This window comes from Chelmon rostratus, chromosome 15 (genome assembly GCF_017976325.1).
Source record: "Chelmon rostratus isolate fCheRos1 chromosome 15, fCheRos1.pri, whole genome shotgun sequence".
Classification (NCBI taxonomy): Eukaryota; Metazoa; Chordata; class Actinopteri; order Chaetodontiformes; family Chaetodontidae; genus Chelmon; species Chelmon rostratus.
The window spans coordinates 21,419,377-21,491,465 of NC_055672.1; the positions used below are offsets into that span (position 1 = coordinate 21,419,377).

General features: G+C 42.5%; 1 protein-coding gene and 1 long non-coding RNA gene across 2 annotated transcripts; both read right to left on the reverse strand.

Moving 5' to 3' along the window:
* Positions 1 to 10,685: 10,685 nt before the first annotated feature.
* LOC121618985 lies at positions 10,686 to 11,255 on the reverse strand. Its single transcript, XR_006007457.1, has 3 exons — positions 11,138 to 11,255; positions 10,949 to 11,047; positions 10,686 to 10,834 (listed from the first exon to the last, which is right to left on the reverse strand). It is a non-coding gene; the product is annotated as an uncharacterized LOC121618985 (long non-coding RNA).
* Positions 11,256 to 11,377: 122 nt separating this feature from the next.
* On the reverse strand, positions 11,378 to 40,008 carry LOC121618579. The gene is made up of 16 exons (XM_041954093.1): positions 39,483 to 40,008; positions 24,847 to 24,862; positions 24,484 to 24,619; positions 24,288 to 24,357; positions 24,017 to 24,120; positions 23,653 to 23,925; positions 23,390 to 23,483; positions 23,193 to 23,260; positions 22,871 to 23,089; positions 22,705 to 22,770; positions 22,458 to 22,586; positions 22,188 to 22,244; positions 21,990 to 22,067; positions 21,395 to 21,478; positions 21,082 to 21,168; positions 11,378 to 11,473 (listed from the first exon to the last, which is right to left on the reverse strand). Exons 1-16 carry the CDS (start codon positions 40,006 to 40,008, stop codon positions 11,378 to 11,380), a joined length of 2,103 nt encoding a protein of 700 aa, XP_041810027.1.
* Positions 40,009 to 72,089: the final 32,081 nt, after the last annotated feature.

Genomic DNA, 72,089 nt, shown 5'->3' on the forward strand with positions numbered 1-72,089 from the left:
TTAGATGAAATGTCCTCAGTGGTTTGTGTGTCTGTGTGAAACAGGGACTGCTAACCCCGAGCATTCACAATGGAAGCAGACGTGAGAAAGTAAAGACAACAAGAGGCAGATAATGCATTAAAACCTCAAGGGGCTTTTTACAATTCAATCAGTGAAGACATGGAAGGGTCTGTACACAGTGTGGTATCTATTAAACGACAAAAGACAACAGTTTTGTCGTTGATTCTGCCCCGCAGCAATAGTATAGATGATCGGTCCCTATAAATGAATGAAGTCCTCAAGATTCCCTCTGGGCATCCACACACATGGGGCCTGTTGGAGTGGTGGTGGACGGGAAGGGTGACACACAAACTGTAATGACACCATGGAGACGAGTAGAGAGTCAGGGGGTAGAACTCGTGTTGAGAGCTTCATTGGAAGGGAAGGAAGAAACAGGGGAGGAGGAGAGGGAGAGAAAGAGGGAAGGAAGACGTGAAGAGAGGGGTAAGGAAGCAACAGAAGGCAAGTTGAAGGGAGAGGAACGGGGAGGTGGTATGAAGAAAGACAGTCTTAGGGAAACATTTTGAAAATGTGTACAGGAACTCACAAGAGAGGGGCTTGTAAGACTTTAGAGAGATAGAGGGAGTTTTGAGGAGAGGTTTTAGTGAAGGATGGAGGGAGTGAGGAGCAGAGGAGTTGTGTGTATTTGCACAGCATATGCATCCAGATGCATCGGGCTTACTATATGCACAGATAAGACCATACAGATGTCTATATTGTGGCTTTGCACACTGTTGGCACACTTGACACCATCAGTTGTGTTGTGCAGAGGTCATGTTGGTGCAGAGTAAATAGCCCTATTCAACTACTCTAGTAATCCATATGATGGAGGGAAGGAAAAGCTGAACAAAGACAAAAAAGAGTCCATCATTACTTTAAGAGATCAGTCAATTCGCACGATATCACCATTAACAGCAGCTCAGATTAGAAACTCCATAACGGAGTGGCACATCTCAACACCAACTGTTCAGAGCAGACAGCGTGAATCAGACCTTCATGGTTGAATGGCTGCAAAAAAAAAAGCTGCTGAAGGAGACCAACCAAAAGAAGAACCTCTTGGGCCACGAAACACAGGCAGTGGACATTAGACCAGTGGAAAAGCTGTACTCTGATCTGACGAGGCCAAGTTTGAGATTAGCGGTTCCAACCACCGTGTCTTTGTGAGATGCAGAGAAGGTGAGCGGATCGTATCTGCATGTGTAGGTCCAACCGAGAGGCATCGGCGAGGAGGCGTGATGGTGTGGGGGTGTTTTTCTAGTGACACAGTTGGCACAGTTAACCAGCATGTCTACCACAGCATTCAGCTGTGAGATGTCACCGGGCGAAGGCGAAGGACAGCAGATTGCTGTCAGCTGTCATCCATTGGTCCAGCTGAGGAGGAACCAGCTGTCAGCCACGAGGCAGCCGCGTCCAGCTGAGGAGACATCAGCTACTGATGGGTCACCTGATGAAGGTGCACCTGTCACAGAGGCGGCTGAAGAGAATCCAAAAGTTCTTCAGCAGGTCCATAAAGTGAAGTTGCATGTGAATTTCTGAATTGTTCAGCAAACAGGTTCATTTTTTTTAATTAATTCAATAATGACACTAATAAAATCACACAACAGCTACTAACCTTCCAAATGTGGAACATGCTGTACATATAGCACATTTGAGGTTTAAGCTCTGCATTGCCTGTTTCTCCAGATGAAGTGCTTAACATCCATTCAAAAATATATTTAAAACACTACTTTGCTCACCAACAACAAATGAGACTCCTGGATTAATCTGGTAGGAAACCTGCTGGTTTGTTTTAGAGAGCAGCACGAACGCAGCTCAAGATTTCAAAATTTCTCCCAATAGCAGACGATAAAAAGAAAAAGGCAGAAAATATATGTTTGAATTCTTCCATGAAACGACAACATTTCCACTGTGGCAGGAAACAGTGGGTTTTCATAGAAAATATTATTGTTAATAATTATATCACTACCAATCGGCAGCATGTTATACGATAAGAATCATCTCAATTTTCATTACTGAGAAATATGCCCATTATTTTCTTTGTTTATCAATGAATTGCTTCATCTATAAAATGTCAGAAAATAATCCAAATTGCCTAAAGTCACATCTTTAAATTGGTTTCTTGGTCTAACCAGACTTTTAAATAATCCATTATGAAAAAGTAGCCCATTGATTAAATGTTAATTGATTCATTGTTTTATGTTTAATCTCACACATGGTCTGATGTGTTTAGAGTGTTTACAGCAAGGTATTAAGACTACATTTTTGTTCTTGGATAAATGTTCTACATGCAAAACATAAAGACTGCGATGTCGCTCTCTCCACCTTTTACTGGCCTGATTTCTATTAAATTTGCTCCACAGGATGAATCGGTGGCATTTATATTCGACAATGTTATTTCGAGCAGACTGTTAAACTTTGTGCCCCTCCCACTAATTACTGCTTGTCCCCTGAAATGTGTCGCATGATGTAGGTAATCAGTTATGTACAGTTTGTCATGGTCCTGGACAGGAAAATGACGGTTGCAGCTTTTGTCTGGCATCTCCTGACCCCCCTCTCACACACACACACACACACAGTTTCCTCTCGAAAAATGAAAGGCCAGCTTTAATATAGAAGCAGTCCGATGGTTTAACTGGCCTCTGCGATGTTTTGAAGAAAAGCCTGTTGCACATCAGCAACCTATAACGCATCTAAGTGTGTTCCACTTTTGCACAAATAGTTATTTCGGGATTAGGCATTCTTGGCTGACTTCAGCAGCACCAAAGTCAGTGCTAATACTGACATACATCAAACAACTTGTTGCCACGGCATTCCTCGTTGAACATCTGGTGTTGAAAAGTTTGCACTGAAGGCAGTTTCAAATGCACACACACGGGTGCCTTTCGTAAACATCCAGAGTACATCCTCATAACTGAGAAATTTCATGTGGCAGAGAAAGGTAGGGGGAAGGCGTGATCTGAATAAAGATTATGTTATGTTGCTAGAAAGAGGCAGCAACGCAGATGCAGGGAGAGGGAAAGTGAAAGAGCAAGTGGCGTGATGAGAATATAAATTGCACGACACTGTGGGTATCTTAAAGTCCATTACTGCTGGAGAGATGTCATAAAACTATTAATGAGAGCATGATGGAGGGCGAGGCTGAGAAAAGGAGAAATCTGCAGGTTGAGCGAGGGAACGGTGGAAGGAGGGGGGTCATGTTCCTGATCTGCTGTGGTAATATGATCTCGAGGCGGGCGTCGAAGACAGAATTAAACCACAATTAAAACCAGATTAACAAAGAACCGGGCTGCCAAAACAGAAAGAGGGAGAAGGAGGGGAGGGATTTAAGCAGCTGAGGAATTTAAAAGAGGAAGAGCACCAATAAGCTACAGAGGAGAAGAAATGTCAGAAGAGAACATTTAGTAAGACTAAGACTTCGTAAGACTAAATAAGGCCAAGTTGGAGACAGAAAGCCAAACAAACCCTCACTCAGATGGAGCAGGGTAATGTATGGCACTTAAATGCTAATTGAAGTGAATGTGCCTGCTGTTTAATGCTAATGCGTTTGTGGTGGGAGCTAATGTTCGCTAATTACAAGGTGGTGGGGAAATACTTGTTCCAAAGACAGATACAGCAAATGGCTGCAAAACACAAGCCGCTTGAATAATGTTCATTGGTTCTGGACAAAATCCATACCAGTGTTTTCCCAATGTCTCAGAGTACCAAAGAGACTGTGAGGATTTGATATCGATACAGCAGTGTCAGAATCCTTACTCACTGTGTATTGACCTGCAGTCCTATCTGGGAACACCAATCCTGCAACATTAGGTGTATTGACCTCACTTCCTCCAGCTCCGCACACTTGGGCCTTGGACCACTGACCTGGGCTGTGTGTAGACGTGTGTGGACAGCTACTTTGGTTTAAATGGGACCACATCTGAGAAACAGCTGAAACGTCCTCAACAGACAAGATGTCCTCTAGTTTTCACCCACTAGTGCAAAGCCAGGACTGTTCAGCACTGTCATCCACAGCCACTTATTGAAATCGCTATGGGTGAGAAAACGTGCACAGGAGGACGCTTGGAGACATTTCGGAAAGGAATCTCTAATGGCTTGGCCTATTGCATGCCCTATTAAAACTAATAAATGAAAATGGAGGAGGACACCATGCTAATCAGATAATCACGGCACCGCAGCAGCTGAGAGGCAGTGTGTTTGGGTTCTTGGCCGGCGATGTCCAGCCGTCAGACAGAGTGTCTCACCTTTAGTGTCGTCTTAGTATTTTGAGCTGACTATGTGTCTTGAGGTGAGTTTTTACAGGTGACCGTACAGCTGACTAGTTGTCTCTGGTCTTCACTTAGGTGGCAAGGAAGTCTCTCCTGAAACTTATAGGCAGCTAAAAACCTGGCTGCCCTAAACAGCAAACCTGGAGTGCGGTACATTAATATTTAGTGTGTTTTATATGAATATTTGGACTCTCCTTCTGGTAATTACACTTCTTTATCAGGCCACCTTGCATATTTGTAGTCTACATGGCCTTGCGTGTAAAGACAAACAGAACCTGTTCAACAACACTGCTAACTATCCTCTAAATAATCAGCCAAATCAATTCTTCACCAAAACGAACCTACATTGAACACACAGGCTATCACCGCTTGCCAGACAGCCATAGCTTAGACCAATCTGCCCCCCTGAAGGCATATTAGTGTTAGTTAAAGACAATGCAGATTCTAAAGGTCCATCGTTAATGCATGAACATGATTAACTTATTCAACAACACCGTTAGATATCCCCTCAATATGAGAACAGGTATATGCCAGCTGTTTATTACTTAGCACTTAGCCATTGTCTGTGGGTTTGCTGAGTTGTGTGTCTTTATTCAAGGTGGCTTGGATTGAAACCCACCATGGTCATGTGGTGGTAAAACAAAAATGTTTGTGTCACATGTCCAAGAGTTCACCAAAAAGGTGAGAACAAACTGTATCTAATGATCATCATGATAGCATTTTGAGGGGTTGATGTAGTAAAACATGGCCTTGATATGTATATAAGTTCTTAGAATAATATAAAAACTAGAAAATTCCCCCTGGGAAATTTTGAAAGGGACACGGGGTGCGTTCGAGCCGACAAAATTATCTACGTTTTAAAGTTTGAATGAAGTCTCTAGGAGAAACTATGGCGAAGCAGCGGACAATTGAAAAAGGCTGCAATTTGAGAAAACGGCAGATATCAGAGGTAGTCAGTCCCTGATTAATGAATTGCTCCCAGCTGTGTTTCTGTGGCTTTCTCCTTGTCTGTCTCTGTTGATCACCTCAGCTGTCTGTGTGTGCTTCTCTCCTCTGCTTCATGTCTCTGTTAACATGAATTAATGAACTGAATCAATAAACATGAATGGAGCTAATGCTAACAGAGCTAACAGAGCTAACACTAACTGAGCTAACAGCTAACGGTGCGAATATCGCTAACGGCGGTAGCGCTAACAGAGCTAACTGTGCTAGCAGAGCTAACAGAGCTAACGGCGTTAACAAGGGGGCGGGGGGATGGGGTTTTCATTATGCATTTGTCTGTGTGTGTGTGTTTATGTATCTGTCATTGTGTGTGACTGCGTATGTGTGTGTCTTCGTCTGTTTGTGTGTGTGTGTCTGCTTGAACTACACAAGCAGCCCAACCAGCTCCTACATGGAGATGTGTATGGTATATATGTGTCTGAATGTGTGTGTGTGTGTGTGTTTGTTTGTGTGCGTGTGTAACTTCTGCCCCACCTGCTGATAATTACCTCTCTACCTCTCCCACTTTTTACCTGTTCCTGTTCAGTTTTGACGTGCTTGTTTTTAATCACTTTTTAGCTGTTGGTTAGCCCTGCTTGTGTGTGTGTGTGTGACTACTTTCTCAACCTTTTTGGCAAAGCGCTTGGTGAAGCTGAGTTTAACTGTTTGTTGGATGGAGATTGTTTTCAAACAATGCCCTTGTTTTGACTGAGCTCGTTAAGATAATCATTCTCAGGCTTGTTGTCCTGCAGATGTGTGTGCGTGGGTTATTGACCGGTGTGTGTGTAAATGACAGTTGCACCTGTTAAACTCCTCCCTTGAAAAGCGGCTTTTCGCTGTCGGTTTCTTCCGAACAACTTGCGATTGTGTCAAAACCGTAGCTGCTATCAAAAAACCGATTACACTGTGAGATGCGGACAAGTCTGGGCCAGATGTACGTGTGTTTTATGTCCAGATATTCTTTAGAAAAATGACAAAATGGTCGACTTAAAAAGACTCTGCGACTCAGAGAACAGGAGTTTGTATTGTATGCAGTGAGATTTGGGTTCGGCGAACCTCCTGAACTAAATCCTCTGGTGAGAGAACCGTACCTCGTATCAGAGTGTACTATAGATCATCGGACTCCCGAGAACTTCCTGAGTCCGACCATCTCCTCGTTTTATTCCTGACACAACAACTTTTCGTTTTATGGCGATCTAAAGACAGGAGGCATTTCTGCTTTTCTCACAAAACAGCTCTGAATTTTAACATGGGACTTAATGGGAGAGCAGGAGGGAGATGGCTGCACAAAAAGCCTCACTATTTAAATTCAGTAAGTCTCTCGGCTTTTTCGAGGGCATCACACGAAAGAGGACAAGTTTGTCTACAAAAGATCCCAAAATTATGTGTCTCCTATTCACCGTTTGGATTTTACGGCAATTTTAGAAACACATTTCAGGCGATTTCTCACTGGCTGTCTCACTCTAACTTTTGAAATTACCCACTCTAGGGGGAGAAATTCTGAGCATTTTTGTGAGAAACTTGATGGTCTTCGGATGGTCATAGCTCGAAAACCGTAAGAGATATCAAAAAATGTGCCGGTGTTCATTTTGAGCCGACAAAATTATCTACGTTTTAAAGTTTGAATGAAGTCTCTAGGACAAAGTATGGCCGAGCAGCGGACAATTGAAAAAGGCTGAAATTTGAGGAAATTTCCCCATTCATTTCTTATGGGAAATTTATCGCAGTTGTTTGCGTCTTACGTCGGCCTTCGATGGTCATAGCTCGAAAACCGTAAGAGATATCAAAATGTGCCGAGGGTCATTTTGAGCCGACAAAATTATCTACGTTTTAAAGTTTGAATGAAGTCTCTAGGAGAAACTATGGCGAAGCAGCGGACAATTGAAAAAGGCTGCAATTTGAGAAAACAGCAGATATCAGAGGTAGTCAGTCCCTGATTAATGAACTGGTCCCAGCTGTGTTCTGTGGCTTTCTCCTTGTCTGTCTCTGTTGATCACCTCAGCTGTCTGTGTCTGCTTCTCTCCTCTGCTTCATGTCTCTGTTAACATGAATTAATGAACTGAATCAATAAACATGAATGGAGCTAATGCTAACAGAGCTAACAGAGCTAACACTAATGGAGCGAACAGCTAACGGTGCGAATAGAGCTAACGGCGCTAACGCAACCAGAGCTAACTGTGCTAACAGAGCTAATAGAGCTAGCGGCGTTAACAAGGGGGCGGGGGGATGGGGTTTTCATTATGCATTTGTCTGTGTGTGTGTGTTATGTATCTGTCATTGTGTGTGACTGCGTATGTGTGTGTCTTCGTCTGTTTGTGTGTGTGTCTGCTTGAACTACACAAGCAGCCCAACCAGCTCCTACATGGAGATGTGTCTGGTATATGTGTCTGAATGTGTGTGTGTGTGTGTGTTGTTTGTGTGCGTGTGTAACTTCTGCCCCACCTGCTGATAATTACCTCTCTACCTCTCCCACTTTTTACCTGTTCCTGTTCAGTTTTGACGTGCTTGTTTTTAATCACTTTTTAGCTGTTGGTTAGCCCTGCTTGTGTGTGTGTTTGTGTGACTACTGTCTCAACCTTTTTGGCAAAGCGCTTGGTGAAGCTGAGTTTAACTGTTTGTTGGATGGAGATTGTTTTCAAACAATGCCCTTGTTTTGACTGAGCTCGTTAAGATAATCATTCTCAGGCTTGTTGTCCTGCAGATGTGTGTGCGTGGGTTATTGACCGGTGTGTGTGTAAATGACAGTTGCACCTGTTAAACTCTTCCCTTGAAAAGCGGCTTTTTCGCTGTCGGTTTTTTCCGAACAACTTGCGATTGTGTCAAAACCGTAGCTGCTATCAAAAAACCGATTACACTGTGAGATGCGGACAAGTCTGGGCCAGATGTACGTGTGTTTTATGTCCAGATATTCTTTAGAAAAATGACAAAATGGTCGACTTAAAAAGACTCTGCGACTCAGAGAACAGGAGTTTGTATTGTATGCAGTGAGATTTGGGTTCGGCGAACCTCCCGAACTAAATCCTCTGGTGAGAGAACCGTACCTCGTATCAGAGTGTACTATAGATCATCGGACTCCCGAGAACTTCCTGAGTCCGGCCATCTCCTCGTTTTATTCCTGACACAACAACTTTTCGTTTTATGGCGATCTAAAGACAGGAGGCATTTCTGCTTTGCTCACAAAACAGCTCTGAATTTTAACATGGGACTTAATGGGAGAACAGGAGGGCGCTGGCTGCACAAAACGTCTCACTATTTAAATTCAGTAAGTCTCTCGGCTTTTTCGAGGACATCACACGAAAGAGGACAAGTTTGTCTACAAACTGATCCCAAAATTATGCGTGTAGAGCAGGCATGTCAAACTCATTCCATAAAGGGCCGTGTGGCTGCAGGTTTTCGTTCCAACCAAGGAGGAGCACACCAGGCTGGAATCATTTAATCAGCTGATCTCAGTCTTCAGCTGATAACTAAGTGATCCCTTGATGTTGATTGGTTGGCCTGGTGTGCTCCTCCTTGGTTGGATAAAAAACCTGCAGCCACACGGCCCTTTATGGAATGAGTTTGACATGCCTGGTGTAGAGTGTAATTTGTGGCCGTAGCGACGAGAAAAAGAGAAGATTTTCAGATCGTTTTTAGACTCTGTGCCACTCTAGCACGCACTCTAGCACGAACATTCCGCGCAATACACACCCATTATAATCTCAAAATTTCCCGCCAAACGATCACTGTCATTGAACAGTGACTGATCAAAAACTATAGGACCAATCAAAATGTGGATGAACACACAATAGACCAGACTTGGGTCTACATTTTAAAGTTGAAATGAAGTCTCTCGGTGAATGTATGCCTGAGCTACAGATGTTTGAAAAACTCCAATTTCAATCTTGTTTTTTTCGCCCGTCCCATTCATTTCTTATGGGAATTTTAAATTTGAGAAAAGTAATAGCACACCGATCCCGAACAATACGCACGTTTTGATATATAATTTGCGAGGGTTTTCTCAAAGCTGCGGGGCGAGTTAAGGGACGAAAACTTGGAGGAAGATGAAAAATAATAATAATAAGAAGAAGAAGAAACGCGCGGGATAGTAATAAGTGACTCGGGACGTTGCCCCGTGTCCCTAATAAGAAGAAGAAGAAGAAACGCGCGGGATAGTAATAAGTGACTCGGGACGTTGCCCCGTGTCCCTAATAAGAAGAAGAAGAAGAAACGCGCGGGATAGTAATAAGTGACTCGGGGCGTAGCCCCGAGTCACTGGCTCCTGCAGCTATTTCATAGCTGTAGGAGCCAGTGACTCGGGACGTTGCCCCGTGTCCCTAATAAGAAGAAGAAGAAGAAACGCGTGGGATAGTAATAAGTGACTCGGGTCACTGGCTCCTGCAGCTATTTCATAGCTGTAGGAGCCAGTGACTCGGGACGTTGCCCCGTGTCCCTAATAAGAAGAAGAAGAAGAAACGCGCGGGATAGTAATAAGTGACTCGGGACGTTGCCCCGTGTCCCTAATAAGAAGAAGAAGAAGAAACGCGTGGGATAGTAATAAGTGACTCGGGACGTTGCCCCGTGTCCCTAATAAGAAGAAGAAGAAGAAACGCGCGGGATAGTAATAAGTGACTCGGGGCAACGTCCCGAGTCACTGGCTCCTACAGCTATGAAATAGCTGCAGGAGCCAGTGACTCGGGGCGTAACTAGAAAATTCCCCCTGGGAAATTTTGAAAGGGACACGGGGGGCTACTGCCGGGGGAAACCATCTCTGTCAATATACAAATGATCATCTTTCACTGAGCAATGATTGAGGGGCTGTAATCACATTAAGTCTTCTGTGTGTGTGTATGTCTGTAATCAAGTTACCTGTATGTGCGTGCATGTGTGTGTAATCACATAAAATTGCCTTTGTTATTGTGTGGGGGAAGGAATGTGCACACTGGTGTGTGTGTGTGTATATCTGCAACTGTATGTGTGTATCTATAACACACACTAAGTGTGTGTGTGTGTGTGTGTGGACAATAATAATAATACCATTTCTGCCCTATCACCCTCAGATGTTTCAAGTCCAAAAAAAAAAAATGGAACAAAACTTTGAAGGAGCAACAGAATATTAATAATAACAACAATATTTATTTATACAAAACCTTACAACATCAGACAGATGATCAAAGTGCTTTACAGAGAAATTACGAAAGATACAAAGAAAAAAAACCCCTTTACAGGGAAAAAATGGAATAAAACTTTGAATGAGCAACAGAATAATAACAACAATATGTATTTATATAGAACCTTACAACATCAGACAGATGATCAAAGTTATTTACAGAGAAATTACGAAAGATACAAAGAAAAAAAAACCTTTTACAGGGAAAAAATGGAACAAAACTTTGAAGGAGCAACAGAATAATAATAATAATAATAACAACAATATGTATTTATATAGAACCTTACAACAAGAAATTACAAAAGATACAAAGAAAAAAACAAAAAGGAGCCTCTTTTTGGGGCAAAGGCTCATTTTGAAGAGGGAAGTTTGGCTTCAGGGCAGTGGTCCGCTTCATGTTTCTCTGAAAAATCATACAGTAGACACCAGTAAGGAAAACAGGCATAAATTAACTCACAGTGAACTAATCCAAATAGATGCTACAGTCAGCAAAAGCACCTCTGTAAATGTTTCTTACTTGTGTTCTGCTGGGTTTCTGTCTTCAGCTGTGGCTCTCTAGTCTGTAGGTCGACATCACACGCAGGCATACTCAACAAAGAGGGGTGTGGGAATTCGGCTGCAGTGGTACAAAAAGACAGTTAGGCATGCAACACAACAGTGTACATTAATACAGTAGTTTAGTGTCCTATTGGTAAAGACTACTTACTTGTGTGCTGGGTTGCACTTTCTTCTACAGCTGTCCTTTCAAAGGTATTCTTCCTGGATCTCTGGTCATCTTGGTTGGATCTCTGGTCATCTTGGTTGGCATCTGCAGCTTAACTGTTGTGTTTGGCATGAAAAAGTAAATAGATAACAAAATCAGTTTTGCCATTGGGAGGAGCGCCTGGATCAGTTGTAGAAAAAAAAAACATAATTAATGTCAAGTTCTTTATGTGTGTGAATCGTTTCAAGAAAAAGAAGGAGAGATAATTATCTTGTTGATGGTTGTGGTTGGCATCAGCAGCTTGGTCTGCATCTCCTCTGCTGGGGCTGGCATCCTCCGCTACAAAAAAGCAAGTAGAAGATTAAATACAACTGTTTCAGTGTGACGGTTTTGACTGTAGAGTATCATTTGTTTCATGTTTCACATCAATTCAGAAAGAGAACAACTGAGTGATCCAAAACTGGACTTAACCTAATATTTGCTTTTACCTGAATGTCCTCTTTTGTGGTTCAGCCTCCTCCCTAACATCGCTGTCCCTATCCAGTCTGCATCTGCAGGATTTATCATCACAGCAACTCTGTGGCACTCAAGAAACCTGCTGCAGTTGCAGTTTCCTGTCTTGAACACGGCACTGTCCTTATCATCTTACTGTCTCATATTTCTGACCCAAAATAAATACATAAATAAATACATAAATAAATAAATACAGTTGCACCACTAAGACTTGATTTGTAACATTATGTAACATACAATGATTGTTATTTCCAGCCAACACATACCACCGTGATGTCATCATTAATGTGTACAGAAAAATGGATTCTCATGAAACAAAAAGACAATTAAAAATAAAATTACATGCACCCTTTGAGCATGCTCAGACACTGATACGACATATGGAAAATAAACTTTGGTCAAGCAGCCAGGCAGAAGTGGAGGGACAGCCGTTACCGGACCTGTACAGGCCGTCGGCCGACACCATCACTCTCCACTATCCACTCAGCTACCAGATGCAACATGAAGACATAAGTGTAGCAAAACCCCAGGAATGAATTGTATGTGGTAACCCACATAAAGAAAAACATAAATGTAAATAAAATAAATGCACCCAGAGTACATCCACAAAAGCTAGAAATACATGCATGATCGGCTAGCAAATGTAATTACATACATATATTTTGCAGACAGAAGACAAACATTTAAGACTTAATAAGTGTTGGCTGGATAGGCTATTAGCCAGTCAAAATACAAAACACAGGACTGTGATAGCTATAGTATGTTTGAAGAACACCAGACTGAACACATTTATCAGGTTGTGAAATGTAAATGTGATCAATCAGAGTGTTCTTGTCTGTCGTGGATTCTGTAACTAATTGAGTGTAACCTCTGGATTGAAACAAATCTCTAATACTTTTTTTTCCTTTTGAGAGGAGATCCTCATTGAAGTCACCACAAACAACAATTGGCTGATGATTCATTAAATCCAATGAGTCCAAGAGGCTTTTCAAGTTTGGTAAGAATGTTTGCAAACCAAAATCTGGTGGCTTGTACACAGTCGCTATGAGTAGTTTGACTGGCGCCTCAATCTTTAAAACAACAAATTCCAGGTCTGTAACATCTTGCATGTACCTACGAGCCTCTGCTTGAACATTGCTCTTAGAATACACTGCAACTCCACCTCCAGCTTTTTTTGCCATGTCCACACAGCTGTTGTAAGACACCTGTCTGCTGCGTGTGAACATGGTGTATCCCTCCAGATGGAAAGTTGGGGATACAGAGGACCCTGACAGATGTGTCTCTGTCAAACACAACACATCTGCCAACCTGAGTTCATGATGGGCTTTCAGGTCCACAAAATGAGATGGAAGTCCTTGTGTGTTGTGGTGGATAATAGTCACAGTCTGAAGTGATTGGTCCATTGATTTAAAGTGGTGCAACAGTGGTCTGGCTCTCTGGAAAGATGCATGACTCATATTTTCCAGAGCTGTCGTGATTTGAGGGTCAGAGAATATCTTTTTCTCATCAAAGTCTGTGATGGTGAGACCTTGAAGTGAAGTTGTGCGGCTGAGTGCAACATATGCCATTCCTGACTCAAACACATGCTTTAAGCTCACAACCGCTGACGTCATTGTCATGCCTTGCACTTTGTGGGCTGTACATGCAAAGGCCAACTTTAGTGGGAACTGACGTCGAACAACTCCTTTCTTGCTGCCAAGTCTCTCCTCAGACCTCTCGATATAGACCAAGTTATCTGAGGGTCCCAGGATCTTTTTGCGGAATGTCTGTCCTGCTGTGGGATTGTCCAGCTGCAGTCCAATCAGCCTCACGGCTTTTGGTGCACTTTGACTCGTCACAATGTGTGAGATTGTTCCAAACGTCCCGTTGACAATCCCATCCTCTACATTGAGATTCCTGGTCAACATAACGCGTACTCCTTGAGCAGCCATTATGTTGTCAGGCAAGTCTCTTCTGTTGCCCTTGATGTTGTTGTCCAGGATCGCCATGTTGCCTGTTCTGGGGTCTTTTCTATAATCCTCAGCTGCAATGTCAATGAAATCCTGGTGAAGAGAGGGCACAGTGACTGTATTGTGACTGTCGACCTCTTTGTTTGTGGCGTAGATGTGTAGCCTATCTGCCGGACAATCCTTTGCGTCAGCCACAGCCTGTGTGAGCAACTCCCTGTCTTCACTGCTCAAAGGATCCTGCTTTTGCTTCACTCTGAGGCGGTTCAGAAGTTCAGCAAAAACTCGATCGTCTTTCTGTCGCATGATCTCTGTCAAGTTGGCCATTTTGAAGTTGTCTCTCCAGAGATCAAACTGATTGTCCTCGTACACACAGAGTGGCTTGGCTCTACTTAAGGGTGGCAGTTGGTAAAAGTCACCTACAGCAAGGACAGACATTCCTCCAAATGGTTTCCTGTTTCCTTTAATCTGCTGAAATCGCCAGTGGACATAGGCAAACAGCTCTTTGGAAACCATGGATATCTCATCGATGATGAGAATCACAGCATTGGACAGTGCCGCTCTGACTTCATCGAGTGCATTTCCAAGGCCCTGATATGGTGGCTTTAAGGTCCTTGGGAGCTTGAGGATGGAGTGCAACGTTTTGCCTGAGATGTTGAAGGCTGCTGTGCCAGTGAAGGCGGTCAGCAGCACGGCAGGCTGGGACATGTCGGCTTGGTCCCGGAATCTGGGGAGCTCACGCAGAATCCTAGTTGCCTCCTGATGAATGCACTTGATGACATGTGACTTGCCACATCCAGCTCCTCCAGACACAAAATAATAAAATGGTTCTGGATTGAAGCCCCACAGGCGATGGAGGCACCACTGACGCACACTGTAAAAGATGGATGCCTGTGTCTCATTCAGACCTTGATACAATTTTCTCACAAAGTCTGGACTCAACTGTGGTGCGTCTACTCTTGGCATGGAGTCCCTGCTATATCTTTGGACTTCATAGTCAGGGATGGTGTCTTCTTCATCCTCTGGGGGTATGGCTTCACGCTGGCCGAGACACTCCAACCGGTCCACTTCTACTTCTGGTGCAAAGGTGTTCCAAGCGTTAATAACTGGACCGTACTGCTGATACTGTTGGAATGCTTCGTCAATTTTTTTGCTTTGTCCTTCATATCGCTTCATGTTGTAATCCACGATCTCTCGGACGGGCCTTCCCCACCTATTTGCACATTTGTAAAACTGTTCATATGTTGGATAATCCTCGTCTTTCAGCTCATTATCTGACCTGTGAGGGAAGTAAAGTTTCAGCAGCCGTCTGAAGTACTTCTCTGGTGTTTTCTTCTCTGAGAAGCGAGTGAATCTGATGACTGCTGGTTTGCCTGCAGATCTCTTCGCAATGAACCCTTTGCCATTTTGGAGGGGTATAGCACTTTGGCGTTCTATTGCCTGGCTGTATACTACCCTGTACTCTGATGCGAACTCAGCCAGACACATTCCGTTAAACTGTGGACTAACAGGTCTGTTGATGTATTTGTCTGGCAATCCTGACATCCACACCTCCTCTGAATCTGGTGCCATGCCCTTCAATCTGGTAATGGGATGGCTCATTTTTAGACCATCCTCATCGGTTTGAATAAACACACAAGAGCGGGAGCACTTTTTTAGGGGTAAACTACAAGTGCGAGCCACAGCCTCTTGAGCGCTGACTTCTCTGTGTTTGGCATAAGCCTGCATAATCTGTTTCATCTCGGCAGACTCATTGACGTTGGACTTTTTAATGTCTTTAACAACTGAGTTAAGGAAATCCGTCATCTCGTGCTCTGGTTTGGTGACATATGACATCATATACATTACGCAACTGTAATCATCTATTATGTATTGTATGTCCATGTTGGCGTTCCAAGCTCGGAGCAGGTCTGGATTGTAGGCATTGATCCAGCAGTCGTTTGGATGACGCTTCAGCATTACCACATTGCCACTGCTCAGATGTTGAACGTGTTTCATGTACTCCTCGTGTTTTATGTTGCAACGGTCGAGCAGATCTGACAAGCTTGTGAATGAGGAGTTTGGATCCATGAGCAAGTCTCTAATTGGCTGAAGCTTTGCCTTAGCGTCCTTTTGCAGCTTTGCGACCTTTCTCTTATGCTCCTGTAATTGTTTGGACAAATCTTTGATGTCTTTGTCTTTGCTATCAGAAACAACAGGCATGGTGATCCATGTGTCCGTCATTGGGAGTTTAGGGAAGCCAAATCTGCAGGAAACATTACCTTTTCTACACGACTTTGAGTGTTTCCGGCTGTGCATCTGAACCTCGGATACAATTTTGTGAAGTTCGGGGTCTGTCTTGGGGTCAGGCGTCTTGCACGTTATGTATTTGTCGATGAACTTGTAGATGTTTGATTCAAGATTATCTCCAAACACGGGGGCATCTTTAATCCAGACCAGCATGTGAATGTGTGGGCTTCCCCTGGCTTGAAATTCCACACGATAAAAGTAATCCAATACCTCACCGATGGGCTGTGCTGGTGAGAGGATTAGGTTTGTCATCAGAGCATCTACTCTCTTTTCAAACATGCGCATAACTGTGACAGGGTTGCTGCGCAGAATGTCCCATTTAGCATTCCAGTCGAGCTCTGAAAACTCCACCAGTTCACCCTGCTGAGCTTTAATGACCTCTATGACTTCAGGCCATCTCATCTCAGCAGCAGAGAACGTCAAAAAGAATGTCGGTTTGCCTAATTGTCTGAGCATAGCGTGGACGTCTTTCAGTGTTTTGTTCCAATAAGCTGGAGTGCCTCTGAGGGGTTGCATGAATCGTGTTGCCTCTTTAGTCTGAATGAGTCTTTCCAGCTCTTCTTTGTCTTGGAGCATGGAGTTATTAATTTTGCGACCATCTCTAGTCCTAGATTTTCCTTTGCGCATTTGAATAGACATACTGTTCCTGGCTATGTTTGTCTCTGTAACAAACTGGGCAAAGAAAAGATAGCTTTGGTCTTCGGCAAACCTTGTATCTGCAGAAAGCAGCCTAGCATTGAAGTACATGCTGGGGGACAGTTTGATTGTTCTATCTTCGTCTAAGGTGTTCTGTCCCGTTGGAAACTGCACAGGAAAGGCCATGGCTTCTAGTTTTGGTATGGCGAAGAAACCTACTGGTTTGTTGCCTTGGGCAGGTGCAATACTGAATACACCATCACCATACGAAAGGATTTCCTGTGCAATGTCTGGAGGCTGCATGCAGGTGTCCAGAGCCAGACCAGGTCTCAGCTGCTCCTTATCTTCCTCTGCTTCCTTGGGCTGCTCACTCTGCTCCGTCTGTGCTGCTGCATTGGACTGGTCTGGCTCATTTTGGCTGTTGAACACCTCCTCTAGGTCTATGTCGGTGTCAATATTTTCCCCCGCATCACTGTGCTGCTCTGGCTGCGCGGCAACAACAGTGTTGTGCTGTGAGTCTTCTTTGTCGGCTGACTCATCAGCTTGTAGACTCTCATAAGTGGCACTGTCATCAATAGACACATTTTTATACTCAGAGTGCAGCTGTTTGAGTTTAGCCAGGCCAGCTAGCACATTCTTCATGTTGACAGTGTAGAAGTGCTGGTGGCCTCTGTATCGAATGCGTCTCTTTAGTTTTACTTGCAGTAGCTGTGCTTCAGTGTTGGGCCTTGGGAGACTGTTCACAACTGTTTCCATCTCGGATGGAACACACACAACAGCTCCGTGTACAGCTCTCTGTTGTCCTTTTGGCAGAGCGATTATTTTAGCAAAAGGCAGGATTTTAGCAATGAGCTGCCTTTCAAGCACATTAAGTATAGCCAATTCTGGGGGTATGGGTGCTAACTCTAGATTGTTTGCTACTGCAATGGGTGGCATTCTGCCTCTGTTCAGGTGGTTGTCGCAGTTGTGGCAGATCCACTCCTGAAGTCTCTCTTGTGGAACAGAGCAGGGGGAAGAGCAGTCATCATCACAGAAATGAACATAGTTTCCTGTCAAGCACGCTGCTGCCATCTGAGTGTGTCTGCTATATTTGCCTCTTTTGCATAGCTTGACCTGATTGGGAAACATTGTTCTGTTACAGACAGTGCAAACATATGTGGGTCCATGTCCAATAGTCTCACGGAAGGCTGCTATGGCTGCTTCCATCACAGGATCCATCAGGGGCTGGGGAGGTTCCTGGTGATGGGTAACAATTTGTCTATATTTTCTTTTAATTCTCAGTGCTCTCTGAAACTTATAATGGATGTAAAGGGCAGTATTTGCAGCCAGTTTGGATTTTCTCTGCTGGCTAATGTGTTGTATGCATCGTAGTCTAAACTCTGGGTCATTATGATATTTTGTCTTAAATTGTTCCTTTTTTTTTTGCGTGTAGCTCTGGTTGCCAGTGTACCTCTGGGACATGTACATTTTCTTATTTTTCTGGACTTCAAGATTCATGTTGTACCTCTGGGACATGTACATTTTCTTATTTTTCTGGACTTCAAGATTCATGTTGTACCTCTGGGACATGTATTTTTTCTGTTTGCTTGGGAAAGCAGGATCCGTCTTGTACTTGTCTGTGATGTTCTTTTTCTGTTTGCTCCGGAAAGCAGGATCCGTCTTGTACTTGTCTGTGATGTTCTTTTTCTGTTTGCTCCGGAAAGCAGGATCCGTCTTGTACTTGTCTGTGATGTTCTTTTTCTGTTTGCTCCGGAAAGCAGGATCCGTCTTGTACTTGTCTGTGATGTTCTTTTTCTGTTTGCTCCGGAAAGCAGAATCTGTTGCATATTTTCTATTGAGTTTTTCCTTCATTTTTGTTTGAATTTCAGGATCTGCATAATAACGCTTGAATGACATTAGCCGTTTTTTGCGATGATGACTGTCTTGTGCAAATGTGGTTTTTGCAGTCTGCTTTTTTTTCTTTCTAAATTCTGGACAGCTGGCATACTTGTTCTTCTGACGTAGGATTCTTCTTGTCCTCTTCAGTTCATGAGACAATGGTGCACAGTCATTTTTGTTGTCACTTGCATTCCGCCTTGCTTTTTTTCGTCGCTGTTTACTCAGCTTGGAGACATTTACTGTTTGTGGGACAACTTGTGGGATTGCTGAGGATGTATTAGGGACGTCCAAACATTTGTCACTGATGCGAGCTGTCGGAACCTCTTCTTGCGGTGGGGAGGGGACAATTTCATACTGGGTGTCTTTTGATTGTTCAAAGCGTGCACCGAAACCGACAGCTTCAAATGATACAGGCACAAACTCGTAGCTGGCATAATCTCCAAGATTTTTAAACAGTTTGTCCAGGTGGTCAGCCAGGTCACTGAGTTGAGAGAAGGTAATCATGATTGCAGTTCCGTAGTGGTGTGGTAAGCCTGCTGCATTTCTTGTGTGTGAATCAAACACTCCATATCTCCCTGATTTGTCACGGAAAACTGCAATGCACTCTGGAGTTATCAGGATTAAAGCCAGGCTGACTTCTGCTGACAGGCACTCTAGCTGTGTGGCAAGGGACAGCCCCCACTGCTCTCCTCCTGAGCTGGGTGCTTTGGCTTTAAGGGGGCCTAGTCTGGGAACAGACATGTGGACGTCGTACATGTTTGTGTCTGTCAGCACTTGTTTTGGCATTTCCTCTAATGTCAGGTGGTTACTTTGGAATTTTTTGTCCAGAATTAGCTGTTGTTTAATTCCAATATAAAGTGAGTCTCCTGTTGCCAAAACTTTGTCAAGGGCAGTCGTGTTGAACTGACTGCCCTCATTCTGGTAAGCCAGGAAAGTCAGGGACATGCAAGTGCACTGGTGATTTCTGGAGAATTTTTTGTATCTGCTGTCACTCTGACTATGACTTGCCCTCACAGTTTGAACTTGTTGTTTCTCTGCCCTGGCTGTGACCTGAAATTATGTTATAAAAAGGATTGTTACCATTAGCATTACTCTGTTTTACATATTATTAGCACTGCTATTATTATTATTGCTGTGATAGTAGTATAAATAATGTATTTTAACTAATTTAATAAAGAAAAAGTAAACTAAGGCTTTCTGTAACATTTTACAAGACCTTAAAGGGACAGTTTGTTGAAGTGGGGTTGTATGAGGTACAAATGGCCATTCAGTATAGTATCTGCAGTAGAAAGGTCTCTGCTGAGAACTCACCTGCAACTCACTCACCAGTCCTCCACACAGGCAGGCTCCTTGTCGAGCTGTATCACACTTCAGCTGTTTGGATCAGCAGTGTGAGGAAGAGGTGGAGTGACACAGTATTGAGTGAGTTGCAGGTGAGTTGGTTAGTTACTTTTTTCTCCTCCAGGTGATGCATTGGAAATTTTCACTTTGTATCATACTTTGTATCATTAAACTGGTGTATTATTTTGAGGCAGTGAAAATATGTTGTCCCTCATTCACAAGAGTAAACTGCCTGTGTCTTGGTGCAGCTTGATGTGCCGGTGTTTCTCAGTGGGAAGGTGGGCAGGAGACCTTTCTACTAGGGGTGGGCGATATGGCAAAAACATATCACAATACAGTGAAATTAGTAAACAGTATAATCACAATCTTGATTTTATCATGATTTTTATACATTGATTATAACTATTCTTGTTTTGTTTTTTTTTACTATTTTGCTTGTTACTGTGCAACAGTGCATTCCAATACAGCCCTCAAAAAAATAAAATATAACAGCATTTAGCACAAAGAACCTGAACAGATTTTAATCAGACAGTGAAGATCTGACCGAGTTACCTCATGTGGCTCCTCAGGCTCCTCCACAGGCTGCTACAGCTGATCTCAGCTGTTCTGACTTAAAAAGGCTGGGCCATGCCTCATTCGGCTAAACTCTCAACTCCATACTCAAGTCTGATTCGAAGCTGCCACATCAATGATAATGACAGAGCGCGTGAGCAGATCGTTGTTCTAATCGATCTAATATTGTCATATCGCACACCCCTACTTTCTACTACAGATAATATACTGGATGGCCATTTGCACCTCATACAACCCCACTTCAAAAAAGGTGAACTATCATTTTAAAATGTCAATATATTTAACAGCATGTTCAACAGTTTACTTAAAGACATGTCTGTGTCATTTGATGATAATTAAATTAAGGCATCTTCCACACACACACACACACACACTCTCTCTTTTGTCTTGTATAGTCTATAACTTAGCACCAGTAGTAGTAGTCATAGCGGTAGCAGCAGTGCTAGCAGTTTAATAAATGTAATTTCAGCTAACTAAAATAAATAAATGCTTTGTCTAACATGTAACCAGACATAAATATATAAACATATTGAACATATTTTACAAGCACTTTGCATACTTATCTTTAACCCACAAGGCCAGTTGAAGTACTTACCAAAAGAATAATAATGTTCATAAAACCTCTGTTCCAACTTAACGGTGATAAAACATGCCCGTCATTGTTAATTGTGTTTTTGAGTTGAAGTCAACCACACACAGTCACTTTATTTAACCCCAGATGTACCCAAATGTAAATGTCCTGCGTGTCAGCAGGGGAATAGAGAAACTTACTTCATTAGCTGGGGAACGAGAGGTGGAGGGTGCATCACAGTTAAACCAGGGCCAGCTAGCTGATGAGGGAATCGGTGATTGGGCCGCCTATAACAAAACATAATACCAATGAATCTTAAACACATGCGGCAACAAAACTGACTACACTGATACAAAAAGTTGACCAAATTAATTTGAATTAGCCAGTACTATTTGTGAAATGCAGAGAAAGATAATGCTATCAGAGATTTAACATGGACCACAGTTTCATTTAGATGCAGCACATAGTACTGTAAACAATTTTTGTGTGTGGATTGAAGAGGGAAGAAAATACCTTCGCTGGGGAGGGGGGGTCGCAGCCTGTGTCTGTAATGGTCCAGGATGGCACGGTTGGAGAAGGTGTCTTGATCCTGGCCACCTGACAACATATTATAGCACATTCAGTGAAATTGAAGACTTTAATGAAACAATGCACTTTATTAAGATGGAGTGAAATTTACCTTTGCAGCCGGTGAACAGCAGGGCGTTGCTGCATCACCCACACTCAAGGACATTCTGGTTGGGGGTGATCGAACCAGCTGTTGACATGAAAACCAATATCTCAGACAAAGTGGACAGTCTAGTAATGCTTCGGTGAGGACAGTGTGTATTCTGGAAGTGTATGTTGTTTCTGTTAGCTGTGAGGAAAAGTAGCATACGTTGCTCACTGCTGGAGACCTGCGTTGGGGTCTGGCTGTGGTCTCAGGTCGTCTGTCCACCTACACAATGAGAGAAAACATGATACCAATTAGGCTTTAATCATGGTCCAGGATGGCACAGTTGGTGAAGGTGTCTTGATCCTGGCCACCTGACAACATATTATAGCACATTCAGTGAAACTGAAGACTTTAATGAAACAATGCACTTTATTAAAATGGACTGAAATTTACCTTTGCAGCCGGTGAACAGCAGGGGGTTGCTGCATCACCCACACTCAAGGACATTCTGGTTGGGGGTGATCGAACCAGCTGTTGACATGAAAACCAATATCTCAGACAAAGTGGACAGTCTAGTAATGCTTCGGTGAGGACAGTGTGTATTCTGGAAGTGTATGTTGTTTGTGTTAGCTGTGAGGAAAAGTAGCATACGTTGCTCACTGGAGACCTGCGGTGGGGTCTGGCTGTGGCCTCAGGTTGTCTGGCCACCTACACAATGAGAGAAAACATGATATCAATTAGGCTTTAATCATTACAGTTACACAGGTCACCCACTGAATATCCATTAGATATATGTTTGAGAATAGCTTGAATTTGTCCAACTACCATTATTATTTGTATCAATGCACATTTTTAGAAGTCTACGCAGTATGTAAGCCTGAAATAATCCATAATTGATAAAATGTGAACCACTCAAATTACCTTCTTGTGCTTTGGAGGGGTCTGGCAGTCCACTGGGCAAGACAGATGAGAAGGAGACACTTCCTCCATAGCACTTAATGCTGTGCTGCTGAACCAGACTGGGTTCAGTGGAAAGAAGCACTCCTCCACCTGTGAAACAAAGAGCAAAATCCACTGACAATATGTCATATCAAATACATAAATTACACAATAATAACCAATTAAGATATTTTAAGAAATATAAAAAACAACAAAAAAACAAACAAACCTGCTGCTGAGCCATCCTGGTCTGGGCTGAACCCTTGGACTTGGAAGGTTCACCAGGCTGGCTCGTCTGAAATGAAAAATAGTATTGCATTGCATTAAACAAATTGTAAACGACTTAAGAAAAATTTTCACGCACTCTCATACACACATTCCACTGTAAAAATTACCTTGCGGCAATGACTGGCTGGCTGCCACTGAAAGGGGTCAGGTGACCGTGGAGCGGGGGCCTCTCCCCTCACAACCAGTTTAGGAGAGAATTTCCTAACTGGTGGTGAAGGCCTGGGAGAGACCTGGGGTGCTGGTGGTGGTGTCTCCAGTTGCTGCATGGTGGCTGACCACAGCAAATGGATGAGGATCCCCATCCCATCATGATCGCTCAGATGGACCTGCAGAAATTACATAACCAAATTCATTTACAGACAAAGTTTTACCCACAAAAAGCAGCTGCTGTCAAACATTTCTTTTTCCACACAAGGACATTCTACTTACACCATCACTGCTCCACAGCTGCAGCCGGTCATGGGGGAAGTACTCCACAGCTGAGAAGTACCGCACACCTAAAAAAATAAAATCATTCAGTATAATCTCCATGCATGTAATTGTGACTTTTTACTCATCACTACACCTCAATGCATATTGCATTTTAAAAACGTAACTCCATTTAATCTAAGAGTCTTTTTACATACCCATGCGTGCTGAAACACGGTGGTATTCCTGACGAAGGAGGTCCTGGTAAGACACTTCACAGTTCAGGCGGGGAGGGAAGTCAACAACAAAAACCTGTAGAAAACAAAAACATGTTCATTTCATCTGTCATCATTTCATCACATCCAATTACAATACATAAACATTATGATTTAAAAGTTAATTCAATCTAATTCGACTAGCTAATGTACTATTGCTAATACTATTAAGAATGAAGATTGAAGCAGGCCATGAAAAAGCTTACGTTGGGCCAGCGGCTGCGAATGCCGATGAGGAGCTTGGTGTAGTCGGCGGCAGCCTCCTCGATGGTCCTGCTGGCTGTCAGGTTGTTGCTAGGCGCCAGAAGACAAACGGCGTCAGGGATCCGAGGAACCACAGCATTCAGCACCTCGGTCCGCAGGGCAGAGGCAGCAGCCCCTGGGGTCGACATGAAGCCAAAGGAAAAGGGTTCCTCTGGCATCTGGACCAAACCATCTACAATGGCTCGTAGATGGGAGTCTCCGACAATCAGAACAAACTGCAACAACAAACATAACTTCTTTAGCAACAAAGTCATCAACCCCTCTCAACATCAGCTGTTTGCTTCATTAACTGGACAACAATAATACCTTCTTGTCAGGAGACTCAGGTGGCATGACCAATTTGTGTCTGTGCCCAGTGAAGGCTGAAACTGGCCATGGCAGCACTCTGTGGCGGTAGCCAGTACCGCGGCCTGTAAGGAAATAAACAAAACAAATAATGTAAAAAGTTAATGAATCAAGCAAACCTGAAAATAAACGTAAACTAACAGAAGCAGTTTATAAGCTTTAACCAACAGAATATGAATTAATGATTAATTAGTTTAGTTATAACTTGAAGATAAAATAAGTGGATACTCACGTGCACGAAAGTCGGCACGCACATCATCCAATCTCCAGAACTGTGCACCTGGGAGTGATGTTCCAAAGATCTGAAGATAGATAATCAAGACATTAATCCTAACACAGTCTGGACAGTCTTGCAATGTCTCAATTTATACAAAGTCTGTTGTTCAAAACAAGTTTCTGTGTGTGTGTCGGTTGTGATGAGAACATACGCTGTTAACTGGAGATCGGGAGCAGGGGGGTTGGGTCTCCATGGTCCTTGACCCACCATCCGGTGGGGACTCTGCCTGGTCGAGCTTCCTCCATCGCAGCTTCGCCGCCTGGGAACGCCTCCCCTTCCTCGGCATCCTGCTGGAGACAACTCAGACAAAAGAGCTACTGCACAAAATTAGAGGATTCAAAAATAACTGTCTGCTGTATTATAATATCTAATATGTAAACAGGAAGGATAGAGTAGAGATAAGGTGACAGAGAGAAAGATGTGTTTAGATGTATGTGGAAGATGATGATGAAACTCCAGGAATCTCAACGACGATCTCCAAATGCTGCCAACAAGCGGTTTGTAAATCTCTGACCGTGACCAAAGGGAACCTGCAATAAGAAACAAGCTAGGGGCATTACGGACACTTCTTAGACATCTTTTCATGCTATGTGTGTGTGCACCCACCTAACTTCAGCAAATATACCAGTAGTAAGTATGAACATGCACAAGCAAAAAATGTAATATTTGTAGTATTAACTGTGTTAATTTACCACACTGAAAGTTAGTTTTTAAATCTGATGTCTACTAGTTTGGCCAATAATGAATGAATGAATTTGTTTAAAGGAACATGTCTATAAAAACACACAGACGCACACCAGAACACACCATTCTCCATTAACAAAAGCATTATATTTACTTATTTGACATAAAACACTTTGCCTCACTAGACAGTCTAAATACTCATTCTACTACAGGGATCAGCAACCTTTGTGACATGGGGTGTGATTTTATTGTATCAATATAGGCCACATATTTTTTGAAGATATGTTCCTGTTATTCACAAAAAACTGGTTCCTATTTCAAAACACTGCTTTTCAGAAACGTGTAGAAAATATGTAGCAACCGCATACTGCACTGGGAACATTTAAAAAAGTATTTATTATATCAGAATGAAACAGCCACGACATTTCAACCACATGTACAAACCCTGGACACAAGTGACAAACAGCCAATCATTGAACAGCTGTGTGGTCTGGTTGCAGCGTCATCTCCAGGTGTGTTCATTAACAACACAACATATATGTATGAGATGAGATGTATGAGAACGTGAGCGCTGCAGGAGCGGAGACTATAAACAAAACGGCACGTCAGTCTGGCCCAACTCTGAAGCAGGTGGTAATAATGAGACCGGCCGCTCTCTTTCAAAATAAATGCACAAAACGTCCCCGGCGGTGAGCCATTTAGGTGGCGGTGCCAGGTGTCGCTGGGCGACGTGCCAAAGGTTGCCGAACCCTGTACCCCTGTACAGCCATCTTAAATCACTGTTTTCTTAAATGGAGTCTGGCAGCTATCACACATAACGGCAACAGGTGACTGTAAATGAGCGCCTGGCCCAACTATTAAGCAGGTGGTAATAATGAGACCGCTCTCTCTCCAGCTCTCCTTTCAAAATAAATGCACAAAACGTTCCCGGCAGTGAGCCATATAGCGGTGCCAGGTGTCGCTGATAATGCGGCGACGTGCCATCTTAAATCACTGTTTTCTTAAATGGAGTCTGGCAGCTATCAAACATCTTAGTCAAAATCGAAAATGACTTATCTGTGTAGAAATCATATGTACAATTGTTTTAAGCAAGCACAATAACTTGAACCAACAGAAGGAAATATGAAAACATAAATTAACCGAGTTTGAGTTCAGACGTTCGCACATTTTCCCGTCGTTTGAGCGGCTGTAATATTCTTGCACAACCAACTGAACATATTTGAATGTTTTTCAGGCAATTGCAGTCGAAACACGATAGAGTCACGTCAAACATAATCCCACAATTTCGGACTAGCAGTGACGTTCTGGTAATGCTGTGTGTTCTAGCTAATGCTCTGATGCTAGCAAGTTAAAAAGACAAAGCGTATTCTTACCTCTGATGCGATCAAAGGGGAAGAGCAGAGCCGCGGAGGGGTTTTATATGACCGCGCCTAACAACAAACTCGCGTGAATCAAACTTACCAATAGGACTCGTCTTGTATTGACTGTCAAATCAGATGATGGATGGCCTGTACACGTCATTCCTGTTTGCCTGACAACAGCTGGAGAACAGTGTTTTACGAACCAGCCGAAATTCTCGTAAATTCTTGGACGTCCCGCAAGATGTGTGTGCGTGCTGTGCGTCGGTAAAACTTAACACAAAGCCCAACAATTAAAAAGCACATGCATGCTCCTGTCCTTGTAGGATTGCGCATACTCCAATGCACAAATACTGAAGGTGAAATAAAGAAACGATCTGTTAGTCTAAGAGTGATCACTAATTTTAATGGCCTATTATTTATGACTTTGTTATTACGCCAGGCTCGCTCCGCCAGCGTGAGCTCGCGCGCCGGAGTAGCGTGAGGTCGCGCGCTGGCACGCGCTGCTGGCGGAGCAGCAGCAGAATACAGGACTGTGAATTACTGAAGTGTCCTTTGAACATATTTTCTATCAGCAATTATGTGTAAATATTAAAGTTGATGGCGTTCACGCGTGTCTCCCACATAGCCAATTTTCAACCTTCTCAGTGCCAGTGTTTCTGTGGCTTTCTCGTGTCTGTCTCTGTTGATCACCTCAGCTGACGGAGCTAACAGCTAACGGCGCTAATAGAGCTAACGGCGCTAACGCTAACAGAGCTAACGGTGCGAACATTTCTAATAGAGCTAGCAGAGCTAACGGCTCTAATGTTAACGGCAGTAATAGAGCTAACGGAGTTAACAAGGGGGCGGGGGATGGGGTTTTCATTATGCATTTGTCTGTGTGTGTGTCTACATGGAGATGTGTCTGGTATATGTGTCTGAATGTGTATGTGTGTGTGTGTTTGTCTGTGTGGATATGTGGGGCTCAGCAGGCTTTAGCTCAGAGGTTGCCATGAAATAGCTGTAGGGGCCAGTGACTCGGTGCATTGCCCCTTGTCCCTAATAATAATAATAAGAAGAAGAAACGCGCAAGATAACGATAGTGACTCGGGGCTTTGCCCCGAGTAACTGGCCCCAACAGCTATGAAATAGCTGCAAGTGTGTCTGTCTGCTTGAACTACATATTTATCAAACTGTCCCTCGTATTTTGAACAAGCAGCTCAACCAGTTCCTACATGGAGATGTGTCTGGTATATGTGTCTGAATGTGTATGTGTGTGTGTGTGTTTGTCTGTGTGGATATGTGGGGCTCAGCAGGCTTTAGCTCAGAGGTTGCCATGAAATAGCTGTAGGGGCCAGTGACTCGGTGCATTGCCCCTCCCTAATAATAATAATAATAAGAAGAAACGCGCAAGATCGTCCCGAGTCACTGGCCCCAACAGAAGAAGACAGAACAGAAGAAACACGCAAGATAATGATAGTGACTCGGGGCAAAGCCCCGAGTCACTATCCCCACCTGCTGATAATTATCCCCACCTGCTGATAATTACCTCTCCCACTTTTTACCTATTCCTGTTCCTGTTTCTTCCGAACAACTTGCGATTGTGTCAAAACCGTAGCTGATATCAAAAAACCGATTACACTGTGAGATGCGGACAAGTCTGGGCCAGATGTACATGTGTTTTATGTCCAGAGAAAACTGACAAAATGGCCGATTTAAAAAGACACTGTCCGGCAGGCTGCGACTCAGAGAACAGGAGTTTGTATTGTATGCAGTGAGATTTGGGTTCGGCGAACCTCCTGAACTAAATCCTCTGGTGAGAGAACCGTACCTCGTATCAGAGTGTACTATAGATCATCGGACTCCCGAGAACTTCCTGAGTCCGACCATCTCCTCGTTTTATTCCTGACACAACAACTTTTCGTTTTATGGCGATCTAAAGACAGGAGGCATTTCTGCTTTGCTCACAAAACAGCTCTGAATTTTAACATGGGACTTAATGGGAGAACAGGAGGGCGCTGGCTGCACAAAACGTCTCACTATTTAAATTCAGTAAGTCTCTCGGCTTTTTCGAGGACATCACACGAAAGAGGACAAGTTTGTCTACAAACTGATCGCAAAATTATGCGTGTAGAGTGTAATTTGTGGCCGTAGCGACGAGAAAAAGAGAAGATTTTCAGATCGTTTTTAGACTCTGTGCCACTCTAGCACGCACTCTAGCACGAACATTCCGCGCAATACACACCCATTATAATCTCAAAATTTCCCGCCAAACGATCACTGTCATTGAACAGTGACTGATCAAAAACTATAGGACCAATCAAAATGTGGATGAACACACCAATAGACCAGACTTGGGTCTACATTTTAAAGTTGAAATGAAGTCTCTCGGTGAATGTATGCCTGAGCTACAGATGTTTGAAAAACTCCAATTTCAATCTTGTTTTTTTCGCCCGTCCCATTCATTTCTTATGGGAAATTTATCGCAGTTTTTCGCGTCTTACGACGAATTTGAGAAAAGTAATAGCACACCGATCCCGAACAATACGCACGTTTTGATATATAATTTGCGAGGGTTTTCTCAAAGCTGCGGGGCCAGTTAAGGGACGAAAACTTGGAGGAAGATGAAAAATAACTAGAAAATTCCCTCTGGGAAATTTTGAAAGGGACACGGGGTGTGTTCGAGCCGACAAAATTATCTACGTTTTAAAGTTTGAATGAAGTCTCTAGGACAAAGTATGGCCGAGCAGCGGACAATTGAAAAAGGCTGAAATTTGAGGAAATTTCCCCATTCATTTCTTATGGGAAATTTATCGCAGTTGTTTGCGTCTTACGTCGGCCTTCGATGGTCATAGCTCGAAAACCGTAAGAGATATCAAAATGTGCCGAGGGTCATTTGGAGCCGACAAAATTATCTACGTTTTAAAGTTTGAATGAAGTCTCTAGGAGAAACTATGGCGAAGCAGCGGACAATTGAAAAAGGCTGCAAATTGAGAAAACGGCAGATATCAGAGGTAGTCAGTCCCTGATTAATGAATTGCTCTCAGCTGTGTTTCTGTGGCTTTCTCCTTGTCTGTCTCTGTTGATCACCTCAGCTGTCTGTGTCTGCTTCTCTCCTCTGCTTCATGTCTCTGTTAACATGAATTAATGAACTGAATCAATAAACATGAATGGAGCTAATGCTAACGGAGCTAACAGAGCTAACACTAACTGAGCTAACAGCTAAAGGTGCGAATATAGCTAACGGCGCTAGCGCTAACAGAGCTAACTGTGCTAACAGAGCTAACGGCGTTAACAAGGGGGCGGGGGGATGGGGTTTTCATTATGCATTTGTCTGTGTGTGTGTGTTTATGTATCTGTCATTGTGTGTGACTGCGTATGTGTGTGTCTTCGTCTGTTTGTGTGTGTGTGTCTGCTTGAACTACACAAGCAGCCCAACCAGCTCCTACATGGAGATGTGTCTGGTATATGTGTGTCTGAATGTGTGTGTGTGTGTGTGTTTGTTTGTGTGCCTGTGTAACTTCTGCCCCACCTGCTGATAATTACCTCTCTACCTCTCCCACTTTTTACCTGTTCCTGTTCAGTTTTGACGTGCTTGTTTTTAATCACTTTTTAGCTGTTGGTTAGCCCTGCTTGTGTGTGCGTTTGTGTGACTACTGTCTCAACCTTTTTGGCAAAGCGCTTGGTGAAGCTGAGTTTAACTGTTTGTTGGACGGAGATTGTTTTCAAACAATGCCCTTGTTTTGACTGAGCTCGTTAAGATAATCATTCTCAGGCTTGTTGTCCTGCAGATGTGTGTGCATGGGTTATTGACCGGTGTGTGTGTAAATGACAGTTACACCTGTTAACTGAAAAGCGGCTTTTTCGCTGTCGGTTTCTTCCGAACAACTTGCGATTGTGTCAAAACCGTAGCTGCTATCAAAAAAACGATTACACTGTGAGATGCGGACAAGTCTGGGCCAGATGTACGTGTGTTTTGTGTCCAGATATTCTTTAGAAAAATGACAAAATGGTCGACTTAAAAAGACTCTGCGACTCAGAGAACAGGAGTTTGTATTGTATGCAGTGAGATTTGGGTTCGGCGAACCTCCCGAACTAAATCCTCTGGTGAGAGAACCGTACCTCGTATCAGAGTGTACTATAGATCATCGGACTCCCGAGAACTTCCTGAGTCCGACCATCTCCTCGTTTTATTCCTGAGACAACAACTTTTTGTTTTATGGCGAGCTAAAGACAAGAGGCATTTCTGCTTTGCTCACAAAACAGCTCTGAATTTTAACATGGGACTTAATGGGAGAGCAGGAGGGAGCTGGCTGCACAAAAAGCCTCACTATTTAAATTCAGTAAGTCTCTCAGCTTTTTCGAGGACATCGCATGAAAGAGGACAAGTTTGTCTACAAACTGATCCCAAAATTATGCGTGTAGAGTGTAATTTGTGGCCATAGCGACGAGAAAAAGAGAAGATTTTAGGATCGTTTTTAGACTCTGTGCCACTCTAGCACGCACTCTAGCGCGAACATTCCGCGCAATACACACCCATTATAATCTCAAAATTTCCCTCCAAACGATCACTGTCATTGAACAGTGACTGATCAAAAACTATAGGACCAATCAAAATGTGGATGAACACACCAATAGACCAGACTTGGGTCTACATTTTAAAGTTGAAATGAAGTCTCTCGGTGAATGTATGCCTGAGCTACAGATGTTTGAAAAACTCCAATTTCAATCTTGTTTTTTTCGCCCGTCCCATTCATTTCTTATGGGAAATTTATCGCAGTTTTTCGCGTCTTACGACGCGAAAAACTGCGATAAATTTGAGAAAAGTAATAGCACACCGATCCCGAACAATACGCACGTTTTGATATATAATTTGCGAGGGTTTTCTCAAAGCTGCGGGGCGAGTTAAGGGACGAAAACTTGGAGGAGGATGAAAAATAATAAGAAGAAGAAGAAGAAGAAGAAGAAGAAACGCGCGGGATAGTAATAAGTGACTCGGGGCTATGCCCCGTGTCCCTAATAAGAAGAAGAAGAAACGCGCGGGATAGTAATAAGTGACTCGGGACGTTGCCCCGTGTCCCTAATAAGAAGAAGAAGAAGAAACGCGCGGGATAGTAATAAGTGACTCGGGACGTTGCCCCGTGTCCCTAATAAGAAGAAGAAGAAGAAACGCGCGGGATAGTAATAAGTGACTCGGGACGTTGCCCCGTGTCCCTAATAATAATAATAAGAAGAAACGCGCGGGATAGTAATAAGTGACTCGGGACGTTGCCCCGTGTCCCTAATAAGAAGAAGAAGAAGAAGAAACGCGCGGGATAGTAATAAGTGACTCGGAGCGTGCCCCGTGTCCCTAATAATATGAGTTATTTATTATAATAACAATAAGCTGTGAAAGTCTACTAAGAATATTTTTGTTGTGCAGACAAAGTCAGGTGTCTCTCTTCTCGCATGCCACACGAGGATGGCGAGGAAAAAAAAAGTAATAAAACAATGGACTTTTTCCTCATAAATATTTCATCTGAGAGAGACAAGAGGGATAAAAATTGTTTAGTTTGCGGTCTGGGCACTCCAGTGGTGTGAGTTAGTTTCTTTTATGGCTCTACTCTATGAGAAGAGGTAAAGTGGTCTATATGAGCCATGCAGGGGTTTTAGATTGCACACTGGACGGAAGAAAACAACATTACCATTACCACTAACAGTCACTTCCAGAGGTTGTCTGTTTGTGTACAGCGGTGGTTTGCAATGGAAAGGATGCAGTGATGACGGATGGAAGAGAGGGCTCTGTTGTCCAAGAGCGTCAACACTTGAAGCTGAAACTATTTCAAATCGGCGAAGGATCGTGCTCTTGAAATGCCTTTTCAGTGGTTCCACTGCTGCAGCACTTGTCCACATTGTCTGCTAAATGCTTCAAATATGAAACCAGGTGGGCACAGGGTCCAAATGACCAGCGATGGAATTTAAAACCCTTCCTCATTGATTTCAGTTTTATGCTTCATCTTCACTGATTTCAACGCTTTCAGTTGTTTGTTAACATGTTTCACATAAAAAAATCAATGTCTGTCACAGAGCTGGTTTCCAGTCCAAAATGTACTAAAATGAGATAAAGCTTTCTGTGTTGTATCATCCATCGGTCCCAGGGGTGACCTCACAGAACCTCCGGAAATGTTAATAAAAACAAACTGCGGCGCCACAGTGTTTGCTCATTTACGGCTGCTGTTACTGCACATCAGCAGCAAAATGTAATGCTAAACTGTGGCGAACACCAGGTTTCATATTTAAATGAGTACGCAGTAAACCAACAATCTCCTGCATGATGCAGAAAAAGACATTTTTAACAAATTAACATTGAAGTGCACAAACAACAATTAGAAAGAACATTCCAGATTTATATATTTTAGATGTGTGTAGGTTTGCTTCTTTAAGGTAAACTAACGAATGATGTTTCTTATACACACCAATTATTACTTGCTGGTGTGCCGGCATAGGAGGGGTCCACTCAAACAAACTTGTCCCTGTCTCTCAGAACACAAGTGGAACACAAGAAATGTGTGAGCTAAAACCACCAAAGAAGACTCAAAAAGGGAAATAATGTTCAGGAATAATTTCAAAGCCTGTGATTGTTTACACACTTTTGTAAATGTGTGAGAAAATCCTGCATAACAAATTCTTGAAGGTGTTGTAGTTTTGTAGTGAAAAAAATGAGAATGTCTTAATTTTGTGAACATTTGAGTACAAATTCAAAGCAGAAAATGTCAGTTATGTACAGGAACTGCTTCTATGAGGATATTTTCGGAAGCCGCAGCGAAAAAGTCGGTTCTCTGCTGCATCTCAGCCTGAGGAAAGCGAGCACAGAGAGAGCCAGATTGACATGCACTGGACCCAAACAAGGTTCACAATTTGGCACAGAAGACAAAGTCCAGAGGACAGTCCATAGGACATTGTTCTTGCTCTTTAAGTTTAGTTTTCTCAAAGTGCTCGTAGCTATAGCAAGAAAAATGGGGGCTTTTGTCTCCCCCTTCTGGCAGTGAGAGTACGCTTCTAGTTGCTGTAGACGAATCCAGGCCTCAACAATGTTGGAAGTTTGTGGAACTCTTGTGCCTCTGAAGCTGTTCAGCAACAAAAATGCGTAGTGACCTTTTCACAAGGGCTTCAGTCACAGTTGTTCTGCCTGACAGCAATGGAGAGCAATAATAGAGGAACAAATCATTTAATGACTGAAACAAACAGGAACCATACACATGAAGTTAAATCATGAAATCATCTATCTATCTACCATCAGTCCTTCAACTCAGCTCATCAGAAGTCCATACAGATCTTCAGCCATTGCTCTTCAAGTCTTAACCACCACCACTGGTGCCAAGACTCCATCAGGCAGGACATTCCTGTACAGCTCATGGCATTGCTGCCCCCTTACAGGACCAGTGTGCAAGATTTAGGGGGCAGAAATGGAATACAATATTCATAATTATGTCTTATGTTGAGGCAAGGACCATTCACCAACCTCACCGCCAGATGCCATTAAATCCAACACACTGGGCCTTTAAAATATGATGTCTGTCATATTTCTTCAACTTTCCCACTGTGTCAAATTCATTACTTGAGTCTCTCCTGATTGATATATTACATTAAAGGCTGCCAACACTTGCCCTTTAATCCATTTCTACATGCATACATGTATACATAAACTGTGCAACACTGACAGCTAACGAGCTTGGCTACGAGCCAACTTCTGCAAACTTCTCGACTTAAGACACGCCGATAAGAGGTAAGGAACTTGAATGCAACACCCGGCATACTGCCAGTACGCATTGTTATTTGAGTGCTGTTTGTGAAATACAATGTCTTGTGGCTCCTCGGGAACCTGCTGGAAACATTTTCTCCAGGACGGTTATCAGACCACAGGTTGTTTGCCGGCCTCTTTTTCCTGGACGCTGTGTGCTGTCTCCTTCTTTTATGGCACAGCATTAGATATGCTTAGTGTACTGTCGATGCTGCCGCCGCTGATTATGTGTAATAATACAAAGGATAGTAAATGGAATAGTGTAACATTATGAGGAGGAATCCAGATGTATTAGGGGAGAGGGGGGGGGGTGTCAAATTGCCCACTTTTGCACATGTCCATTGTGGCTGTTACACAGTCAGTATTAGCCATTAAACCAATTGCCTGCTGCAGTCCTTTCATTTCACAGAAAACCACTTAATGGTTTTTTTTTTTTGAGCAGATTTCACCTCCCACCCCGAGAATCAGTCGAGTAGAAAATACTTGCTCACTTGTCAAGTGGCAGGCCTTCTGGGCTTGTTAGGATCCCAGTAGGAAGCCCATTATTTTGGTAAATAAACCTCCACAGGCTTTCTCACAACACCTCTGCTTTCAGCTGGACTCACATTTTTCTCTCTCTGCTTTAGTCGCTCATGTGCGGGGTGGAGGCTTTTGACCTGGAGACAGTCTGTCCCCTGTTCATCATACCTCTATATCTCTGTGCATGCGTGTGTGTGTGTGTGTGTGTGTGCGCGCGCGCACACTTTCATTTCTACTTGAGCCCTGATTGTGTGCTGAATAATTGAATGGTTCTAAAGAACATCTTACCTTTGTTAGGAAAGGTGGCATATGAATAAAGTCATTTCTATTTTCTCTCTCTATCTCACACACTAACACATGTAAAAGCAGTGTGATAAGGGCGTGACTGTTACCAGTGTTGATGACTGAATAGTGCAACACAGTTGTTAAGCCATGATAGTTTCTTCTATTTTGGACTCATGCAGATGAATTTTGGCTTTGCACCGAAACAAAAATTATAATGACATAATCAAGGCAAATAAACTCACTTGGTTCAGGTTTGGAAAATATCATGGACATTGTCAAGTTTAACATATGCACCAGCTCATGGATGGAAGAACATCTCAAATCACGGGTGTTGATTTAGCAAGTGGTATGGCAATTTGACACGATGTCACAGAAATACAAAAATGGTGGTAATGGGATTTGAAAAATATGAGAATGTCTAATTTTTGTATGTAATGCGTGACACAGAGCAGTGAAAACTGCTTTTATCGTATCTATTTTGGTGCATTTCAGCACCATGGACGGAGAACAGAGGTCTAATTATCATCAGTCATTTGTTTAAGCGTCACAGAAAACAGAGAAATGCACTGACCTACAAGCTAACTTCTAGCACATAACCAGGGAGTGTTCAAAGAGCAAACTAAAGGCATCGGCATTGGCAGGTGTTGTAGTTTTGAAGTACAGAGGCCTGCACACACTTCATCAATAACATGAATTTATTGGTTACAAGAAAAAAACAATGCAGTCACGGACATAATTTGTACAGCAGCTGGACAAAATGCATCCATAACACACTGTGGAAAGTCACGGAGGAACAAACAGGTTCACTAAATGGAACATTCCACAGGCAAACAGGTTGGTAACAGGTGATCATGATTGGGTATGAAAGCAGCATCCTGGAAAGGCTCAGTCATTCACAAGCAAAGATGAAGAGAGGTTCACCACTTTGTGAACACGTGATTGTAGAAAGGAGATTAGTACATGTCCTCTGGGACACTTTGCAAAACCAAAACCAGTGTCAGTAAACACAGTTCTTTTGCAAATGACTGCATTCTGCTTTTATTTATGTTTCATGCAGCGCCCCAACTCTTTTGGGATTGGGCTGGATTCTCTTTGCAAAGCACAAATGGTAGGCGGCAGACAAGCGGAGGACATTCCCATCTTCTTACCTTTTGGTGCTGTAGGCTGCTATTTGTTTAGTCTATAAGAGGGTGGGGTCTGGGCCTTAACTGTGCAGAGTCTGTCACCAGATCAGCCATGTTTAATCTTTTTACCAGCGTAGAGCCCACAGCCATAAGCATGAGGCGGGCCAAAACTTTGAATGAATGCTCAAGTTTTGCTAATGCTACCACCCTGTGTCTGCTGAATGTGTGACTGTTTGTTCCTATGTTAGTCGGGTGTTTATAGCATGCTGCATGTAACCAAATACAGATTAAATTCAAAATGAGCACACACATAAAATGGGGATGAGATAATGTGCTATATGGCAACAGGAGAGGATCCGTCTTCCTAATGAAACACCGTCCAAGTTTTAGAGGCTTGTGCAGCAACGTAGTTTATATGCTGTTGAAATGTGTTCAGTTGTTTTCAGGGTGTTTTCATCATCCAGATCTGCTCTCTTTTGCATTCTTTCCAGTCACACAATCTGGTTTGTACCCTTAGCGGAATATGAAAATGTAAATGTGATTTGTGGTTATGTGTTTTGGCAGGAGAGACAGCTTTGCCTGGCTGGGGACATTAAAGTAAAAGTTCAGTTTGTGCCAGAGAGGATGCATGCACTGCAGACACAAAGACAGGGTTTTATTTATGAGGGAATAAATCATGCACTTTGTACAATAGATAAGGTAAATATAAATGTACCTTTAATTCACTCTGTTGAGGTAAAACAACGTTAGCTTCATTGAGGTGATGTGATTTAAATGTAAAGACTTTTTATGATTTCTCAGAAAAAGCACCATGTGAGGAGTCTCCTACTTAGCTGTTCCTTTCCTTCCTAAGGCTAATAAAAAACTTTATTTTTGTCATTCCAGCTCCTATCTTTAGCAACATTAATTGCCTTGTTATGCTTACATATATTTGTTTTTTAATAATGCCCAAATGAGCAAATACTCCAGCATTTTTCGTCTGCCCATTTTTAGTTTTTACACTTTCATCATGGCGCCACAGTACAGGGTTTCTTAATTGTTTTCATTTCACAAGACACCAAACAGAGCCACATTAAACCACACACCTCCATCTGATCTCATCCCAGTCACAGTCAGACAATTTTTAGTGTTGATTTGGCTTTGAATCATATAATTGCCTCCCCTGGGACGGTGGCGAGGGTAAAACATTTGATTAGAACAGCCATTCTTTTGCATTCTCTAAGTGGGATAATCTCCCGTGACGTTCATTACAGTGAAATTAAACCATCCTTCCCCTTTCTGTGAACATCCCTCAGATACCTGGAAATGATTTGAAAAACCAAAGGCACAACAATTATACCATTTACCTTAACGCCCCCTGTTGTTAGTTGTTGAAATCTGCCCTCAAATCTTGTACAAAAGCGTGCAGCAAATATATATTTTTAATAACTCATACACTGGAGCTTCTCATAATGTGAACTTGCAAGAACCTGCTTCTTGGTTCTGCATCGTATTTCCTTCCCTAATTACATCCATGCCATCCCCTAATTCTAAGCTAGACGACTGGCTGACTGCCGCGCAATATTCTCAACATGAAACTACTCATAAAGTCAGCCAACATTTGATCGTATGGTCAATTATAGTTGACTACTGTATATAAGCTTGCCACAATAGGAAGAGTGGTTACAAAACATTACACACGTTACATAGTGAGTAAAGATTAGAAATTATTATTATGTTATGTGATGCTGCAACATGAGTCAAAGTGGAAAAACAGCTGAAAAGCTTTGGATGAATACACTCCTGAGCCCAATAACTGATCAGTGACCCTCATAGGCGTAGGAACCGGGTGGGATGGGGGCCCCTCCAATATTGGAGGCAGGGGCATTTGTCCCACCCACAAATTATACCGCCAAGGAGAAAAATATTTGATTTTGAAATCTTTAACTCAAGTGCTTTTATTTTGTAACGGACAACTGACAAGGTCCAGTTGCGAACGATTGAATGCCCTGAAGCTTACAATGACCTGGATGAATGAGAATATTCACAGGCATGTGTCACTAGCTGGTTACTACGTGCCAGAACTACAGCAACAGCCTAATGTACCGTACACCTGAGTGGTCATAATGTTTTGCCTCATTGGTGTTCATCACATAGCTGATCAAATGTTTGCCCAACCTCTATCTGTTGTTCATTAGCTGAGGGTGAATTTCTTCTGAGTCGTGTGTATGAATGAACTCAAGTATTTCTAGTTGGACTGTTAGTTCAGTTTGATAAGGTTTTGAACATTTCCACCCATAAAAACTACATTTGCGTGTATGAATGGCCTCCCCCAATATGTCCATCCCTGTGTCAATATAGGGTTCAAGATTGAAGATTGAAAAACTTTATTGGCCATTAATGCAGACGACAATGGAAATGAATGTGTGGGGGGGTTGTTCATGTGTTCATGGTTGACGCAGGTTTATTTGGAATTGTTTTGGTTTTTGCATTATTTGTATTGTTCACACTAAAGTAGAGTTAATGGTGTCCAAACAGGACTTCAGTGTTGTTTCAGTCAACACGAACTCAAAAAACAGTATTTGATGACAGATAGCAGCACTTCTTCTTCATCACCACCATAATGTCGTACACCTGTTCTTATATTGTTTGTCTTTATTGACGGACACAGACACATGCCTTTTTATTTCATCTGATTGATTTTTATTTGATTTTTATTGATTGACTTAAAATTAAAAATTTTAATTATTGATTTGATTTGATCGTGCTGTCCTGAAATTTACAGGACAGAGGGATGGGGGGAGAGGGTAGGGGGGTGAGGGGGTAGGGAGAGGGGGCTATGGTGGAGTTTAGGACGGTGAAGTGGGGGGCGGAGAGGGGAGGAAGGGAAAGGGGTGTCGGTGCTTCTTATGTCAAAATACAAGTGAGCACCAAATAGGGGGTTAGGACGAAGGTGGGGGGGAGGAGAGGGAGTTGCGGTTGAGCAACCAGCAGCTTTCTTCACCTTCTCCTCTTTTTCTTTTTTCTTCTTTTCCTCTTTCTCCTCTTTTTCTTTCTTCTTCTTTTCCTTCCTCTCCTCTTTTTCTTTCTTTTTCCTTTCCTCTTCTCTTCTTTTTCTTTCTTCTTCTTTTCCTTCCTCTCCTCTTTTTCTTTCTTTTCCCTTTCCTTCCTCTCCTCTTTTTCTTTCTTTTCCTTTTCTTCCTTTTCTCTTTTTCTTTCTTTTCTATTTCCTTCCTCTCCTCTTTTTCTTTCTTTTTCCTTTCCTCCTTCTCTTCTTTTTCTTTCTTTTTCCTTTCCTCCTTCTCCTCTTTTTCTTTCTTTTCCCTTTCCTTCCTCTCCTCTTTTTCTTTCTTTTTTCTTTCCTTCATCTGCTCCTTCTCTTCCTTTTCCTGTCCAGTCTTAGAACTTTCCGTCTTTGTCTCTGTCTCCTGCCTTTTCTGACAGAGCTCTTCCAGTTCCTCCAGCTGTCTGAGTCTGGTCTCCCAGCTCTGTTCCTTCTCGGCCAGCTCCTTTGTGAAGTTGGCCTTGAGAACTTCAGCGCCGTCTGTGGCCGCTGCGAGCAGTTGAGAGAGATGGTCTTTCTCCTCTCTGAGGACCATGATCTGGGCGTCCCTCTGTTGCACCTGCTGCTCCAGTTGGTTCACCTGCATCTGCAGCCTCTTCTGAGTCTCTGCCATCTCGCTGTTCTCCAGGTCCTGGATGTTTTCCAACTGTTCCGCCCGTTTGCCGTTTTTGTTTTCCAGAAGCTGCTCCAGTCTAAGTATTTCTTCTTTTAAGTTGGAAATACTGTAGACGTGTCTGCGCTTTGCATTCAGGGATTGATCTCTTTCATACAAGGCGCGGTTCAACTGTACTTTCAGAGAGTTGTTCTGGTGGCGACCGTGCTCAAGAGCACTTTGCAGACGAAGAAATTCTGCAGGATGGATTGGATTGTTTGGGTGGTTTCTGGGGTTGCTTCTGTAAGCCATTGCACTGTCTGTAGTAGAAAGTAGTTGTTGGTAGTAGACTGTGTTGGTCTGTAGCGGACTGTACTCGTCTCTAGTAGAGTGTATTTGTCTGTAGCAGACTGCAATTGTCTACGGAAAATCTGGATCGTACGTGTCTCAGGAGCACGTTAGTACAACTCTGTTGTTGTTGGGGTTCCAGTTGGTTGGCAACAAAGCCACTTCCATTCTATTGGTTGAAACACACATCAAGCACTGATGGTGGGCGGGGCTATTCCTCCTATTGGTTGAAACACACATCAAAGCACTATTGGTGGGCGGGGCTAATCCAGTATTCCTGGTTACAATATACTGTATATATTTTTTTTCATACTTTATTTCTAGTTTTTATTTATTTTTTACACTTTTAGAGTTTGGATCCACAGGAAATTTTAATACCCACCCCAGCCACAGCCTGTTCACCCTTTTGCTGTCTGGCAAAAAACAGACAAGTATCTGTTGCTGAACCCCAGACTACAGAGCAGATTCCTCAACTCATCCTCTGCACTTCACCATAAAAACACAAACAATACTTGGATATTTTTGAAGTGCTTGTACTTGAGTATTTGGACTTTCTGCCACTTTAAAGTTCTACTCCACTACATTTCAGAGGGCAATAATACTTTATAGTATATAGAAGTTATATATAACTTCTGATTCTATGAGTATAGGCATAGCCCTGAGAGAAGTCGCTATTGAAAAAAACATTATTTTATAGCTTTAATTAAACTGTAGTGGTGGTCGTGACAATGATCTTGGTTTGGTCAGAAATAATATCATGGATTCTAGTTCAGCAGTTTAAAATGTGTACATGATACATTTAACAGCTACCCATTTGAATGCATATGGACACGGCGATATGATGCATTTTGATAATAGAGTTTCAAGAACCTAGCCAAAGGCTCTGTTGGCAAAGATGATTCAATTTCAGGTTAAAACCTACCTGATTTAGTGATATTATTCATCTCTCAGACATGAATAAAAATCCCTCTCATTGTTACTCACTGAGGGTTGCTGGGGTTCATCTCCCTGCTAGACACTGAAAATAGTTCACCAGTCTCGCCAAGCTGAAGTCAGGCAAATATCCTCTTCACTATCCACTATCCACCATCCATAATGTGCAGATCAAACTGGATTTTATGTGACTCCAACCTTGTCATATCATATTTAGATTATTTCTCACCAAAGTATAATAGATGTATTTTCTCAGGAGATCAAGGTCATCTGGAGCAAAGAGACTAATCCTTTTATTATTATTATTTAGTCTTTCATGCAGTGTTGTGCAATTGTTGGCATGACTGTCCTCTGTTCAACATTATGCTGAACTGTCTATATTGCTTCGGATATGCTCAAAGATGGAGGTTCTGCGTGACTCTTGATTTCAAGCTGTAACTGTACCAAAGATAATTTTATTTTTGTTTTCTATCTCTCTTTCTTTAGCAAAATCTGTTCCCATCTGTAAACAGGTTCTTGTTGTGATGGATTTCTATGGTTTATCTTTTTGTTTCCCTGGGGGCATCATTTGGAGTCGCTCCACTGAGCTCCTGCCTCAGTGAGAACACAAACTCGGAGCTTGTTGGTCGCGTTTAAGAACGCACAATCTCGGATGTTTGTTTGTTTTACCAACAAGCGTCCTTTGGTATTAGACTCTGCGATGCGATGTGCCATTAACCTGTCAGTCTAGCCCTCATTGTATAAACAAATTTGGACATTCTTAAAAGTATCTTATTGTAGCGCTCTTAGCGTTTACAGATATATGCATAATTCACCTTTGTACACTTGTGTTCAGTTCTGTGTTAATTCGTAGGTTTTAATGTTTCACTGCGCATAATACGTGCGGTCACTTTAAGAGTTCTGGTTATGATATGTTCCGGTGATGTTTACACATGCAGCATTACTGTTCATGCGCAGCGCCATGTTTTAACGGTGTTGAAAAATGAATAAATGAGACTCACGCCTCCGAGTCGAAACGTGAGAAGTATCCTGCATTATCTTTACAAACAATGCCACTTCCACATTATTATAAATAACATCTCATTATTTCTGCCCTGCAAAATACTAATATACAATTATATATGTATTTTAAAAACTTTTGCATTGACACACTGCCCATCTCTATTTGACAGAATGTGAAGAGGCAAAGTGTTTACTCTGTGTCTATCTTTTTTTTTATATATTTCAAAGCATATGTTACGCTGTTTATACTCCATCTATTGCTGCTCTATTTCATAAAGTGTTATCTGAAAGCCAGTCTGTGTGGGTTAAATAGTCTAAGGATTCAAAACAATCGCTGATTTTGTGTTTCTATTCTGTGGTACTGTGTTCCACAGTATTTCATATGGGATGTATTTCCAAACTGTGGCTGATGAGATAGACAGATATTGATATTTGCTGTACTGACTTAAGTGTGAGTGAGAACGTACTCTCGGAGCTGAGCGTGGAGAGGAGCCAGAGGCTTTGATGCCCTGTCTCTCCCCACAGATTTTCTAAACTGTCGTGTCTCACTCAGTAACAGAATGTGGAGCTGAGTCCCTTCCATCTATACATAGGGAGCTGATACGTCTTCCACCTTCTGACGGCACATATAGAGCATGCAAAAGCACTGAAATGCATTCTGGCTGCTTATGTCTGTTGCACCTGAATGTACATATTGTATTCATCTGGGCTTGTTTCCTCCTCTGTGAAACAGTTTCTTGACGGTCGAAGAATGGTGACAAAGTCAGCAAAGCTTCTTGAATGTAACATGACACAAAGTGAAGCAGACAGACACTGAGCAGGCTGTCAGATTATCAGCTCAGGGTGAACTGGAGTAGCGGCCGATCTTTTCGTGGAGATCTTCCTCTGTATTAGTTTATACGGCAGGAGGCGAACTGACAGAGGTCTTCAGCTTACAGTCCGGTCTGTCAGGGTGTTTGTGTGTGTGTGACTGCATTAACTCGGTGTAAATGCCAGCAACATCAGTCAAACTGAAGGTCAGATTTTTAAACTGACCTTTAGACCCTCATCAACCTCTATGTCTGTCTCTCTTCTTCCGTACTTCCTTCTCTCATCTTGTCTTTATCTAATCCTTCCTTCACCCTTATATTCACCCTAATATTTTTGTTGTGGTGATCTACTAACAAACCAACCAGCCAAGACCCAGACCTGCAGTTGTTTCAACAAACTAACTAACACATGCTTACTCAGTGTTGCCTTGTTTATGCAATGTATTTCTGCTATATTTGCTGTTACTGTGATTTGATGTTGTTGTCCTGCTGTGTGCTTGGTGCTGTTTGACCCTGTCTTGGCGAGATCTCACATGTAAATGAGGTTTCAGTCTTCGTTGTTAAATAAAGGTTGTATTACACTGAAATGCCTCATGCATTAACATGTACAGCCTCTCTTTAAATGGAGGGACACACTCATGTGGAGGATGTCTATCTGTATGAGAAAAGATGTCACCAGGGGTTAGTGAAATGCAGAGAGAGAGCCTAAGCAGCTGCCAAGGGGGGCTTGAGATGATGGAAAGTATAGAAAACAAATAGGCCTTTTTTATTATTATTATTTGTTAACTGCACACTCAAACTCATTTGTACTTAAAGAGGTTTAGAATGAGTATTTGAAACACTAACATTAAATCTCGGACACATGGAAATGTTGGTCCACAATGCCCAATTCCAGATGCTTATATCATGAAAAAAGTCAAAACATAATGACATTTATAACATAAAGCCGTTAATATTACAGACCTTCTTTCTAACTGTGAATGAATGAGAATGGTTAAAAGGTATAATCTGTTTGTGTGATATTCGACCATTACTGCAATGTGTGAAGTTGTCTTTGAATCACTTTTATGCTTTAATGAGGCCAAACAGAGCAAGCTTGACTGCACTGGACAGTGGAGTGTGCACAGGGGCAGCCCATCAAAAACCATTATGCCTGTGCATTTCCATAATGGAGTGATCACAATACAGTTTCTTTTCTATTAGGTTTTAGCACTGCAACATTTACCACGTGGATTGGTGATTCTAATGAAAGCACAACTGTGTAAGCCTGTGATTGGTTTGGTGCTATATGGAAAAGAATGCTGTCAAGGTATTAAATAGAATAATCATTAATGTAGGTATAATTGAGATGTTTTATGTGTACTCAGCGTGTTATTATGCAAATGTCATACCTTCAAATATTCTTCTTTTAAGACTTGACATAGGGCTGCACAGGTCTTTAATACTATCTTGCTAATAGTTCGGCCAATCCAGTGCTGGAACGCAGAAGGACAAGTTACTGTGTGTCTGAAAAAAAATATATATATTGTATTTGAAATCAGAGAGTTTTTACATCAACTTATGATTGCCTGGTGCTGATGGCCCTCCTCAGTTTGGTGTCCTTGCCAAGGTTGGGGTCACAGGGGAACAAGGATAGAACCCAAATGCAGACAGGCGGTGGGGCTGGTGCAGTTCAACAAGTTTATTAACAAAAGAAAATAGCAAAAGGGCTTACGGGAAGGGTCAAGCAGATAAATGGTAAATCCAAAGCAGAAGGTCCAAACAGAAAAACAACACCACTTGAAGAAACCAAAATATTAAAGTCAGGGAACAAACAAAAGGTCCAGCTGAAAAGTAGTCCAAAAACACAGGAATCTGTAGGATACACTGGAGAACAATCATACCGATTCACAGGCTAGACACGGGGAACATATACGACAACCTGACAAAGACGGGGGGAAAATCATATGCTTAAATACACAGGGGAGGAAAACTAATGAGACACGGGTGAAACAAATCAATCACTAAAGCAGGAAAACACAGGAAGTAAAGCAAAAGATGACACATACGGTGAACCTTCAGCATAAAACAGGAGGTGACAAAACCAAACCATTTTTTAATGAACGATGCAACTTTTCCAAGCAAGTCATCAAAGTCTCCCACATCCATCCTCAGAAGTTCACTGAACCCCCTCCTGTCATTCTCCCACACAAGAAAAGCAAAATTGGAAACTCAGCATGTTTGATCAAAATTATGGTAAATGGATTAAGTGATATTTGGTAGGAACATTATATGACAGGCATAGAAATCTTTTGTAAGCTCTGATGATATACAGGACCACATCTTCTTCCTCTACTGGAGTCAGTCCTGCAGAGCTGCTGATGGGTCAGAAAATCCTGACAAATTCAGACATGAAAGAAGCAGATGCAGTCGACAATCACACGACTACAACCACGGGGACGGGGTGAGAAAGCGATCTTTGCTGAACCCAGGACGCAATGTTCACATGAGACTGGGCAATGAGAAACAATGGACAAGACCAGGTACTGGACAGGGAGCCAGTTCCACTCCTAGATCTCGTGTGGTGGACATGGCTAAAGGGGGACAGTACAGGAGAATTCGACGCCATCTGTTGAGTACAGCCACAGTACCGACATACACACCTGCATTCAAGGATCAAGTTACTGCACATCGGAGATTCTGTCCATTCAGACCCATCCCACCTAGGTCCCACCCCTGCCTATAGCAACATTGTAGTTCCCCTGCAAATTGTTCCAATGCCGTAAAGGAATCACAAGCACAGTTTCTCTTTTTTTCCCCTCTTTTTTTTGCTGATTTATGTTTTCATAAAGTTCAAAAAGCATCTTCAGCAAACCACAAACAGTGGATGTGGAAGACAGGGAGATCTGGTGCCTCACTCTCTTTTGTATCTGATGAACAATCCTGTAGCAGTACCACTCATACTGTACAATGACCACAGAGGACATCTGGATCTCCAGCCTCATCACCTGCCAGACACACAACCTCTGGGAGAGGAGGCCCTCCAAATACTGTAGCCCCAAGAGGCAGATGTCCAGACCAGCAGTGCCACCACGTCACACACACTACAGACACTGGGGAGAGGCCGATGTCCACTCTGCAAGATTCTCCAAAGCACATATGTCTTTTGATGAACGAGCTGAGTATTACCACTTTGCACTAAGCAGTGGACCAGTCTTCACAGACTGGGCAGGGACAGGAGGCAAAATATTAAATATTTTACACAATATTGAAAAAGGCAGACTCTTTCATCCACCACCACACACATCACAACTTCACGGGGAACCCCTGTCACACCTCAGGCTCTCAGTCAATTCACCACTCCCCATGAAACAACACAAGACCGACAAGACCATACAGCCAAATACTGTCCTCTAGCTGTGACCCATAATGGAAAGATACACAGCAAACTTGATCAAGTGTTAGTTACTGGGGGTTTTTTTTCAAATGGGAAGGGATGAATTTGTTTTGAAAATGCTTCTTGCTGACTTGCTATTTGGTAAAAACTGTGATCTTTTAAAATCAAAATTTTGTCATTTTTCACCATATTTATGTTTAAAGCAATTTTGTTTTTGGTGCATATTAAAACGTTTCTTAAGTTCGTTCAGCTACTTATTGTGATGAACTGATAAAAATCCCCCTGTTATCTCCTTTGCTGGTTGACGGCATGCACCCAATGCCAGCTGCTTCTCCTTCCACCACCGCTCTGTGGTCTTTCAAGTAGGAGAAGAAATGCTGACAGGCACTGCATGTGAAGTATAGATATGAAGCAGTTACGAGGACGACTGCATTTTTAACTATAACACAGACACAAAGCTTTGATCCATGTTGTGCATAACTGGACTTTCAACTGTTTGTAGGCAACAGCACAACAAAGCATGAAATAACAGACAAAAGCCATTTAACTATGTAAACTATGGTAGAAGCACAGACATGAAGGAAAAATGACCAATGAGTGTGATGTATGTATGATGTATGTAATTGTCTTAAAGAAAATGGCAAATCATTCTGCCAAGAAAGGGCTAACAACATAATTTCAGGGCAGGATGGAACAGATGTGTGTCTGAACTCCACGTCAAGGCCAAAGAAGCTTTTAAAAATTCTGTTTTATCAGGAAGAGCGAGGCGTGGCCCAGAGTGTGAACACAAAAACACATCAATGCTGGATTTATATATGATGTATGCTTTGTTGAAGGAAAGGGTTAAATAGACTCTAACGCTAGGCTTGCACAGAGCAGACAGGAGACATGAGCAAGTGAAACAGTTTTAATGAACGTTCAGCAAGCAAACCCGTAATGACTTCTAAAGATTAACAGAGCTCAATAGTGCAAAGGAGGTTTCCACAGGGAGAGCAGACAGGCAGGGCACAGATGAGAGCAGGTAACTGGACTCACCTGAGCACAAACACAGGGATAAGGTCAGGGGACTGAGCACTGACTGACAGCGAGACCGAGCACGTACAGAGGTCTGTGTCGTTACCACACTGGCTGGCAGACAGTTCGACAAATACTGGATTCGTTCCTGGGGCTGACGTGCTGTGTAGTCGGGTGGGTCTTGGTTGCGTCAGTGAGCACACCTGTGCTGAATTGGCGAGGAGGCCTGACCAACCTGTCGGCCCCGCCCTGCAGAGGTACCATTACACAAGACAGACAGGGGAGAGACAAACAAAAGACAAGAGGAGGGGAAAAAAACAGGGGACAAAAGGGGAAACAGGAGGGGAGGCTGCAGATCTCCAAATCAGCAGAATCATGTATAAGAAGTCAACAACAGTAAGACGCCCTTGCCATCCAGTATTGATGGGGTTTCTGGGTCTGAGAATATTGCTGAACTGTGGAGAAAACATTATAAGGACTCTTTAGTGTGTTAAGAGCGATTAATTTGTGGGGAATGATTTGAACAATGATGCTGTGGTAATTAGGCCTGGTGAAGTGTGCTATGCCATTGAGAAACTGGCAGTGAACGCAGTTCGTGGCTCTGAGCGGCAGAACATCTGCAGTATGCTCTCCATAGAATGTCAGTGCCGCTTGCTATGGGTTTCTCTGGATTCTTAATGCATGACATTCTACCTGACTCTGTGGTATCTGTCGTATTACTGCCAGCAGTCAGAGGAAAAGCCAGGAATATATCCAGCATAAAAAAACTACAACCATTCGCCCTGGCAGGCACTCTCCAAAGTATAAGAAAGAATTCTCTTGGATAGACTTCAGGAATACATAATAACCACTGACGGCCTCTTTGGTTTTGCCTTCAATAAAACACTGTGAAGTCTATATGGTGACCAGTACACTTATTTGTTTGAACAGCCCAGGAAAACTCGTACCATCTTTGTAATCTTTAGAAAAGTTAAGTCTGACTTCAGTCTGATCTTACAAAAACCCTTTCTGATCCAAGCAGCTGATCTGCTGCATTATATAAAGTGCGGCACAGTCGCTTTGCAGCGCTACATTGCGTTGCTTCTGTGCAAGAAGCTCATACAACCCCACACCTTTCATTCCACGTCTCAGTTTGCAGATTGCCTTGAAGCTTTGTAAAATGACTCTGATCCGTCTTCATCTGACTCTTCCCTCGCTCCTCCTCATTGATTCAGACTGTGTTAAGTCTGACAGCTCCAGATGGAGAGGTGGCTGACTGATGACGAGAAGTAGAGGTATTTCTCCCAGACGGTCCCTGTGGTCGGGCAGTTCCTGGAAGGAGAAGAGCGGACAGGATCCCGGCAACCCCACTTTACACGAGCCCTTCATCGATCAGGCAAAACCAGCAGTTCAGCTTTCCACCCCTCTCCCTCTCCCCCCCCCCTCTTCACCTCTTTCTCCACACATGCTCTTTCCTCTTAAGCCTCTCCTCTGTCTTGGCTGCTCGCTGCACTAAAGTGAACTTGACTAAATTTAACTGCATTTGTATAGAAACGCACCCATTTGCATACTGAAGAATAGAGTATATTGAATTACTCTGAAACGTGTAAACAAAGAAAATTGGTTCTACAAGCAGTTACACTGGCCCTCTCTCCTTCTCTCATAGTGCTTAAAATGCAGAATCAGGACTCTTTCATTCTGTATTATTTTGAGGATAAAGTATTTCGTTTCAAGGTGAATTTTTGCTCTTGGCGTTTCAATTTTCAACCATTTCAAACGCATTTTCACAATGTCACAGAAAGGGAAAGGATGTTTCCCTGCAATTAGATTTCCAAAGGCCTGGCAGCTGACTGTGCCTTTTATTGATGTCCATTAATATGGGTTTTTATTGTCCTTCAGATGTCCCATCTGTCTCATCAAACAAACTGTGCTGGTTTTTGAAGTAAAACAAACGCACCAAAACAAATGCTAAAGTCAAGGCAGAGCTCAAATTGATTTCAACATCTATGTTATAAACTAAATCATAAAGGTTTAGTCCGATCAAATCACATTTTTTTGGTCTTTCAGCAGTGGCAATTCAATCTACAGAAGTAGTTTTCATTGCAAGTAGTCCTGGTTGATTTGGTGACTGTCGTGGATCACCATAAAAGCAACGACAATGAAATGAATTTAAGTACACTGAATGACTATTGCTGAAATAATGCCGAGCATGAATAGTGGCACAAACAAAATGCAGTTTTAAGAAAATCTTTAGGTTTCTAACTTGGCTGCCTGTCAGTTACCCACTAAGCTTCAATACTTATGAAATTCACCATCACTCATTTATATTTACAATTTACAGGTGCATTTTCTACACTCTCATTTTCTACAATGTGAATAACGGGTCATTGCAGAGCTGAATGTTGCATAAAAGATGACTGCAGAGAGAGAGAAAGAGCAGGCAGAGACACATGAAACGACAGGTAGAGATGATGAGAGTGAAAGAAGTGGAAGGAGAGAGATGCATGGGAAGGAAGATGAGATAACCAAAAACGTATTCTCCTGTGCCGTTCACGGTCCTCCCAAAAGAATCGCCGCATTAAAGCGAAGACTCCGTGAATCAGGAAATAGACAAGTCATACCCAGACCCGAAGAGCACAGTCTACCTGCACAACCAGATTATGCAGACGAGAGAGAAAAAGACGTAATGATGAAACAAACCAAATGTCCTATATTCATAACCTGACCTTTTCCCATAAACAAGCACAAACAAAAACAAAGCAGACCTGCTGCAGCTGGGCTGAAAACTGGATCTGTGTGTCATCAGGGGCAAGTGAAGTACGCAAGACTCGCCAAGACGCTGGGGAATACAGTAAAAATCATGTAACATATGATATAAATCTGTCACACTCTGCTGTTCTCATGCTGTTGACGCCAGTGGGTGACAATGTTGAGTTCACTGATGTTAATGAGTCCCCATGGCTCACGTCGTTAGTTAGAGTAAGTTAGGGGTCACCTCAGTCTGAACGCCGTTCCTCTCACTGCCTCTCCGGCGCTTTCAACACTTTGACCTGCTCGCTCACCTTTCAGCCGGCGCCACAAAATGAAACCATGCTGGGTGTGAAGACAGCACAGCCGAACATCAAAGGCTCAGCTTCATGGCGTTTCAGAGAGAAACACACAGGGTAATATTCCAACGCACCAGCTAATCAAACAGCTCTCTTCAGAGTCAGACCGGACACGGCGGCTTCGTTTATCATGACTTTATCATGACTGTTTGTTCTGACGTTTCCGTCTGGTGAACAGAGGGTTTCCTGTCACCCGTTTCCGCTTCTTTGCCAGTTCGGTGACTCACAGTAAAGGTGACTGTGTCTAATTAAGACGTGGGGGGGATTTCTTACATCACCTGCAACATGAAATGCAGTAAAAATAGATAGACTTGGTATTATTTCAGCAGGTGTGTGTTATGAAGACGTCAGTGTGTCAACTGAGATGTCTTGAATTGCTGGTTGTTCCACGTATGGGGTAACATGTCATAATGACAGTTACCATGGAAAACAGTGCATTATATTTTCAGCAAGTTTTTGTTTTTGGGGTGCAGTGGTTGCGTTTGCACAGTAAGCAAAGGGTTGTGATTTGTTTGTTTGGTTGTTTGGTTGGTTGGTTTTTGGCATGTATATCTTTAGGTAGTAACCACGAGGACACCTGTGCTGATTACTGTGTTTTTACTGTTCATATCCCAGACTTACATTTAGCATCTAACTATTCAACAAACTTTGAATGAGGAGAGCCCAGAATTCCTCCACACACCTCAGATCCTTAACCTGTGAATAATCATCATAATCAAATGCTTAAACACAAAAATTAATAAAGCTGTATTCACAATCTTCGACAAGATGGTACGGCAACTGAGGGTGCATTCCCTCCCTGTATGGTACACTCGGACACTCATAACAGCTTTGGAATATTAGGCCACACAGCACGTACTATTCAGCTGGAACAGCTGGTAAATCAAAAGACAGGCGGCCAGGTCGACCAGAGCTCCATCATATCAGCCTGCAGCCTAAGGTGTTGTACTGTCTCCATGAGGACATACATACATACATGCATATATAAATTGAACATTAATATACTTAACGTCTCATTTGATATGTGACTTATTTTCTACTATTTAAATGCAAGATGCACCTCTGCAAGATGGTGACAACAGAGGCGAATCTCACAAGCCAGAACGTTGCTTCTGCTGTATATATCATGTATCATCATCATCAACATCATATTCACTTATTTAATGCACAATATCCTGTTTACTGAATCATGAGGTAGGCAAAGGTCAAAACCAGAGACAGGCAGTCCAAAAACACCAGGAGGGGTAAAGTTGGGCTAAAAAAGACTAATGGGTGATAGGTGAAACTAGTCAGGAGGGGATAGGCAATCACACAGGCAGGAAACACATGGGCAGGAAGTGAAATAATTGAAATGACAGGAGAGGTGAGTATTTCAAAATAAAACAGGAAATAATGAAGGAATGACATGAAACAATGACAAACAGTGTAAGGTCAGTGGATGACCACAGTCTTTAGGATTTATCCTCTGGGCACCTTGAGCGTCCGTACAAAACTTCAAGCCAATCCATCCACAGGCAGATAAGTTTGCTTGGAAGACACACTGGAAGCACAGAAAAACATCAAGCTCAGAGTTTAGACCAACACCTCCAAAACTCCAAAATGACTGTTGAATTCAGACAAAAACATAAAATGAACAGTGTAATACACACTGTTCATCGGGAGTGTTGAGTGGTGTGACTGTTTCTTAACAAACAGCTGGGATGTTCCTGACGTCTTGTGGTCACAGTCAGATTGCCAGGTTTGGCACTGTCTCGCCCAGACCTATACAAAATCCTGAGCTCATTGACTGTGTCTGGCAGCTACTATAGTCAGACAATTCACAAAAGTGCTGGGCAATGGATAAACTGTTGCTCATCAAGACATAGCTGTTGCACATCCCCCAAAACCCACAAGTTGTTGTATGTGCTGGTTAACCTATCTGCTAAACACAGCAGATAGAGCCCACACAGCTGTTTTCAGCCTTTAAGCTAAGCTAAGATAACCATGTCCCTACTCCAGCTACGGATCTAATGCCCAGTGAGAGTGGAATCAATGTCCTCATTTCACTGTTGAAAAGAAGGAAAGAAAATAAGTATATTTTCTGAAATGTTGCTCTATTTCTTTTCCAATTCCTCTACAGCTTTAATTACATATAGATTAAAACAGATTTTTTTTTTTGTTCTTTAACCAAACACACCTAGTCAGGAAACAGCAGAGCTTGCAAGTGCTGAGCTCTGCTGCTGTTTATCCTGCCAGACCCTCAAAAAGTGTCCAACACGGGAACAACCAGATGAGAGAAATCAAGTGCTCCTTGTGCTTTTTCAAGCATTTAAAATCACTTAGCCGCTGCCGTGTCTGTCGGTGTGTACACAGGTATTGTAATTCTGCCCCTGCTCTGCAATCTCACCTCATGAATACACAGCTGGCATAGAAAGGACACACTGATAATGCCCTCTATACATTATGCATGTGTTTGTGACTGCATCCACGGCCGCGCGGCTTCTCTGTGTGTTTAGTATACATATTTAAACGCACACAGGTCGGTGGTGTATTTTTCATGGTAATGGCTCAATTCCCTGCCTGTCAGACATTTAATGTCTTAATAGACAGATTCCCTCTGGAAAAATAAGCTGCTCTAATGGACCTTTTTTTTGTTGTTTTCACAATCTAGCAGCAAGCTCCACAGCTCGGCTCCACGCTCGTTGCTTGGAACGTGTAATTTTATATGAGTGGCAGATTTTCAGATTGTTGGGAATCCCACCATGACAGTTTTACTGGTCAGTTGTAACTGAGACCCCTTAAATCTAAAGCTCATTTTGATTTGACAACATAGGATCAAGACTATGAGGATGCTAACACGCTCATGTTCACCATGTTCAGCATCATTAGCCATTTAGCACAGAACGCACGGTCCAGTTAAAATTCGTGGGAATGTGGTACTAAATGTCCCTGCAGGTAGGATTCGTCCTTTGAGCACCACAAATATCTGCGCAAAGGCTTGCAGGAGATGTTACACTGACATGAGATGAAAACCCCAACAATCGAATCATCGCAGAAGAAATGTGTTTCAGCACCGACCCCTCTCAGTTTCATTTCTGTGTTCGCTTGCTGTCACAAAGACCAGAATGTCTTAGTATTACACAAAACATATGTCTTACATATCTATTCAAGTGATAACACAGGGTCAGACACATGCTTACATTATTTGGGGGCTGCGTTTCTTTTGAGAGTACCTGTAAAAATTGCATTGGAAGGAATTGCACATCTCATTGTCACACACACACACACATCAGTATTTTCCTGGTATATCCTGTCCCTGCTATTTCACTCAGCTCCTCCCCTCCTTCAGCCCCTCTCTCTCTCGTCATCAATGCCTCTCTTGCTTATTTCATTATTTCTTTGGCTTTCCTTTTGATCTATGACCAGTCGTCACGCTCATATGCTCATGTTGGGTTGAGGAGGAAAGAGAGGACAGCATTTCAACAGAGGGCTTGCAGGTTAAAACAACAAACACACACACATAACTGAGGTGCACCCACAAAACAAACACACATTGTGCTCATCTGCATCCGGCTGCTACAAATGCACACATAAAGACTTAAACACATGCTGTTTTTACTAATTACTTGTATAGCGATCGGATTCTGTTTCACCTGCCTGACACCGACACAGACAGTCATCAGTGGTGCGGTCTAGACTGTATACCCACTAACAAAGCTCCAGGATTTCCATATTCCCACTTAAAAACGTACAAGGATATGTACAGTAAGTTGTGTTGAATTCTGCTTCTCCATCGATATGCGTTTCTCCCTAATCCGCACCCTAACCTTGTCCCTAAGCCCAACCAGTGCTTAACTTAACCATCTAGCTATAACCATAACCTACGTCCTAACCCCAACTGTGGAGGTGGCACAACAGGAAACACGATTCTAACAGGCGGGGAACATCAACTGACGGATTCTAACAAAACACCTGGCTGAGAGATGTGACAGCAAACTGAAAAAACAACATCTGGCCAAGCCTAGCAGTAAGTGATCAGCACAATAATGCACTAGTACTAAGGATGAGGTCACCCAGGGAGCATGTTCAGTGATCCAAACACACTCAAGTTGTTGGCAAACTGGTGCACGCTGGGTTTGGCTAAACGCTAAAATGGATCTTAATGCAGTGATTTCTGTGTGTTAAACTGCTTATGAGTTTCTGCCTTCAGTGAGGTGTGTGCGGCCTTTCAGCTGTTTCCAGAGCCTCACTTTGAGGAGCACAGTGGGGCAGCATTGTGCGTGCACGCTAAAGCGCATGCAGCTCTCTTTGCTTTAACATGTGTGTTTGTGGCTGCAGCCGCTGTGGAGTTTAGATTATTTTATACATCTGTGTGCTGTTTGGTTGTTGCTCACTGTTTATTTTATTTATTCTTGCTCACTTGTGTTTAATTGTCTGAGATTTATCCTATTTCCTGGTTAATTCTAGTGAGGCTATACAGAGGAGCACATCTTTGCACATCTATAATTGATAAGCAGCGGTATGCACAGGCTGCAAACTCTGTCCGTATAAATGGAATTTGGAATTTATTGTTGAGTTTGCACATAATGTGAGGGCTCGGTGGCGTGATTCCACGAGATTTGTAGCCTAAAGGTGTTCTTAAATTTAACAGTAGCATCATATATCACGAGATACCCCCCATGTAATACACACACACACACACACATATACTGTACTCATGATGCAACATTTACTCAGACTACATAGTAGCTCACTGAAAACACATTATCATACAGATCATATAAAAGACATGAGAAATATTTCAGAAATAACTTAATCATGACTAAAAACAGTATCAAGTCATAATCCTGTAGAGCAGATTCCCCTGAAAACAAAGAAATATGCAGCCTGTCCAGATACATAACACAGTGAACGTATAATAATAACAGCATGACCTGCCCAGAAAATCAGCTCAGAGTGCAAAGCGCTTACATCTCCCTGGTTGTAAATGTCCTTGGCTATTATTCCCGTCTTGTGTTGCCTACAATGAATTGTTTCAGGAGGTTGCATCATAATAACATGATGCCCTCACTTATGTTCGAATGCGTTGGTGCTGAAGGGGTGTCGCTCCGGTAAACCAGACTGTACCACTGATAGTTACAGACCCAAATCATTAATGAGTGCTCAGACAGACGCACTTTCGATGTTTCATATGATACACTGAGAATCAGTGTCAACCAGCGCTCACTGAAACGCGTGTATCAAACAATCAATCAGATTACAGAGGAAACAAAAGCTTTTATAGGCTGACTGTTAATCAGCACAAGCATATAAAGCAGGGCTGTGTGGCTGCAGGTTTTCATTCCAACCAAGGAGGAGCACAGCAGGCCAACCAATCAAGGAATCACTTAGTTATCAGCTGTAGACTGAGATCAGCTGATTAAATGGGTCCAGCCTGGTGTGCTCCTCCTTGGTTGGAACGAAAACCTGCAACCACACAGCCCTTTATGGAATAGTTTGGACATGCCTGATATAAAGGAACCCACATATACCGTATATGCATACAACATACAGCATACATTTACAAATATTTACACTTGTATACATGCACAGGCTAATACACTGTACTTATCATAGATGCACAGCGTTTCCTGTCCTCTGATTCATTCCAATCACTTTTACTTTTAATTACCGCTTCCCTCTGATTTATAATCCGCCTTACTGAACACTTCTGCACAGAAGAGCACCACACCTATATGAATAAAAACAGCAGGTACGTATGCCCTTACTGATCCTGTATGCATAATCAACTGTAGTGCCATTTGGCACACAGATAATACCAGTGATTCTTTGTGTTTCTCTCGCTTGTTTTCATCTTCTTTGAGCCTGGCTGATATTTCCTCCACAGTGATTATGTGAACGATGAAGATGTCAGAGGAGACGTTTTCCAACATACGCCCGTGTTAATATGCATGTGAGCGTGCACTGCAGGTGCTCTGCTATCCTGGGACAGCAGTTTGACTGGCATTTGAATGGCAGACAAAAAAACTGTTTAAACCACCGCTCTAAAAACAGCAGGGTGCTGGGAGAGCCATGAGCTGTAGACATGATGTGCCCCTCCTGCACTGAGTGGGAAAAGTTCATCTTAAAGTTAGACTTTTTAAAAACAGCAGCGTCCTCCTGCAATGCATACGCGCCATGTGTCACGTTGAGAAATGTCAAGATTTGACTTAACAACCATTACCCTGCTGAAAATAATCATCAGCATGCTCCCCAGTGCTTTTGTTTTGAGGCATTTCGCTGTTAAGTATGACAGAATGCCACACCCCCCAATACTGTCTGTTTACAGATCATGCTTTCCTTTCCACTCACACGGCTCCTTTTCAAAGGCATGATTCAAAGTTTAACGGGAAACCAACTAAAGTGCATATCATACCAGGAGGAACTCATAAATCTCTGGTCTTGCCTTGAAATCTCCTGATTTTGCCTCCTTTTCAACTCAATGTTTTACTTGCTCTTAATTCACAAAATGACTTCAATGAACAAGCGAGGTCAGGTTAATTCTTGTTAGTGTTAACTGTGTGTTTGGCCACACGGGGCACAGCTGACAGCTTTCTGAGGGTGGAATCATGTCACACAGGAACAGCTGTCAGAACCACTCAAAGCAAAAAGTCGTAGAGTCCCAGATGAAGCTGATGGTCATAATTTTAGCTCATTCCCACACTTGCGTTATGGTTGAGTGATATTTGATAACAAAGATCAGCAATTAGTTTTGATTACAAAATCAACAGTTTAAGTGAGAGTATTAAACAGCAGGCAGTGGGAGGATAAACCCCTTAAAACTGACATGATCAACATTGTATCTGTGTATCTTCCACTTAAGGCTGGTGTTAACTGTCCTATTGCAGGAAGCTGGTATCAACCATCTCTGACAAGGTCTGAAACAGAAGGCTTTTGGACTCAAAAGCAGACACAAAACAAAGGAACAAAGGAGATCGTATACGGAGGCTAGTTTTAATAATCACAACACAAATCAGGTTTTTTCAATGGTAACAAAAGGCACAAGGATCTTAACAAGGTAACGGAAAGGACTCAAGGTATTTCAAGGCAAAGCAAGATTTTCAATTGTATCTTTAAGTCAAGCAAAACACTGGCTGGTTCAAAGGACATGGCTTACAAGACAATCCGGCACAGGACAAAGGGAGACACAGACAATATATAGACGAGGTAACAATGAACAGGTGGAAACAATCCGGGCGGGGCGGACAATCAGGCAGGCGGGAAGGACACCAGGAAGTCAATGGTCTGAAACGAGAGGAGAGTTAGGTTTCACAATAAAACAGGAAGTGTATGACAAGACATGACGCCAGTGAACAAAACACATGAGACACAACGAGACATAACAATCTCATCCATATGACATTACCGCACCACAGCTTACTCCCTCCCCCAATCAGCCATTGTCCAATCATAGCTCAGCAACTGTAAGCAGGCAACACAGAGCTTTGGATTCTCCATATGCCAAAGCGACACACACATGGCTGTATTGAAAGCAAAACCAAAAACAGGAGAGCAACAGTACATGTAATTATTAAAAACAGAGTGTTTGCCTGCTCACTCAGGACTGATTTTGGCTGATGTGATGACAAAGCTACATTTTCCAAACTCATTAGTCCTCGTCCTCAAAAATCTTTTCCCTTGTATAAGTGAAAGACGCTTGCCTCATATTCAGAGTGGGACAGTCAGTGTACTCACTACACTTGCAGTGCTATTATTGGAAGCCTGACAGGGATAGAAAGAGTAACTAAGAGGCGGAAGGCTTAGTGGACAGTGAGTTCTATTTATTTTAATAGATTCAGCTGAGAGATGAATGCAAGCGTTAAGTTTGCTATGTTCCAAGCTCTCTTGGACTTTTTTGTCTAATAAATAAACAAAATAAAGTCACAAAATTGCAAGGAAGGAAATATTCTTACACCCAGCTCATCGTACAACAGACTTCATTCAAACAAAAAAACTAAATAAAACAACTAGACAAAACTGTCTTGCCTCCATTATTACAACTGTCACCAACTCTGGTTTGGTTCTCTGAGTTTGATCTGAAAATATTCCCGTTCTAGATGCTGCTATTCCACGCTGGTGATGACCAACCCCATCTCGCTGATCTCCCTGTTCCTGGCTCTCTTGTCCCGGCCTGCCATGGCGTCATTGTCCCCACAGTCAGAGTGCTGGCCGGAGTAAATCAGCTCGGGACCATTTTCCCTGTCATCAAACTGGCCTCCTCACGCTCAGAGGCTGTGTTCAGTCTCACGATCCCCCGCTGCTCCGAGCTCCTGGTCAGGACAGACTCGAGTCATGGCTAGCTAGTGAATAGCAGCTAGTAGCCACAGCCAAAGATAAAGGAACAATGTGTTAGAATTGTCAAAGGCCTAGAGCGTAAGATTTAAGGGGATCTAATGGCAGAATACGGCATAAATGTAATATAATATTTGTTTTCCTCACCTGAAAACAAGAATTGCGGTGTTTTTGTTACCTTAGAATGAGCTCTTTATATCTGCAACGGGAGCGGGTGGATGGTTGATGTGACGTGGCCTTTTTGTGGCATCAGACACACAAAATAAAAATTCAATTTAGCAAAAAAAAATGTCTAAATCTTGTTCAGAAAATGCTGCTTTGTGTGAACATACTGAACATTCATGCAATGCATCACTCACTTTTTCACAATTTTCAACCAAAGCTAGCTCATATGGTGTGACTGTCCCAAGCACGTTTTTACATAGTTTAGACTTAAATAAGACTAAGAAAAATGAGCGCAACTCTCATCAGTAATGTGCAGAACCATAACACGCGTGTGAGTCTGCTCTATTTAAAGTCCAGGAATAATATTTTGAGCTAGTTCGGATCAAAAAGATTTCCATAAATGGATAGTGTGTCTTTCAGTGTGACACTTTGTACATTAAAGACAGATGAATGCCATTCACATCTATGTTAACATGTTCCAGTTGGTATGTTTGTAGCTGAGAGCTAAGTTTAATGTATGTTTTGTCCTTTCTAACACTTTTCTTGTCTAAAAAGTAAAAAATGATGTATACCTTCCCCGCTCGGGGGAATCCATACTTACCTCCTCCATTTGTCAGACTTACTCACACATGCGCTTCCTTTTTGTTTTGTCAGCTTGAGGCAGATACAGCAGAAAGATGACAAGTGCAGAGAAAACACTGAGATACTGGGAGAGATTAAATGCGGCTCCTGCGAGGAGAGAGGAAGTCCGGAAAAAAAGACACCCGCAACTTTGGTCTCACGGGATCGTTCACCTGACGGCGGCGGAGTGGTGTTGAAGGGTAAGGTAGACATGCACATCCTTGGCGGCAGTGACCTTCAAACCCCGAGGGATCCGTGTGACTATTTACATAGGGGCTCTGAAAATGTCACAATCAAGTGGATTGAGGAGGAAGAGATCTCTGAAGAGGATTAAATGCTTCCTCGTTCAGTGCGTCCAGCGACTAGATTCAGCTGTACACACCAAGGTCTGTCTCTTGCCCCAGGGGAAATATCTGACAGAGCTCTGAGCTGTTTCTCCAAGCACCCAGAGATCTGCACTCGCCACAAGCTGAGCGAACTTGCGTCCCTCCCACTAAGGTGCCATGTGCTGGGAGCCCCACACCTAGTCAGAAGACGCCACATCACGTGGACCTGAAATCACACATGGGACAGGTCATGGGGATGGTGAGGAGGAGCTGCAGGAGAACCTTATGCTTCTGTCTGGCCAAACGTGCATCTTCTATCATAACAATCAAATTTTCTGCAGAATATCAGACTCTTGGGTTACGGCTGGCAGACGCATAATGAAACGTGACCACACACAGACACGAACACAGGTATCATATCAGTAACTTGTGATACTCACATGCTTTTCAGCTCAATTACTGGAATGACTTTCTGCCCTGTATAAAATCTATGTTTTCAATAAATGTTCATGAAAGCAGGAAAAAAAAACAGGGTTCAGCAACCTTATTGATAACACTGATATACTTACCAGTAGTTATGAGTAAACAGTGCTTACGTAACCTATGAAGGATCAATACTGACCTCTACTTAATATTCAGCAAACTTAACTGTAAACACAACCAAACAATACTCTACATACACAGTATTCTCTTCAAAGCTGTGTCCGTTACTCACAAACAGATTTAGTTTGAATGTTAAACGTGAGACAAGATCTAAAAGACCACATAAGTGTTTTGGAAATCTAACACAAGTCAATCATTCTCCTTCCTGATATGTGACGTTTAAGAAAGCCTGCACACTGGTCCTTTCATATGGTTTTGGATGCAGAACTTTAACTTGTAATGGAGTATTTTTACTTTGTGTTGTTGCTGCTTTCACTCAGGTAAAGGGTCTGAACACATAGGATAACAATGCAGAGACATTAGCGCCACACAGGGCAGGTGGCAGCGCTATGACAAAATGCTACCCTGCTCTGTCTGAGCAGAGTGTGAGCTGCTTTTATGGAAAACGCTGTGTTAACTGTTCCAACAGCACTTCTCTACTTTATTGATCTCCCTCTTTCCCCGCATCATTACGTGAGCTAGAGAAGCCAAACACAAAGGAAACCCGCACGTTCCTGCATACGCACACACGAGGTGCAAGGGTGCATGACAAACGCCAGCGTGCAGCCATAAATCAGTGGGAGTTGTGAAGTAAATGGGCCGTTAATAAAGAAAAGAGACGCTGTGGATAGAAAGAAACTCCAGGAGCAAGTGTGTGTGTCTGTTTTCAGCTATCTTAATCATTCATCTGTGCTGTCTAGCTGCGCTGCACAGTACCGGCTTGTATTAAAGTGTAGTTTTCTCATTAAAAAAGGTTTTTTTCAGTGTAAGATTGAAAAACATTAAACATATTTTTGCTCCAAGCTCATTTCAGACTTCCCTGACAAATTTATGTCTTTGTGTGTGTGTGTTTGTGTGTGAGAGAGAGAGAGACAGTTGAAAAGAATTTTTTCTACATTCACACCTGTCAGTGGATGTGCTAATATGAGTGATTCTCTATGTGTCCATGTGTCCATGTGCATGTGTGCTCACACTCGTTGCCTGCTTTTATGATAACACCACCTCATTATTTCTACATATTAACTGCTGCTGTGAAGCACAATTATCCTCTAAATGAGAAGGAAATTAATGTTTTTCAAATAACTAACCACCAACCGGAGACACAGTATTTGTGTGTGTGTGTGTGTATACAAAGGAGAATGTGGTTGGCACATAACTGTACATTGTTCTGTATTCATTCATAGCCATTCAGCAGTGGTGGGTCAGAGCAGCATTAACTCGACCGCCACTGACAGATTAACAAATCACCATATTTTATCCAAATGCCCTTCAAAACACAAACAAGCATCATTCCCGTGGCATTAGTATTCAAATTGAAAGCAGAAATTAGTTTTATTCCTGCAGCTTGCTCTACGCCTAAACCATAAACCAGTGGATCGACACCATAAAGAACCGTGTCCGGCAGGGGAAGCAATTAAAAGCTTCGTTTATTGCTGGACAGGTCTCATGCCTTGAGATAGTATACAGCTCTTATATTGTTATGTTCTAAAAATTTCTGTGAATAAGTTGGAGCATTTTCATGACCCAAAAATGTCAGCTCCTACTCTTTAGTACTACTTTAGTTTTGGCTTTCAGGAACAATCTGAATCCTGCAGACGTTGAAAATCCAGCCTCGGAACAGAGCCTCCCTCGACAGTGTGTTGTCTGGCTCGGTTATTCAATATTTATGTGTTTAGCAGCATTTAATGAATATTTCCCATAAGGCCCTCATGGGAGCTGTAGTTTTTTTCTGCGCTCACAAAGTAATGGTTGTTTAATCACTGTTTTGTGACACTCCACACCATGCTTGGGCAGTATGACGGTACATACCTTGCGACAGTAGAAATGTGTCCACCGGTAGAGATTTGCTATTACTGTTTCCGCCGCAGGAGCTTTCACTCAGCGTCTGCGCTGCTGAAGACATTGCACAAGTGTTTCTGCTTCGTGCTCTTTCCTGCATGCCTGTATGTTGCTTTTCACTCCTTTGTTGACATTGCTGATACGTCCAAATACATCGTATCATTACAGATGAGTCCTCGTCCTCCTGCATGCTCTACCCGGGCGCCATCCCTCACCTAAGCCAATTTAAGTATTTCCAGTAATTAAATGTGATGAAGAATGGTATGGTGTGATTATTTAAACCATCTCTTAATTAAATGTACATAACAGTTGCTGTGCTGTGTGATATAAAATTGTACATAATGTCATAGACAGTCATGGCTCATTATCAGTTTTGCTGGTTGGAAACCTCATGTTACAACTTTAATTGCATTTTCTTAGTGTAGTCTAGCTAATACATAACACCCTACCCGTCTTTCCACAGGCATACAGGTCTAACTCCATCTCCACTTTTACATTATCGCGAACACGCATGATAAGATCCATATGTCACAGTCAGAAAACTGAAAATACACTGCTATACTTTTTACTGGCTTTACTGACTCTACATGACCCTTAATGCTAACATTGACACTTCCATTAACACATTAAACTTGATTAATATTAATCGCCAATGCTAAATGATAATGACTCCGGCACATACATATATTCAAGCGCTACCTGTCTCATTATTTGCCACCTGAACATCGCATGCAAAGCATACTGTATTGTGTTGCCATAAAGCCCTGTTACAATTCTCCAAAACTGTGAATGAACTGTACAATGGTCTGTTAAGCCTTTGGGGACCACCTATAAAACCTACCTATATATAGTTGTTCAACATACTGTATATTCTGCACTCTGCGACATTCATGTTAAGTGGCCCCTATTGGCTACTTAATGCTAACTATACTATGATATTTCCTGACAGCACATGTCTGAAATTGATTTTAAAATTTCATGATGCCCCCAAAAATGATCATAGACCGCTGACAATGCTATGCCACATGAGAGCTGGGTTTCTCTCTGCTTTTAGACAATCTGTACCCTTGACATGTAGTCATCTTTTTCAATGCATGCGTAAAATAAAATTACACAAGCTACAGACCTATAGATGCTGGTACAGGCAACATATCATCAGCATGAGTGAGACAGACAGATCAGCAGACGCAGACACACACAATCAGCAGCTACATTCCCATGGTCAGGGTCAGATCAGTGGAAGACTTCAACACCTCTTTTGATTAAAACAGACTTCCTGCAGCGCTGACACTGGTGGTGCTCGCTTCCCTGCCGTGTCAAACCTCAATACACTGCGTGCGCTCCATTTCTCTCTTTCTGTGTGTGTGTATGAAAAGGATGAAATGGTTCTTTGCTATTTTTCTAGCTGGATGCTTCAATCAATTCAACTCCAGCTGGAAGCACTGCTGCTACTGACTTCCTGATGGAAGCAAAACAGCTGGATCTGCCTGTCTGTCTGTCTGCGGTGCAGAGAGCCTGCTGACGCATGGTAAATGGACAGTATTTATGTAGAGCTTTTCTAGTCTGACGACCTCTCAAAGCGCTTTTACAACACAAGCCTGCATTCACCCATTCACACATGGTAGCGAGGCCACCTGCTCATTAAGAGCATTAAAAGAAGTTCTGATTTGACCAGTTTGTTTTCTTGTGGAAACAGATGCTCTCCATGTTTACTTACGAATCACCCCTGAGATCAAGCACTACTTTCTGTCCATCAGTCCTTCTATTCCTGCAGCTCGAATATCACAGCTTGTCTGCCTGCTACCCCGTCCGACACTGAGGTTCATCTTAATGAGATCTTAATCAGGGGCCATCTCCCCGTTTTATATCAGCACCTGTCAGGTTAGAATGTCAAGGGGCTGCTGGCCACTGTAATTAACACCATCCACCTCCAGCTTCCACTCCAGGTCCTCACAGAAAAAACAGGCTGTCCTATGAAGGGACACTGATTTAATCTGCTTTAAACTTTTAGCTCTGGTTATATGAGCACAGATTGAGAGCAAATTGAGCCGCAAAATGTCTGCAATACAAACTGGATGTGTAGATGTTGAAGCGTGAAGTAACCTGCTGCCCTATCAATATTAACATATAGCATGTGGGCCAATTTATAGGGCCATCCTTCTCTCTCTCTCACCTTGAGAGGGTTCTGTACTGCGGGGGCATAAATATTCAACTGTTCCAGGCTCTAATGAGACCAGCTCTGAAGGTGGAACATGATCAGAAACAGAGATCATGCAAAGATACACACACATACCCAGGATAACTTTAACACTTCATTTAGTGTTAATCTAATCAAAGGAAACTCTTAACATGCTCCACACCTCAGCTAGCCCCTTACAGAAGTAAGAAGCAGGAACATCTGTTTTCCTTCTGTCTTTGTGTTAGTGTGTCGCCGCATTTGGGCCTCACAATCATTCTTCATCAGCTAAAGCAACAGTTTACCACAGATACCATCTCCCTCACAGACACAGAAATTCTACTAAAAAAAAAATCCTTCCTTTTTCACAACAGTGTACTGGCAGAATACCCCTGATAGCTTTAGGATTAAACAAGACTCAACTACAATGAGGCCAGTTTCATTATCCCTCTATTATCTATCTGTGTGTGTGTGTGTGTGTGCGTGCGTGTGTGCGTGTGTGTAAAACAGTATCTGATTCTCTCTGAGCCACGCCCACACAGTGGAGAATTTGATCTAAAGATAATTTGGCTGAAACAGCTTGGCTTCTTGTTTACGCTGCACAGTGCAGCACCTGTGACTAGTTTCTATATGTGTGTGAGTCCTCTGTGAGAGAAAAATAGACGGGGAAAAACGGAGCATGTGTGTGTTTCATGCTTTGAACCCACTTCCCTCTTCGTTTCAGGATGTGCCCATGTACAGGTATCATCTGTGGGAGAGGGGTTTTGTTTGAAACACACACACACACAATCTTCAGCTTTTTCTTGTGTTGAAAATGTTCCTGCAGGGCTGAATAGATGATTTTCACCAATGGCGTGAAAATGTCTGTGTGCAGGACAGCTGATTGGCCTCCTGCTGGATGGAGCCCTTAAGTCCTACCATCAAGTCATATAAACACTCTGACATCACAGTCAAATAGCAGTGACATCAGCGACTGTAGAAACAAACAAAAAAAAACACTTTAAAGTTAGATGACGTATCTGTGTTGTTTCATCAGCTTTTTATAGTCACACCTACACCAGTGTAGAGTCTATTCCACTGTAGCAACATAGACTACACAGCTAGTTTACTGCAGTTTAGCCATTCGGTTGCATGATATTGCTGCTGTATATTATAGAGCTTTTTTTTCTTAACAAATACTAAAGTGTATTTATTCATTTGGGTCTTTGAAAAATAGATGTTTTGTTGTAGCTGAAACCATTAAATGTGTAAAACATAAGGCTGCAACTAAGGATTATTTTAAGATCACAGTTTATGATCCCCTGAGACAAACAAAAGCAGTAAATCCTGTTGCAGATAATTTTTCTGTCAATTATCTAATCAACTAATAATTCCAGCTCAATCATTTGTTAACTCAATACAAAACATGAAAATCCAGAATTACAAGCAGTCATACCAAGATCAGATCTCATATTCATGAACTGTTTTTTACACAGTAAGGTGTCCAACACCAGGACCCGGGTGCAAGCTCCAAAGAGCTCCACCGACACATGGTAACATCCTCTGAGGAGTCTGTGTGGCTGGTCAGGCTTAATTGGGTGAAGCTATGCTAGGCTTTGTCACTGCAGACACAGGCTTTAACTTGTCATGGTAGGAAAAGCACAGGTGAAACTTCTCAGTTCGCAGGCTCGGTTCCATTAAGTGTCCCAGTGAGGCAGGATGCAGAATAACAGGAGCCTGGAGCGAGCTCACCAAAACACAACGCAGTCGTTTTGAATCTTATTAACAGGCTTCTACAAATGAGCCAGGCCTGCAATGACTCGATCACAGCAATAGCCACACAGTGCCAGTTAGATTAGATCTAAATTCTCATGTCAGATACGGAGCTTAAAGACTAGCCTAAACCCTGTCATGACTATCACATATAAAGATGGGATCTAACAGGGTGTGAGTTCCTGCCTAAATTCCCTGTCCCCTGTCTTAACAAGAGATTCAGGGAGATGTCAATCAAGAGCCTGCACACACCCTAACTAGCTTCTGCAGAAGTGAAGCCAAAATGTTGTTAATTAGGAAGAGTTCAGATAATTGGTTACCATAAAGAACGCATACACATATAAAGGGATGTATTTCACTGTGTCATTCAACCATCCATTTTTCAATGCTTAAACCAGGTCCGAGTAGCACACACAGGCAAGGTTTTCCCCAGCCACGTCCTCCCACTCTCCCTGAGGCTTCTCGTGGTGTTCCCAGATGTGATATGTAATCCCTCCAGCATGTTCTGGGTCTGCCACAATATGTTCTCCCAGTTGGATGCACCCAGAATACCTCCATCCTCATCAGATGTCCAAACTAACTCCACTGGCTCCTTTCCACACAAAGAAGCAACAGTTCTATATAAAGATCGGTCCACAAGTCAAAGCTCAATAATTGAACAATCCTTCAGCTTTCCCTCTCAGGACAACAAAGAATATTTCTATTGTCAGTGTCCTGTTTGGACCCAGCACCAACAGCATCATATGTGAGGTGTTTTGGCAGCTGACCCCTCTTCAATATTCAAAATGTCTGGATTGTTTTTTCTTAACGTGTGCTTTACATTCATCCATGTTGTGATGGACCTTTTTGTTTTTGTGAAGCACAAATGTTGCCTCAGTCCTTTGAGACACAGTGGTAATGATGAGCCTCAAAAATAAACACGACTTGACAGAAGAGTCCCAGTGGGTTGCAGTGCACACCAGAAAGCTTCAGTCTGTGCAGAAAGTATATGTTTAGTGCTGTTTCAATATAGCCTGTCAAGTTACTGTCTGCATAGAGTTCTTTGCTACAGACTGTTGTGACACCGTCTTTGATGAGAAGATGAGCACACTGATGCACTGCACACTAAATTGATGCCAATTACATCTGCCACCGGGAGTGGGATGGAAAATGAAAGAAAAGATGAAAAAAGAAACTTACCAAAAGAAAAAGAACTGACTTTACACAAGTGTGACAGAAAGATGACATATTAGGACACAGATATATCAGGATGTCTAGAACTAAAAAAGGAAATTTAGTCTTGAGTTAATGTTTGTGGTTACAGCACCTTCTGCATTTGTTTCAATTAACACTACACAGAACCTGCTACTCATGTTTAAACCCATCAGTTATCTGATTGGTTTGTGGGCTGTAGTCTGTATCCTGTCTCATATACAGTAGTATTCATTTGTTAAGCAACAGCTCTTTTGCCTTTTATCTAATCTCTCACAGCACAGCTTTGGTGTAAAAACAAAGCACATATAGGGAGTGCCTGGGGAAATACAGGCTGCACTCACATATATGCAGGAAGGGCTTCTTCAGAGTGGCTTAAACTACAGCCGGAGATCCTTGGCCTCATTTTATTCTTTACCACTGTCCAAGTATAGTTTTCAAATACTGCAAGTAGCTCATATCAACAGACTGAATGCTGGTCTCAGGTCAGTACATGTGAGAACAGTGTGCATCTTTGACCCCACTCATACCTAAAATACCTGAAAATGCATCGTGATCAGAATGTGATCTGCACGACCACATCTGGAGGTAGTCTGGCTCGCATCATGTTCAGATCGTAAGTAGGTGTGAACACAATCTGCATAACGTGTTTACACCCATACACAACATAGCACTGATAAAGACATTTGTTTATAGCTAACATCATATATAAGTAGAGCGAGCAAGCAGGAATCTGAGAAGCAAACCTCTAATTACCGATGACAAGTCTATTCTGTGCCATGAAAGCCCCAAAAGATGCATTATTCAACAGAACCGTGTGAAGAACCAAAGCAATGAGGGAGGCGAATCAATGATACAAAGTCAAAAATAACTGCGTGTGTGACATGTTTTAATTAAGTCATAGTCGCCTACACGCCAGGACAAACTGACACATTTTTTAATAAAAACTTCATGCTTTACATTTGCCGGACTTACGACAGGGGACAAATAATTAAGAATTTGTTGTAGTTTCCCCAAAGTCTTACCCTTAAGTTTCTCCTGACTCAACAACTCACAAAACTCAGCGATTTCTTAAGGGAGCCTGGAGCTCCTTTGCCGTCACCTCAAATTGCTCAGGCACAGGTTTTTGCCTGGAGGACAGTGATCTGACCTCAATGGGGATAATGAAAATGCATTAAAAAAAATTCTGGCGTAAACACAAAGGCAAGATGGGATCATTTATCAACCAGGAAATATATCTGGATACAGATCCCATTTGTGAGAAGAAGACAGTAGTGTGCCAGTATTTTTCTTTTGCTCGTTGACTTACTTGCTGCTCAGGTCTAGGTGTTACTTGTTTTTAAAAAGTACAAGTAATTTAGTAGTTAATTGCTTTTGGCTACTCTACCTGTGTCTGTATTGTGCACATTAGGGATGTACCTGAATCTGAATACATTATTCAGGAAAGCACAAATAATGCAGTGGAAATGATTATTTCTTCCACGCAAAGTTACTCATTATTATCGGTAAAAAATCAGCTCCATGATTGACATGTCTGAGTGTCAGTCATTATGTTCCTTCAGATCGATTCACATCGTTGTGGATGGCGACAACATGGCCACAAGATAAAAATGCTGATTCTTAACTGTAGCTGTCCCTCCGTCCCTGCAGTCAGACCTGACATATTGGAAAAACCCTTGTGTTCTGTCAGCGGAGTTCCCCTCAGGAGAACTATGCTGCACATCTGTCATCGAATGGGGGGGCATTAGTATGTTCACTGGCTGAGTGTCAGGGGGATTTGAGGGGTGCAGTCCCACCCAGCCTGGGCCTATAGCAGTTGAACAAGTCATGACCTGGCTCATGTGGTCACAACAAAGAAGGGAGACAATACCATTGTGTACTGTTTAAGCAATATTTTATTAATGAAATAAGCCAATTCAAATCGAATAATTAAACTAAATAATTAAGCACAGGGTGTGTTTACTTTACCAGTCGAACTCAAACAGTGGTGTGCCAGTGGAGGCTGGCGAGGAGGAGAGAAGAGCAGAGAGCAGAGAGAGGTGGCCTGCTGCTGAGGGCCTTAAGCAACCTCAGCACACTCGCCAGGTGTGCGGAGTTAACAGTCAGCTGAGCTTCAATGAGGCCTGCAATGCGACTCAGGCCAGAACACTCCTCCTGCCACAGGGGCATACAAACAGTACAGCAATGAACAGCGATGCACTGAAATGAAGGATAACACCATTATCTGTAGATTTTGGCACTATTGTACCTCTGCATAGTTTAAAAAGGTTGCATCAACTCTAATCACTGATTCAATGCAAATCCAGTGAGCACTCAAAGTGACACAAATCCAACTCACCCAAGATGTTGACCAGCAGATGCATGCTGAGCTTTGGCTAAATGCTGAATACTCCAGTGGTGACTTCTACGCGTGTTCTACAATACTGAGAAACTTCTACCTTCTGCTGTTTGGACCGCAGAGCCTCATTCAGGTCAAAACGAAACACATGAGGACAGAGGACTGGTCACAGTGGGACAGAGAGGTTGAGGGGACTGGTTACAGTGGGACAGAGGGGATAAGAGGACTGGTTATGGTAGGACGGTGCTGCGTGTGTGTGAAAAGTATTCAGCTCTCTTTGCTTCATGTGTGTTTGCGGATGCAGCTGCTGTGGAGTTTATATTGTTTACACATCTCTGTGTTGGCTGCTGTTAAAGTGACAGTTACTGTATTTAATTTTCTGGTTTACTGCAGTGAGGCTATACAGAGGAAGGCTGTTGCATATTAATAATTGATGATCAGTAGCATGCATTGGCTGCAACATCTGTCTATACAAATGTAATGTATTGTTGGTTTGGACATCAGAGCTAGGTGTGATGTTCATCCACTAGTAATGTTGGATTGACATTTGATGCAATTGTAGTCTAAAGGGTCACTGAGTTTCACAGTAGCGTCATATAGCAGCAAGTCCAAACAGAAGTAGCGGAAAATCCACAGATTAAAAAGGAATGGGGCAGGAATTCAAGTTTGAAATGTTGGACTCAACATCAGCGTTGCAACTCCAATGAGCCGGCAAATGACTGTGGAAAAGGGGCTGGTACTGACAAGCTGCCCAGAGGACGACCAGAGAAATACTGAGGCAGTTGTCATGGCAGCATAGCAACATGGAGCATGTTAAGTCAAGACTGTACTAAATTGATGGTCAGTGTATTCTGCTGTATTATTGGTCAGTGTTTGTACAACTATCGTTTCATAGTGTTAAAGTGGGACTGTGGAGACACTCTCTATAAAGATAAATTAGCTCCAGCAGAGCAGGAGCTAAAGGGTAGTTTGGGAGCTCAACTGGCGCTCACTGTTGACTCCTCAATGATTATTAATCTCACAGAGTTACAGTTTGAAATTCAAATTTCACTTCTCATCTGGAGCAGCTCAAGCTGTCATGATTCATATTTTCAGTTCTTGTAATTGCATTCATGCGTCAATCAATGATCATAGAGAAAATTACTGTGAAGACTATTTAAGTCTATCGTAAGTACCCCGTACTGTAGGCGGGGTGCGATGTTAGCACTTCTATCCATCATTATCTGTGTTAATTATCTTTTCAGTTTTACCTTTGCTGCCAAACAGCAGGCTTGTTGAGCACTGACGCACTTTTGCAGGAATATTTCCTGTTCTAGATATTCTGTAAATACTGGTGTGCACGTGCTTGCATGCACAAAAGTAGAAGTGCCACTCAGACAGAGAAATAAATAACTGAAAATGAATTTCAGAATTAGAGTCGTCTTGTTTTGGCAACAAAAAGGAAAACCTTGCACTTGTAAGTGGCTATCTACCAAAAGAATGTCATGGAATGCAAGTAATTAACGACCATCACTGATCCACAGCATCTCTTCAGTCTTGCTCCTCTGTGACCTTCGATTCTGCCGGCTGTCAGTCGAACAAAACACTCCAGCAGCTGATTTCACTGATTAGCTCCTCTTCTCTGACTGAAGGTGTGCTCATCAGTGAAGTCTGCTGTCGCTAGCACTACCTGACAAAATTTAGCAAAACAAGCTCAGACATGGAGCTATAATTTGCGTGTTGTGTACATATCCTATTTAAATAATATATTCCCGCAGCACAAATTGGATTATGTGTCAGTGGCATGAGTTTTGCAGATCATATGTGTACTATGAGGACACATTTTTCAAGGTTTAGGCCAAGGTCAGACCAAGAAGAGTTGGGGTTAGTATGGGTTTGATTTGCATTGCTAAAAAAAACAAAACAACATAAAAAGGATTGAATAAATGAATAAATAAAAAGTAATGGTCCACCTGTACATCAAATGAAACGGTAAGCAGACCACATCATTTTACAGCGAATCCCATGAATAAAATCTGAGGCTTGAAATACCCACATTTAGTTAATGGGAGGAATTACATTTCCCCACTGACACCAGCTCCTTAACATCAGGCCTGACAGCTGTTAGGCTTATTCGCAGGCAGTCCTCCAAAGACTGGTTTGACAGTTGGTTCCTCTCATGCGTCTTGAAGTTGGGTGGCAGCGATGTAAAGCGACTGATGTAAAGCGCTTAAAAATACCTGAGCATCTCTCAGGTCTTCTTGGCTATAAATGAAATTCACTCTGCACCAGGTCCCGAGACCATTTGCTCCTGGAGGTTCACCATGTCAGTACTGAGACTGGGAGCGTGGCTCTAACACACTGTGCATCGCACAGATGGAACAACTCCCAGAAACTCTGATCCCTTTAATCAGTCCTAATCTTGTTTTGTAGATTTAGGCCATCAGTTCAAATAAAACATTCACACCGCTCTGTTTGTTGATTTG

What these genes read in the sequence shown, in the direction of transcription:
- LOC121618579 (XM_041954093.1), bottom strand. Translation starts at nt 40,008, where the DNA reads ATGGCTTACAGAAGCAACCCCAGAAACCACCCAAACAATCCAATCCAT. An exon ending in GCGTGCCGACTTTCGTGCAC is followed by an intron (nt 24,121 to 24,287) that starts GTGAGTATCCAC and finishes ATTTCCTTACAG; the next exon opens with GCCGCGGTACTGGCTACCGC. An exon ending in CTCGTTCCCCAGCTAATGAA is followed by an intron (nt 11,474 to 21,081) that starts GTAAGTTTCTCT and finishes GCTTTTTTGTAG; the next exon opens with CGGAGGATGCCAGCCCCAGC.